Source organism: Bubalus kerabau, chromosome 15 (genome assembly GCF_029407905.1).
Source record: "Bubalus kerabau isolate K-KA32 ecotype Philippines breed swamp buffalo chromosome 15, PCC_UOA_SB_1v2, whole genome shotgun sequence".
NCBI classification, from domain to species: domain Eukaryota; kingdom Metazoa; phylum Chordata; class Mammalia; order Artiodactyla; family Bovidae; genus Bubalus; species Bubalus kerabau.
Window position 1 is genome coordinate 19490850 of NC_073638.1, and position 72089 is coordinate 19562938.

A 72089-nucleotide genomic window follows, 5' to 3' on the forward strand; every position below is an offset into this window, starting at 1 on the left:
AGTCGGACACCACTGAACTAACTTGGTCACTTGGCAGGGCACCACTTCTAAAGGGTGCTTTATATCTGGGTGTGTATTGATCCCTCTGGAACAGTGTAGCTTTCAAACCTTGAGGGAAATCTACAGTTAGGAACACACTTAACACTGTGATTCACTAAACATATATATAATATCAAAATAAAAATCACAAAAAATACTCATTATTGATACCTGTGATTTTATATTCTATTTAATTCTTAAATGAGAATCACAGCCACCTGAATATTCCATGTTTAAATGTGGATGGACTTCCCAGGTGGTGGAGTGGTAAAGGATCTCCCTACCAATGCAGGAGACACAGGTTCGATCCCTGGGTGGGGAAGATGCCGTGGGATGGGAAATGGCACCCCACTCAAGTATTCTTGCCTGGGAAATCCTGTGGACAGAGGAGCCTGATGGGCTACAGTTCTTGGGTTTGCAAAGAGTCGGACACGACTGAGCACTGCATCTTCCCTCACCCCATCAATGTGGATCAACTTGCATCTGAAGAACATTGCTTTAGAAGAAGCAACTATATGGAGATATCATTTTCAATAAATATATTTTTTTAAGAATTTACAGAAATTTCAGGTTTAGAAGAGTGAAATTTTTCCAATGCTTTGAGTATAAAGATTCTGTATATACAGTGAACTAATTAGGGAGTCTTACAATGCAGAAGGTGGAGAACAGCACTGTTGAAAATTATATACTTATGCTTTCTGCCGTACCACTGGGCATTTATGGTAACAGTTTTTGTTTATTTCAGGATACATCATTATATAATCACAGGCTCCACCTCCTGAAAATGTTTACTTTTTATGTTAATACATAAAAGAACATAACTGGCCTTTTTAGTTTATTAGAGAATATCTTCTACTTTTTTTCCTTTTTTCTTGTAAGGAAAATTCAGTTTAGTGTAGTATTTTGGAATAACATGTTTAGGGTTGGATGAATTCAGATAAGTGTGTATACATACACATAGACCCCTCAGCTTTGTTCTCTGCTTCCAGCCACTGTCAACTCAGCTCCCCAGTTAGGCACACTGTTTCCACTTCTTACCCAAGAGTTAGGTCTAGGCTCAGGGCATGAGGCCAGAATTCCCCATGGAGATAACTATCCATGAAAATTCCCTTGGGCAGGCAACTTGCACTGCTCAGCAAATCCAACACAAGCAGACTTTCCTCCAGTATCAGAACACATTATGCTCTCCGATGAGCACCCCAGGAACTATGGCTTGTGTTGGGGGTCAAGCTGTATGAAAAATATGAAACCTTAAAAACTAGACTCACAGCAATCCAGTGAGATGCATATACTTTGAAAGGCAAAGTCAGCTCTATCTCATGGAGAGCAGACGGTCACTGAGAGGACTGGCAGGTGGAATCATCTATTGTTTCTGTTAGAACTGTGTTTGCCTCAGCTGAGAACAACAACACAAGACAGATATTTCAGTAGTGCAAGCAAATGGAAACTGATTTGCTCATTACAATAAGAAGAACTCCATAAACAGTTTAAAGCTGGTTTTGCGGGGCTTAGCCACACAGCCAGAGACCTGGTCTTTAACTCATCACTCCACTGTCCTTAACACATTGGCCTTTGTCCTCATCCTTAGAGCCGTGTGGTTTAAACGTGACATGGGCTCAGGCCTTACATTCATACCTAGGCAGAAAAGGAAGAAAGGCAAAAAGGTTAAGAGGAAAAGTACCTTCTCCAGGGAGACTATGTAAATGCTGTCCTCAAGGATTATTTTAGAAATTGTTTTGAACAGAACATGGACATTCCCTTGCTGTTAGAGAAAATGTGAAATCAAGTATTTTCAGTGGTGCATGTTTTTGCCTTGTATTAAAAAAAGTAAAATGAAAACTTTTACATGACAGTCTCTCTCCCCATTCCTTTCCTTTTTCTGAGAGCATATAGCTGAAGTCAGTTAAATAAGTTGCACATATATATGACTTTACTATAATTCATTTATGAATATCTGAGAAGGGAATGTGAAAGGGAATTAAAATTTATTGAGTACCTTGTATGTGCCAGGCATATTGTTATGCCTTTTGCATATATATATGTATACATATGTATACATAGATATTGATACATATATATGCATGCTATATATTTCTACATATATTAATTTTTTTTAATTTTATTTTATTTTTAAACTTTACATAACTGTATTAGTTTTGCCAAATATCAAAATGAATCCACCACATATATTAATTTTTATGTTGACATTCTATATATAATTCTTAATTATCTATTATCATATATACATATTGTTATATATAATATATATATTATCCTCAAAACCTAAGAGAAGGTATCTAAAGACACCACTATGTCCATGTTGTCCATGTTACAGATTAAGAAAATGATGCTCAGACAGATTAAGCAAGTTGCCTGTAGGCTTTCAGTGGCAAAACTAGAGTCAAGATTCAGACATAATTCTGTCCATAACCTATTCTGCCTCATACCTAGAAGATAAAACAGGCAAGAGAAAATATGCATGTGGTGTAAAGCAGGCTGTCCATAATTTTAAATTGAACATTACCAAGGCACTCAAGTCACTGGGACAATATATTCAGTCAGAAAATAGCCTCCTGTGCCCAATAGTTCATATGAAAGTTTTTTAAGTATCTTTCAGGTCCAGGTCTAATGTGACAGGGGCTTAGGTGACCTGTTGCCAAGTTAGCAGCAGGGCTACATTTTTTACTTTATTGACTAACTGTACTAGTGTCACAAAGGAACAGCCTGAGGGTAAATGCATCTTCTTGCTCCTGTTTCCTGAATCCCAAGTGAACAGGGTGTTGTCATAGCCCCATGCCAGGCACAGCTTTGGCACAAGTCCCAGAGTCACCATGTGGCTACCACAGCCCTCAAACTCTTTCCATTCTGGCATAGTGTAAGCAAGATCTGTTCTGAATTGGAAGAGAGAGTTCTACATTGTTCCCCAGCAGAAGAGATGGTGGAGAGCAAATAAATTTCACTGATATTATAAAAATATAGCTTGCAAATTTCACCACAAGGGAATTTAGGCTCATTTCAGATACTGTTTCTTTAACACAAGCTCTGGAATAATTTTCACCATGCTCCACAATGGCCTGCAAAGAATAATAGAGCTTCCCTTTTACATAATGCACAATTATTTAAAGCTATGCTATCTCTGGAAAGAATGAAACCTTGATTCATGAAAATATACAACAAGAAACGGCTTGAGTTTAAAAATGGATTGGATTCAGCACAGATATGCAAAACAAGTGCTAGAGTATTTACATCTCACCTCCTTTAAGAAAACAACCAGGGTGGCTCGCACAGTCATTTGAAAAGCTGAGTCTGTCAGCCCATTATTACTTAGTTGCTGGTACACTGCCTCTGTTACCTGTAGTGATCAGTTCTCATGGCAGCAGCATATACTGTTTCATCAAGTGAGAGGGGAAATGACAGTCATCCTTCTTCCTTGTGCTTAATGCCTATTGAGAACAATCATATGGGGGGAAGTAGAGAAATGAGCTATGGAAAGTAATTTCCTCTGTGATTTTCCACAGAACTAGAGAATATCTGCATCCAGGTGAAATGGGGCACTCTGCATTAGTGGTCAGGAATAAGAAGTGGGGAAACAATCATGGGGTACCTCTAGACCCACAAACATGCCTTTTAAGGCTCTGAAAATCAGCTGAAAGAGCAGAAAACCACTAACCATGAACTTTGCTATTAAGATCAGAAATATAGGAAAAGCTAGGGATTTTTTTTTCCCTTGATGTTTTATGGGTATGCCATTTTAGTCTGTGCTCTCCAAACTTAGGGGAAATGGTGGAAGCAAGAATTATTTACAAAGCCCCAATTTATTGCTTCTCAAGGCTCTTACTGCTGCTAAGTCACCTCAGTCGTGTCCTACTCTGTGCGATCCCATAGACGGCAGCCCACCAGGCTCCCCCATCCCTGAGATTCTCCAGGCAAGAACACTGGAGTGGGTTGCCATTTCCTTCTCCAATGCATGAAAGTGAAAAGTGAAAGTGAAGTCGTTCAGTCATGTTCGACTCTTAGCGACCCCACGGACTGCAGCCTACCAGGCTCCTCCGTCTATAAGATTTTCCAGGCAAGAGTACTGGAGTGGGTGCCATTGCCTTTTCCTCTCAAGGTTCTTAGAATACTTTTTTTTTCTTATAGGAAATAGGTATTCTTATTATTAATACTTCCATTTTACAGCAGAAGAAACTGAAATTATAAGTGGTAAAGAAATATGTGCATGGTCTCTAGAAGATAAACACCAGAGTTGAAATACTAAGACAGATCAAACTAGTTCTAGAAGCCATTTTCCCTCCTCTATATCATGCCAGCGTATAGGAAAAAATAGACTAATTAATTTCCTCATTATAACCAATTGTAAGAGTTGCGATTGCAAGGTGACACTCCTATAGCAAAGTATGTGGTGATACACATTCTTACAGTCTTAGCTGGGGCCACAATAAATAAGCTTGAAGGTCATTTTGAAGAGTGACCAGGATGGGGAAGAATCTGGACATTTTGATATAACAAAAGTCAAATAAAGGGAGAAGTAGAGGAGTCCAAATCAAGAAGACTGATGGGCATCTTCAGTGTAAGAAGGGCTTATATAGGACAGAAAGATTGCACACATTCTGAGGATGAATGTGTAACTATAGAAAAAGGAAAATATCAGCCCACCACAAGAAACGATTTATTGTAAGTTGATTAATAATTCCAAACCTGACAGGCTCATGATTCAGTGTTGACACAGAGGTTTAACAATCCTGACTGAGGAACTGAAGGGGAACTTTTGTAATGGGCAGAGCATAGGATGAGTAGACCTCCTCGTAGCACCCACCATTATTCTTTGACTCTGTGATTATAATTCTGTAGGAACAAGGAGCAGTACGTGACTTTTAGCTTTGGGTGTACAAGTATCATTGGTTTCAGCAGTTCCAAAGCAAAAAGAGATGATGCACAGAAATGAGCATGAAAAAGAACATTAGTAAAAGATGATCTAGTCTGGAAGGCATGTCATAAATGAGATTATGACCTAAATCATATCCCTTATGATTATATAGTGGAAGTGAGAAATAGATTTAAGGGGCTAGATCTGATAGAATGCCTGATGAACTATGATGGAGGTTCATGACATTGACAGGAGACAGGGAGCAAGACCATCCCCAAGAAAAAGGAATGCAAAAAAGCAAAATGGCTGTCTGGGGAGGCCTTACAAATAGCTGTGAAAAGAAGAGATGTGAAAAGGAAAGATATATGCATTTGAATGCAGAGTTCCAAAGAACAGCAAGGAGAGATAAGAAAGCCTTCCTCAGTGATCAATGCAAAGAAATAGAGGAAAACAATAGTATGGGGAAGACTAGGGACCTCTTCAAGAAAATTGGAGATACCAAGGGAAAATTTCATGTATAGATGGGCTCAATAAAGGGCAGAAACTGTATGGACCTAATAGAAGCAGAAGATATTAAGAAGAGGTGGAGAATACACAGAAAACTGTACAAAAAAGATCTTCATGACCCAGATAATCATGATGGTGTGATCACTCACCTAGAGCCAGACATCCTGGAATGTGAAGTCAAGTGGGACTTGGAAGCATCACTAAGAACAAAGCTAATGGATGTAATGGAATTTCAGCAGAGCTATTTTAAATCCTAAAAGATGATGCTGTGAAAGTGCTGCACTCAATATGCCAGCAAATTTGGAAAACTCAGCAGTGGGCACAGGACTGGAAAAGGTCAGTTTTCATTCCAATCCCTAAGAAAGGCATGCCAAAGAATGCTCAAAATACCACACAATTGTACTCATCTCTTACACTAGTATAGTAATGCTCAAAATTCTCCAAGCCAGGCTTCAGCAATATGTGAACCTTGAACTTCCAGATGTTCAAGCAGGATTTAGAAAAGGTAGAGGAACCAGAGATCAAATTGCCAACATCTGCTGGATCATCGAAAAAGCAAGAGAGTTCCAGAAAAACATCTACTTCTGCTTTATTGACTGTGCCAAAGCCTTTGACTGTGTTGATCACAATAAACTGTGGAAAATTCTGAAAGAGATGGGAATACCAGACCACCTGACCTGCCTCTTGAGAAATCCGTATGCAGGTCAGGAAGCAACAGTTAGAACTGGACATGGAACAACAGACTGGTTCCAAATAGGAAAAGGAGTACATCAAGGCTGTATATTGTCACCCTGCTTATTTAACTTATATGCAGTGTACATCATGAGAAATGCTGGACTGGTAAAGCACAAGCTAGAACCAAGATTGCTGGGAGAAATATCAATAACCTCAGATATGCAGATGACACCACCCTTATGGCAGAAAGTGAAGAACTAAAAAGCCTCTTGATGAAAGTGAAAGAGGAGAGTGGAAAAAGTTGGCTTAAAGCTCAACATAAATTCAGAAAACTAATATCATGGCATCCAGTCCCATCACTTCATGACAAATAGATGGGGAAACAGTGGAGACAGTGGCAGACTTTAATTTGGGGGGCTCCAAAATCACTGCAGATTGTGACTGCAGCCTTGAAATTAAAACTTCCTTCCAACTCCTTGGAAGAAAAGTTATGACCAACCTAGACAGCATATTAAAAAGAAGAAATTACTTTTCCAACAAAGATCCATCTATTCAAGGCTCTGGTTTTTCCAGTAGTTATGCTTGGATGTGAGAGTTGGACTATAAATAAAGCTGAGCACTGAAGAATTGATGCTTTTCAACTGTGGTTTTGGAGAAGACTCTTGAGAGTTCCTTGGACAGCAAGGAGATCCAACCAGTCCATCCTAAAGGAGATCAGTCCTGAGTGTTCGTTGGTAGGACTGATGCTGAAGCTGAAACTCCAGTACTTTGGTCACCTGATGGGAAGAACTGACTCATTTGAAAAGACCCTGATGCTTGGAAATATTGAAGGCAAGAGTAGAAGCGGATGACAGAGGATGAGATGGTTGGATGGCATCACTGACTCAATGGACATGAGTTTGAGTAAACTCTGGGAGTTGGTGATGGCCTGGCGTGCTGCAGTCCATGGGGTCGCAAAGAGTTGGACATGACTGAGTGGCTGAACTGAACTGAGCTGAACTGAAAGATGTTTCCTTCGTACATTAGACATTTTTGAGAACTGAGACTGTTTAAATCTATTCTAGATGAAAGGGGGAAAAGGAAACAGAATGGGGAATGACAAGATTAGACAATTAGATTGTACAATTAGATTATAGAATTGAAATAAATTAGAATAGATTTTAGGGTTCCTTGAGCTTAGTGAGTAGGCCTTATTCTACTACTTGTCCAGTGCAACATCTACCATGTATTCTTCACGCAAAGAAGAACTGTATACTTGTTGGATCTCTCAGAAAAGGAGATAAAACCTAACAAAAGACAATATTTAAACAAATGGAGATAAATTAGAAGAAATTATGTGCAAAAGAAGACATTTTATTCTATGTACACTCTACCCATGGTAGAGGTCAACAAATGCCTGCTGGAAAATAAGCTTATTTTGTTCCTAGAAAAATAAATGCCATGGAATCTTTGATATAAACAAATATGAAAGAGACTGAAGGAAATCAGCATATCTGAACAAGCATTTATGTCTGCTATCTAAAAGAAACTGCATAGCATACAAATATGCTTTTTTTGTTGAACAAAACCCAATCCTCTGAGAATTCCATTCCCACAGAGTGCTTGACTGGGCTGAAGAATCAAGAAATTCCTTAAGTATTTGTTTCCATGCACTGTCTACATGAGCCTACCATAGAGATCTAAGATGACTGGGCTAAGGTTAGATTTCTAAGGCAGAGGTTTCTATCTATGTGCTGGTCAGAGGTCTATCTGGTGGAATGATAGACCTCCAAAGACTATCTTTACTGATGATTAGTCAAATAGATCAGCTTTAAGACTATTGGATTTAGGCAAATGAAAATACAGAACTCCCAATTACATTTGAATTTCAGATAGATAACAGCATTGTTTAGCGTAAGTATGTCACAAATATTGCATGGGCCATGTTTATACAAAAATGTAATGGGTGTTTATTAGAATCAAATTTCACTGAGTGTCCTATATTTCATCTGGCAACTCTAGTCAGATTGGAGTTCAAGACAGAAAGGTTCACAATAATAGAGGAAAAAAAAAAAAAAAACAGAAGTAATAGAAGAAAAGATGGAAATAAGAAAATGGATGGAATTCACAAGTAGGAAGCAACAAGTAACTGACTACTGGAGGAACTAAAAGATGATCCAATCACTAGAGCTGCTGCTTTGTGAAAAGGATGCTGTGTACCCCTAAGGACATCCCAGTTCCTCAAGAACTCCAAATATGCTCTGTTGAAACTGTTGCTTGGGTTTTCTACTCTTTCATGATTTTCTGGAAAAAAAAATCCCACTGAGGGAATTGACTGCATTTCTACCATTGATAATCTAAATGCTACAGGCACTGTTATTAACATGTTTTATTATACTGTTTAGTTAATAAGTCATGTCTGACTATTTTGTGATCCCATGGATTGTAGCCACCAGGCTCCTTTGTCTACAGGATTTGCCAGGTAAGAATATTGGAGTGAGTTGCCATTTCCTTCTCCAGGGGATCTTCCCAATTCAGGGATTGCACCTGTGCCTGCATTGCAGGTGGGTTCTATATCACTGAGCCACAAGGGAAGCCCCAAGTTATTAGCATAGTCATTAATTTCCCCTTTTTCATTACTGTTAACATCTTGACTTTAACTAGAATAGTAATGTACTTCTGTGATCTAAATCAATCACAGCAATCTGGTCCCCTGTTTCCCAGTCTCTCCCAGAGGAAAAGGGCAGATGCCACTGGTGTTTCCCCTCTAACCACATTTTTCTTGCCTCAAATAAGAACAGATATATCAAATGGCAGCAACTTTCAGGTGATGCAACAGACATAAATAATGAAAGCTAACATGCTAAATGACAGAGTCATTGAGCAACTGAAGCAGTACCAGTAAACACATTCTAATGATTACAGCTTATTATGTAGGAAAAGCAAACCCTTGTTTGTTTAAGCCACTATAAATTGAAGTTTCAGTGACTTTCAGCTGTATCCAATCCTAACTGATAAATCAACCAAAGGAATCATCTTAGGATCCACTGAAGATACTATACTTCCTGACTTCATGAATCTTTTTAGAATTGCTCCTGCATGTAGTTTCTTCTCATTCCTCTCTTCTTATCTGAATTTCATCTTTTGTTAAATATTATCTCCTTTCTGAGAGGTTATATTGCCTTACTCCACATTGATTCCTTTCTATTTTGATGGTATTGACAGCCTAAAATTGGAAAGTTTTATATTATACCTGGGGAATGCAACCCTCTGTTGTTTTGCTGTTTTATTTTTATCTTGTTATATATGCACTATATCTCTTTATTGGAATTCTAAGTCTCTGGAGGGCAAACACTGCACTCATATATCTTTTTTTTTTAATTTAATTTTATATTTTTTGAAGATGTTTTATTTTATTTTTTCTTTTTTTTAAATTTTATTTTATTTTTAAACTTTACATAATTGTATTAGTTTTGCCAAATATCAAAATGAACCCGCCACAGGTATACATGTGTTCCCCATCCTGAACCCTCCTCCCTAAGGAAGAGTTTTCTAGGTATTATTGATAAATAAGTATTTCTCTTGACAATGACAGCAATAATAATGTTGTTAGAGGATATTTGGGGGGGGAGATTTGGTAAGATCTCTAGCCATGGGTTCTAGAGTAGAGACTTAGATTAGATGAATTTGCCAAATCAGGCATAACCTGAGGGAGAACCAAGAAGGACAGAAAATTAGCAGGTTTTGTTACTTGAGCAAGTTGCTTAACACCTGTGAGCTTCATTTTTCTTCTGTAAAATATAGTGTTAAGATGAAGATCAGAAATAATGTTGGTAATTATTAATACATCCACAGTGATTGTTACAGGATAGGCATTAGAATTCAGCTTTAATCTCCTAATATATATGGCAACCAAATTAACTTTTTGCAGTGTTGAGAAAGGATAAATTTGCATAGTTTCCTTAACAAAATGGCTGCAAAGAAAGAAAGAACAATACATTTAAAAGGCACTGGACTAGTAAACCAAAGATCTAGCTCTAATTCTAATTTGGTGCCAAACCTCTAATTCAGGTAAGTCTGAATCTGTTTTCTGTTTGTAAAATACAGATAATGAGACTTTATTTGCTTGCCTTATAGAATTATTACAAAAACTATGTGAAATAATATATGAATATATACCTTAAGAAATACAAAGCATTAGTATTCACTTAAGGAATGGAGAAGGGAAACTATAGATTTGAAAATCAGCACCGGATGCAAATTTATTCATAGCTTGAAAAAATCTTGTCCAAATTTTAATCACATTGAGTGATTTAGTAAAATTTTAGCAATTAAGAAAGTGTTCAATGACAAAATGAGCTAGATTTTAATTAAATCGAACTGAGATGAAATTAAAACAGAAAACTCATTTCTTTGAATGGAATGCAAAAGCATTTAAATGCACAAAATGCTAGTACTATTTCATTTTCTAAGGGACACTTATGAAAAAATGTAACCACATTTAGAAGTACCTGACTGGAAGAGATAGGAGCCAATAGTTTTACCTGGTACTGTTGTTGTTCAGTTGCCACCTTGATCCAACTCTTTGCAATCCCATGGACAGCAGCACATCAGGCTTCCCTGTCCTTCACTATTTCCCAGTTAGTTCAAACTCATTGATTCAGTGATGTCATTCGACCTTCTTATTCTCTGTCGCCCATTTTTCCTCCTGTCCTCAATCTTTTCTAGCATCAGGGTCTTTTCTAATGAGCTGACTCTTCCCATCAGGTGGCCAAAGCATTGTAGCTTCATCTTTGATAACAGTCTTTCCAATGAATATTCAGGGTTGATTTCCTTTAGGATTGACTGCTTTGATCTCATTGCTGTCCAGGGGACTCTCAAGAGTCTTCTCCAGCATCACAGTTTGAAAACATCATTTCTTCAGTGCCCAGCCTTCTTTATGGCCCTACTCTCAATCCGTACATGTCTCCTGGGAAAACCATAGCTTGAATTATATGGACATTTGCCAGGAAAGTAATGTCTCTGCTTTTTAATACACTATATAGGTTTGTCATGGCTTTTCTTCCAAAGAGCAAGTGTCTTTTAATTTCATGGCTGCAGTCACCATTTTGGAGCCCAAGAAAATAAAATCTGTCACTGTTTCCTTTTCCTCACCAAGTATTTGCCATGAAGTGATGGGACCAGATGCCATGATCTTAGTTTTCTGAATGTTGAGTTTTAAGCCAGCTTTTTCACTCTCTTCTTTCACCTTCATCAAGAGGCTCTTTAGTTCCTCTTTACTTTCTGCCATTAGAGTGGTGTCATCTGTGTTTCTGAAGCTATTGATATTTCTCCCAGCAATCTTGATTCCAGCTTGTGAGTTATCCAGTCATGCATTTTGCATGATGTACTCTGCATAGAAGTTAAATAAGCAAGGTGACAAAATATAGCCTTGATGTATTCCTTTCTCTATTTTGAATCAGCCAATTGTTCCATATCCAGTTCTAACTGTTGCTACTTGACCTGCCTACAGGTTTCTCAGGAGGCAGGTAAGGTGGTCTTGTATTCCCATCTTTTTAAGAATTTTCCACAGTTTGTACTGATCCACACAGTCAAAAGCTTTGGTGTAGTCAAGGAAGCAGAAATAGATCTTTTTCTGGAATTCCCTTGCTTTTTCTATGATCCAACAGATGCTGGCAATTTGATCTCTGGTTCCACTGCCTTTCCTAAATCCAGCTTGTACATCTGGAAGTTCTCGGTTCACATATTGCTGAAGCCTAGCTTGAAGGATTTTGAGCATTAACTTGCTAGCATGTGAAATGAGCACAATTGTACAGAATTTTAAACATCCTTTGGTGTTGCCCTTCTTTGGGATTGGAATGAAAACTGACATTTTCCAGTCCTGTGGACATTTCTGACTTTTTCAGGTTTGCTGGCGTATTGAGTACAGCATTTTCACAGCATCATATTTTAGGATTTGAAATAGCTCACCTTGAATTCCATCACTTCCACTAGCTTTGTTCGTAGTAACGCTTCCTAAGGCTCACTTGACTTCATGCTCCAGGAAGTCTGGCTCTAGATGAGTGACTACACCATTGTGGTAGTCTGGGTCATTAAGACCTTTTTTGTACAGTTCTTCTGTGTATTCTTGCCACATCTTGTTAATGTCTTCTGCTTATGTTAGGTTGTGGCATATTATGAGTGAACTGTCAAATTTATGCTTTGATTGAAAAGATGTAGATTTAGGACCAAAAAAATAAAAATAAAAACTGTCTATCAATACTAGCTATCATTTTGTTTCAAAAATGCATAGACATATGATCATGAATTTTTGTTTATTTTGGTGATGGGTAAGGTGAGGAAGAAGACTTCCCTGGTGGCTCAGGTGGTTAAGCGTCTGTCTACAATGTGGAAGACCCGGGTTCAATCCCTGGGTCAGGAAGATCCCCTGGAGAAGGAAATGGCAATCCACTCCAGTACTATTGCCTGGAAAATCCCATGGACAGAGGAGCCTGGTAGGCTACAGTACATGGGGTCGCAAAGAGTCGGACACGACTGAGAGACTTCACTTTCATTTCAAGGTGAGGAAGAAAGTGCAAATGAGCTCAACCCAGGACTCTGTGGCAACATAGAGGTGTATGATGGGGTGGGTGGGAAGGGAGATCTTAGAAAAGGGGATATATATACATTTTATCCCCTTATGGCTTAGGCTGACTCGTGTTGTTGTATGGCAAAAACAAACACAGCATTGTAAAGCAATTTTCCTGCAATTATTTTTTTTAATTGAAGTGGTATATTGAAAATATAGTTTACCCATAACCTACAAACAATATAATCATGCAAAACTGCATTTTTCTGAAAGGCATAAAGTGTTAACTCTGCCAGATCTCTTCCCCACCTTGAGTCAGCAGGCCTCTCTGGAGAAGAGTCTTTACAGTGAAGGAAATCTGTAACTCCAGTGCATTTGGCATTTCCTCTCTAAGATGATCATTCCATCTTCTTGATGGAATTCTCCCTCATTTTCCCAGATGGAATAAATTGCTTGTATTTTAAACTATTGGAGCAGATCTAATCTGTGCTAAACATCTGGCTCTTGTCGTGAAGTATTTATGTGCATGTCCTATGGCCCATAGTACGTTTTAAACCCTTTTAAAGATCTGCTACATACATTTTTTTTCAACTCTACTCCAAGCGTTTCCAGGCCAATGTCTTTAACAGAGGAAATAAACGATAAGCACATTGTCTGATGAGTTAATTATGTCACCTGAGCCTCTAGCTTTGCTAGAACTCTAACAGTGGTTATTAGTATGAGGTTCATTGACTCCTACAAGGTCTATGAGTTATCTTTCATAGTATTCACGAATCTTAGTTCTATCTATCCATATATCTACCTATGTTAATTGGTCTTGTAAGATGAATAATCTATGACTTTCATGAGAAGGTCAAAAAGAATTAAGAATCATTGCTTCTTTTTATTGTAAACTTTCATCCAACAGTTCATGATTTTGACTCTACATTAGACAGTTAAAAAAAAAAACAATATATGAGTAGCACTTCAAAATCTATTATATAATTGATCTCGGCTGAATTTTAAGTATAAATACATTTTAAAATTCCATAGAAAGTTCTAAAGAATCTAACGCAGTTTGTCCTTAATCTCAGAACTGCTTTTAGTCATTGGATATCAGAGCTCTCATGGGTTAACCTACTACAGTGATGTCCATTCTGCAGAAGTTCTGACCATTCCTACAAGTATTATTTGCCTAGGGTATGTTCTTACTGCTAAGTCACTTCAGTCGTGTCCAACTCTGTGCAACCCCATAGACGACAGCCCACCAGGCTTCCCCGTCCCTGGGATTCTCCAGGTAAGAACACTGGAGTGGGCTGCCATTTCCTTCTCCAATGCATGAAAGTGAAAAGTGAAAGTGAAGTCGCTCAGTCATGTCCGACTCCTAGCGACCCCATGGACTGCAAGCCCACCAGGCTTCTCCGTCCATGGGATTTTCCAGGCAAGAGTACTGGAGTGGGGTGCCATTGCCTTCTCCAGGGTATGCTCTTAAGTCAGTGCTTAATCAGGGAGCTTTGTGTCTCAGACTCCAAAACACTCCCTTTAGTTATTTAAAATTTCTACCACTATTCTCAATGCTCTGTTATTCTTTTGATTCTAGCAGGGAACCCAACATATTAATACTTTCTTAATATCAGCTGTGTACCTAGATAAAGAAAACACATCAACTGCAGTTCTCAGGGGAATATGTCCATATATGATCACATGTAAACACAAAACAACCTTGGAACAAACAGGGCTAGTGATAATTATAACAGCACCTTCAGACAGCTGGTGTTGCAACCAAGGCAAGAGCAGCCTTTTGTCCACTGGGTTTGATTTCATGACTTACAAGGAGACTCAAAGATTGATTTCCTTCTTTTTCCTCTGCTTTAAGAATCAGCAGCATTTGGATTTGAAACAGATTTCTGGGACATTGTCAGATATCTTCTCGGTATTTTTTGTGACTACAGTGTTTATCTCAATTTGTCGTTTCATATAATTAGGCAGCACATTGCACATCTGATTCTTTGAGAGATAACTATTCACTGCATGGATCATACAGACTCTTTGCTTTTCTGCCTTTCTGAAGCAACCTCTTTAGACATTTCACTCATTATTAGCAATTCTGTCAAACTGTTAGATGTAGAGAAGAGAAAAGAAATTCAGATCTTAGTGTTTTTCTTTCTCACATTTTCTCCTCGTCAGAGAGGTAGAGAGGTCAGATTTCAGGGCTCAAGTTTAATTTAGATGTACACAGATGCCCATAGATATACGATATCTTTATACTGTCCTAGTCCAAAAGATATACAGATGTTTAAAAGGTTAGTTTACTTCATAAACATGTTTTTAATTATATTTTTCTTCCTTTACTGAAAATGGCAAGTGATCTTCATTTATACTTTTATTGCCCCTGAATGACCCTTTTGATGATCAATGTGATATCAAGTAATATCAATAACAGCCTGTGTGTGACCATGATGAGCTGACCAACAGAAGAGATAGCCAGAGAGGGGGGAAAAGGGAAATTCCAAGGTCCTACATGTAAGAAGGAGTAATTATTGCAAGCAGAGGCTAAAGAATGAGTGGTTAAAATGTGACCAAAATGTGTTTGTGAATAGAGAAAAATCACAAAATAGTAGAAATTTCTGTATTTTAAGTCAGTTGGTGGTTCTGACAGAGCACCCACAGGATGCCGAGTGTTAATCAGCATCAACCTAAATGGGCTGTAAACAACAGAAGGATGTGAGCAGCACTAGCAACCTTTACATTCACTAAAAAACAAAGTCATTGGGAGTGCAGGTCCAGATTCATTATGAAATATACACATCCCAGGGGAAAGATGATTAATACTTAGAAAAATAAAGCTCATTGGTGAAGCATGTTGGCCTTCCCATCAGTCTTTCATCTGGAGATACTGACCTATACTGCTAAGTTTTAGCGAGTACTATATCACAAAAATTTAAGATATAGTTTTCAGACTTAGACAGCCCAGAGTTCAAGTCCAAACTCTCCCACTTATTAGCTATTTCATTCTGATATGCCTTTACCTCTGTACTGCTACTGCTACTGCTAAGTCACTTCAGTCGTGTCCGACTCTGTGTGACCCCATAGACAGCAGCCCACCAGGCTTCCCCATCCCTGGGATTCTCCAGGCAAGAACACTGGAGTGGGTTGCCATTTTCTTCTCCAATGCATGAAAGTTAAAAGTGAAAGTGAAGTCGCTCAGTCATGTCTGACTCTTAGCGACCCCATGGACTGCAGCCTACCAGGCTCCTCCATCCATGGGATTTTCCAGGCAGGAGTACTGGAGTGTAAGCTGGGCACAAATAAGAATTGATATCTATTCAGTTCAGTTCAGTCCTCAGTTGTGTCTGACTCTTTGCAACCCCATGGACTGAAGCACACCAGGACTCCCTGTCCATAGCCAACTCCTGGAGTTTACTCAGACTCATGTTCATTGAGTCGGTGATGCCATCCAACCATCTCATCCTCTGTCATCCCCTTCTCCTGCCTTCAATCTTTCCTAGCATCAGGGTCTTTTCAAATGAGTCAATTCTTCCCATCAGGTGGCCAAAGTATTGGAGTTTCAGCTTCAGCATCAGTCCTTCCAATGAATATTCAGGACTGATTTCCTTTAGGATGGACTGGTTGGATCTCCTTGCTGTCTAAGGGACTCTCAAGAGTCTTCTCCAACACCACAGTTCAAAAGCATCAATTCTTCGGCACTCAGCTTTCTTTATAGTCCAACTCTCACATCCATATGTGACTACTGGAAAAACCATAGCATTGACTAGACATACCTTTGTTGGCAAAGTAATGTCTCTGCTTTTTAATATGCTGTCTATGTTGGTCATAACTTTTCTTCCAAGGAACAAGCAGCTTTTAATTTCATGGCTGCAGTCACCATCTGCAGTGATATCTATTAGTTTTCATTATTATTAACAGCCATCAAAAACAATATTTACTAAGCATCTAGTGTTACCTTAGGCACTAAGTTAATTAATACACCTAACTCCTTACCTCTACAATTAATGCACCTAACTCCTTACCTCTGTAAGCAGTCCATCGTAATAAAGTGGGTAAGTTTTCATGATTTGGAGATTTTGACTTGAGACTGAACCCCACCAATTGCTCCTTTATGACTTGGGGCAAATTATCTTGCCACTTTAAAATCTCAATTACTTCGTTTTTAAAATGGAGGTAATAATACTTACATAACAGTTCTGTAAGAATTAAGTGATGATAAGATAACATATGCTACGTGGTTAGTGACATGCCTGCCATGAAATGGGTTCACAAAATAATAAGGCCTTTTTTACCTTCTGCAATCTTTCATCCACTAAGTGACAAGGTTGATGTGGAGAGTGGAAAGGCACATTCGGGCACAAGCATGAGCACTGAATAAGTGCACAAATTAAAGTCAGATTGAATGCACGTGTGCATGGTCAAATAGCAGAATCAGAGTAGAACAAAAAATGATTAAACCAGCATTGAATTTGACACTTTAGACATAGAAAGGTCAAGAAACATTCACTATTAGTAGATGAGATGATTTTAAAGTATTTATTAAGAAAATGTAGGGGAACACATGTATACCTGTGGCGGATTCATTTTGATATTTGGCGAAACTAATACAATTATGTAAAGTTTAAAAATAAAATAAAATTTAAAAAATAAATAAATAAATAACACTGGAAAAAAAAGAAAATGTAGGGGAAGACTAATTTCTAGAGGCTTCCAAAAATCTTATGAAAAGCTAAATGTTAATCATCTTATAACTATATCTCTGATTGTCTGGTTTAGAAGATTTGGCTATTTTATAACATCTAGTACTGAAAGCCTGTGTAGAGGTCCAATGAATGTGAAAGACTTATTTTGTTGCTATTATTCTAAATATAACCATGAGAAAATTAATAGGCTGGGTCTATTGCATTGGACTTTTCATGGTGGTGTATATCTTGCTTATTTAATTAATGTCCCATTGTCTTCAACACAGTTAGTGTTTCAAAATGGTATTGATTGAGAATTGAATTGAATTGACCATGAAGCATTGTATTTGTATTTACTCTTTTCTTCTCAAGATTAATTTTTAAAATCAAATCTCCTTTTTGATAGACTGAGTCTCTAACAAATGGTTAAATACACAAATCATTAGGCTGAGAACAGAAGTGCCTCCACAAGTCCTACAGCCTAATTTAACTTGTCACTGATGCATCTTAGACATGAGATATGACATCCAACTTTCAAGAAAGCAAAATGCCTGCACTGTTTTGTCAATTATTATAAAGAGTGGCAGCTTACAAATATGTTAAACCAAGAGAAAGAAAAGTTGTAAAATGTCTCTGGTGCTTGTTTTCTGAGATCCATTCTCTTCCTCCTGTCAATAATAACTTATTTCTGTCAGATTACATAAATACAGCTTGTTGTAATCAGTATCTGCCCTGTATGAACACGCTTTTAGGAACAGGCAGTGACTGTAACATTTGTTATTCAACCCTCCAATTTTCCTTCAATTGAATAACAACTTTTATTTGTAACAGTAGCATTGATTTTGTTCCAACATCTTTTCTCAAGATGGAGGAGGATTGGGCTCCTGGGGTCCTTACACTGCTTTTCCAGCTAGGAATTATTTTCTAATAATATAGGCAGGTAGAGATTTCTTTCCAAGGGCAAAGCATTAACTCCCAACACTTGTCTTCCTGGGGGGCTTCACTGAGTTCTGAGTGCTCTTGCTGAGTCAACTTTGGGAAAGGAATGAGGTCTCTTTGTATTCAATAGATGTGCTTGGCATATGAGAGGAAACATCACATCTTCAAGGGCATTGGGTATATATTTTTGCAAACCTTAGTTAAGAGTTATGACAGAAGTGAGACAAAGGGCCTTGGTTGTTTCTTAGAGAAATTATCTAAAGAAGACATAGATTTGGAGAGGAGGGGACAGTTTATCCCTCTCTTGCCTGGTGTGCTAATTTAAAAAAAAAAAAAAATGGGCTTGGCAATGTGTTTTTCTAATTTCTCTCTTCCATGGAAACAATACTCAAGAATGATCATATAGTGTCTGACATATACTTAATGTGGGAAGGCAAAAATATTAGAGTTTGTCCTATTACAGAGTGTTTTCTAGAAAAATACATTCATGCCCTAGTATCAGATCAGAACAGATCAGTCACTCAGTCGTGTCCAACTCTTTGCGACCCCATGAATCGCAGCACGCCAGGCCTCCCTGTCCATCACCAACTCCCGGAGTTCACTCAGACTCACGTCCATCGAGTCAGTGATGCCATCCAGCCATCTCATCCTCTGTCGTCCCCTTCTCCTCTTGCTCCCAATCCCTCCCAGCATCAGAGTCTTTTCCAATGAGTCAACTCTTTGCATGAGGTGGCCAAAGTACTGGAGTTTCAGCTTTAGCATCATTCCTTCCAAAGAAATCCCAGGGCTGATCTCCTTTAGAATGGACTGGTTGGATCTCCTTGCAGTCCAAGGGACAGTCAAGAGTCTTCTCCAACACCACAGTTCAAAAGCATCAATTCTTCAGCACTCAGCCTTCTTCACAGTCCTAGTATGGGGTATAATTAATGCTTTTTAAAAACATTCATAAGGTTTTTTAAAAATCAAATTTTTAGATGCATACAATGTCTTCTTTAAATCCAAGTCCTCTTCCCAGAGGCTAGTCTGTTAAAAACTGAAGTATAGTTGATTTCCAATATTATGTTAGTTTCAGGTATACAGCACAATGATTCAGATTTATGTATATATGTATACAGATTCTTTTCACTTATAGGTTTAGATTGTTACAAAATACAGAGAGTAGTTCCCTGTGCTATACAGTGGGTATTTGTTGGCTATCTATTTTATGTATAGTATTCTGTATATGTTAATCCTAAAGGAAATCAACTGAATATTCATTGGAAGTCCAAATAGTCATCGGACTGATCCTGAAACTGAAGCTCCAATACTTTGGCCACCTGAAGTAAACAATTGACTCATCGAATGAGACCCTGATGCTGGGAAAGATTGAAGGCAGGAGGAGAAGGGTACAACAGAGGATGAGATGGTTGAATGGCATCACCGACTTCATGGACATGAGTTTGAGCAAACTCTAGGAGATGGTAAAGGACAGGGAAGCCTGGCATCCTGCAGTCCATGGGATTGCAAAGAGTCAGACACGACTTAGTGACTAAACAATAGCATGTTAATCCCAACTTTCTAATTTATCTCTTCACCCACTGTCGTATCCCCTTTGGTAACCATAAGTTTGTTTTCTATGTCTGTGAGTCTCCATTTTGTTAATAAATCTATTAGTCTCTTTTTTTTAGATTCCATAAATAAGTGATACCATATGATTTTTTTCTTTGTTTGCTTTACTTGACTTAATATGATAATCTCTAGGTCCATCTTTTGCTGCAAATGGCATTGTTTCACTCTTTTTTATAGCTGAATAATTTCCATTATATATATAATATATATTATATATATATTACATCTTCATATATATTATATATATATATAGTTCATGTATATATTACATCTTCTTTTTCAATTCCTCTGTTGATGAATATTTAGGCTGCTTCCATGTCTTGGCTATTGTAAATAGTGCTGCAATGAACATCAGGGTACATATCTTTTCAAATTATGGTTTTGTCTGGATATATCCCCAGGGGAGGGGAAGGAACTAGCAACCCACTCCAGTGTTCTTGCCTGGAGAATCCCAGGGATGGAGGAGCCTGGTGGGCTGCCATCCATGGGGTTGCACAGGGTCGGACCCGACTGAAGTGACTCAGCAGTAGCAGGCCCAGGGGTGGAATTGCAGGATCTATAACTAGCTCTCAGGGTGTACGTTTAACATCTCAACAGGTATAAAAATTTGATGACAGGATTGCATGGGTATAGATTTTATGCTTTTCCAAAAATAGGGACGATAATAATCATTCATTGAAATAGTTATTATGTGTCAGTCTCAGGCTAAACAGTTCACACAAGTAACTCATTTACTCCTTCCAGCTACAGAATAAGGGAGATGGAGCCCCTTTTTTGAGATAGAGAAAGAACAGTTAAAGTGATTTAGAGAAGTTCCCATGGTTTAAAAATGACATGGAAGCAATCTAGATGTCCATCAACAGATGAATGGATAAAGAAGATGTGGTACATATATACAATGGAATATTAATCAGTCTTGAAAAAGAATCAATTTGACTCAGTTCTAGTGAGTTGAATAAACCTAGAGCCTGTTATACAGAGTGAAGTAACTCAAAAAGAGAAAAACAAATATAGTATTTAATATATTAACAGTTATACATGGAATCTAGAAAAATGGTGTTGATGAACCTATTTGCAGGGAAGGAATGGAGATGCAGATACAGAGAACAGACTTGTGGGCACAGTGGGGAAGGAAAGAGTGGGACAAATGGAGAAAGTAGCATTGACATATATATACTACCATGGGTAAATAGATAGTTGGTAAGATGTTTCTATATAACACAGGAAGCCCAGCCTGGTACTCTGTGATGACCTAGAGAGATGGAATGGGGGTAGGGGACCGAGGTTCCCAAGGGAGGATATATATGTATAATTAAGGCTGATTTGTGTTGTACAGCAGAAACCAACACATTGTAAAACAACTTCCGTCCAATTAAAAATTAAATTTATAAAAAGTGGTAGAGAAACAAATTGAATCCAAGTTTATCTGACATCAAATTTTGCACTCTAATCCTATAATAGTTAATTTTGTGTGTGTCAGTTTGACTGGACTAAGGAACTCTGAGGTAAATAGAGGACCTATAATGGTCCTCTTGAGTGGGGCAGCTCAGCTAGAATCCACACATCTCTCATCTTTCTCTTGTGACTAGTGAGGAAGCAGAGCAGTAACTGGGATGTAAGAAAGCCCCAGTGTGTAAGTAGTTTTTAAGCCTTTGCTCATGTCTAGTCCACTAACATTCCTTTGGTCAAACTAAGTCACATGGTTAAACCCAAAGTTGGAGGTGAGGAAATATACTACCTCTTTATAGTGGAAGCAATTGTAAAGTCACTGGCAAAGATCCTGGCTTCAGGGGCAGTGAAGAGTTGGAGCCATTAATGCAACCTTGCATTAATATAAACATGCTTTAAATACAAAGCAAATTATCCATTTTCCCCTATGAAGTGAAAGTTGCCCAGTCATGTCTGACTCTGCAATCCCACGGAATTCTCCAGGCCAGAATACTGGAGTGGGTAGCCTTTCCCTTCTCCAGGGGATCTTTCCAACCCAGGGATCGAACCCAGGTCTCCCACATTGCAGGTGGATTCTTTACCAGCTGAGCCACAAGGGAAGCCCTTTTCCCCTATAACCAGATGTAAAATTAATGCCCTAGAAGACTAGCTATCCTTACTTTATCAACCTCCTTATCTACAATATGTGGCTACAGCATGTGACATTATATTATTAAGAAGAGTATATTACTTGGCCCAGAGCTTGACACACAGTAACCATTTGACAGGTGTTAACTGTTATCAATATCATTACTTCTGGGGTTAAGTTGAAATAAATACTCTCATAATATCTCCCTCAGTTTTTTAAAATTGGGGTATCATTAACATTGTTGTTGTCATTTAGTCACTAAGTCATGTCTGAGTCTTTTGCAACCCCATGAACTGTAGCCCCCTAGACTCCTCTGTCCATAGGATTTCCCAGGCAACAACATTGGAGTGGGTTTCCATTTCCTTCTCCAAGGGGTCTTCCCAACCTAGGGATCAAATCTGCATCCCCTGCATTGACAAGAGGATTCTTTACTACTGAGCCACCGAGGAAGCCTATCACTAACATATGCTCTCGGAATTAGCCATGGCTTTTGAAACGAATCTGATTTGCTTTCCAGACTATACCATATTTATGTCTCATAGCACATTATCACATATGTCATTTTGAGAAGCAAGATCGTATAAATTTTTATACTACATTCACGAAGGAAGTGGTGAATGTTACATCTTCTCCAGTTCTTTCCTCTAAGCCTGCTTTTTCAGAAACCTGCAAGTTCAGAGGCACCTGCAACTGAATTTCCCCAGCAGATTTCTCTCTCCCTCCTTGATGAATAGGGACCACTTCTAAATAAATTCTCCCCTACCCATATTACATTTATTAACTGGAAATAAAAAGTAATTTGGCCATAAATTCATTATAAATAGATCAATATTCCCTCTGCTCCCTGCTGCAATTTCGTTACACAAGACTGTAACACATTTATTACCTAGGCCTTCGGTGTTTATATTCTGTAAATCAATGCCTCATAATATAATTCAAACTAATCCCATAATTGAGTCTAATTAAGAACAACTTCAGACAATTGTTATAGAATTATTGAAAGCAGAGATTGAAGAGATTTGTTCATTTATCCAACATCTCCCTGCTGAGACTAGGGCTCCCTGTAGCTTTTCTTTCTAGTGATCTGTCTGGTCTTGTTTTGAAATCTTAAAAGGATTAGTCTATCTGATTTTTTTGTTTGTTTGTTTGAGACCTCACTTAGCAATATAATAGGTCTCATTTGGTATTTTAGCATAATATTTATTTTCAATGGTATTTATCTCTCATTCTTTTAAGATATGTGTTTCATTTTGGGAGTTATAAGGCAATCTAGGCTACAATACATGTTCAAGAGAGGAAATGAAATCCTTAAGGGAAAAATGTATAGAAACTCAAGATAATGCATTGGTTTATTTAATGGAAAGCACATCCAGGTCCAAATATTCACACAGGACTTTATTTCTTCCTCCTCTCTTGGCTGTTTTTCTCTGATCAGTTTCCATTTCTGCCAATCCCTAAGGAGTAGGAAAGGTGGATCTTGATAGCTCCCGGTTTCCACAGGAAATTTATTTTTTCCTACTATTGATATCAAACCACCAAAGGATGTTGATTGGTTTGGGGTTATGTGCCTATCTTTGACCAATCATATCCCTGATGGGATATTCTGATTGGCAATCCTAGGTCACATAGCTACCATGGTGGTAAGAATGGTAAGATCCCTTGATTAATAACTCCACAGGATCAATAGGAGCTGAGGAAGGGGTTTAGTTCCATAGAGAATGAAATTAAAATTAACTTTATTTAAAACAATTAAATATATAGACATTTTCTACTTATCTTAGTCTTATTATATGATATTTTGAATGAATAGCTATTTCTTTGATTTTATTTCCTCACAAGGTGAAACTGTAAGGATGCCTACCTGCTATTCTCAGTATCTGGAGAACACAATAAAAGTGCTTAACTGCTGAATTCTGAATTCATGTTTGGGAGTCAAGTGAATTAACAGGTTATCTGTGCAAGGAACACCCTGACATTTCAAGAATCCAGGTGAGCCTGATCTGATAAGGATATGAAAGGGAGTTTATTAAGGCAGGCTGAAGGGGAAAGGAATTAAAAGAATTACATATTCTCCTCCAAATTTGAAAACCTACAAATGGTTTTCTTATAAAAGAAAGATTCCTTACAGCCAGCTAGAATACAAGATAAATTCCCTCATGAATTTTCCTTTTTCCCGAGAGCTAACTTCTAATCAACAGTGGGTCTGGTTTCTGTTCGGTCTGGAGAAGTTGTAGGGGAAGTTGTAGGGTAGGTACAAAGGTAGGCATAATTCATGCAGCCTACAGCAAACTGCTGAGGAAAGATGCTGCCACTGGAAGGATGGTCTTTGAATGTTTTCTCCCCTTGGGATTCAGTTAAGGAAAAGATGGATTTTCATACCATGATAACCATCTCCCTGGATATTCTTTGTTAACAAGAAATAGAATTATTTGGCTATTATTGTCTTCTCTTCTTCTCCTCAGCAAAGTCACTCAGTTTACTTTACATATATATAAATATCACTTTAAATATATATATGCTGCTGCTGCTATGTCACTTCAGTCATGTCCGACTCTCTGTGATCCCATAGACGGCAGCCCTCTAGGCTCCTCTGTCCCTGGGATTCTCCAGGCAAGAACACTGGAGTGGGTTGCCATTTCCTTCTCCAATGCATGAAAGTGAAAAGTGAAAGTGAAGTTGCTCAGTCGTGTCCGACTCTTAGCAACTCCATGGACTGCAGCCTACCAGGCTCCTCCGTCCATGGGATTTTCCAGGCAAGAGTACTGGAGTGGGCTGCCATTGCCTTCTCCAAAATATATATATTTTGGAGAAGGCAATGGCAGCCTATATATATATATAAATATATATATATACACACACACACACACACACACATTTATATACCACTTTATATGTATGTATATATATATATATATATGTTTGCTAAGTTGCTTCACTTGTGTCCAACTCTATGCGACCTCATGGACGGTAGCCTGTCAGGCTCCTCTGTCCATGGAGATTCTCCAGGCAAGAATACTGGAGTAGATTGCCATGCCCTTCTCCAGGGGATCTTCCCAACCCAGGGATCAAACCCATGTCTCTTACATCTCCTGCATTGGCAGATGGCTTCTTTACCACTAGTGCCACCTGGGATGCTGGGACTAGTGGTAAGGAATATATATATATATATATATATATATATATATATATTCTTTCCCTATCTTTTATGTCTTCAATGAATTGGCATCATAGTATAGAAAAAGACCTAGTGGCAATAAACTTATTTTTGAGCTGTGATTTTTGAGGAGGAAAATGGCTCTATCACTAGTGTTTTCATTAAAATATATTTAACATGAATCTAATAACAAGTTTTAATAAATAAACAGGCTAGTCCCTGTGAGTTTATCTTGTGTATCATTTTCAAAAGGTTAAGCAAAGATTCCAAGAATGGTTATTAGCTAAGAAAAAATGTCCATGTAATTTTTCTGGCATTCTTAAATATTAGAATACGTGCAGTTTAAAAATATTGACCAAATCTGAGATGTCAATTAAAATATTGAGATACTGATTGAGATATTGATTTTCAATAAACTGGTTTGAAAATCAGAGATTGGCATTAGGGAATGAGACTTCTCCCAGGAAGAAGACTTCTCTGCCTTCTTAGCTAGCATCAAATCATACAGTTATTCCAAGTTTAAAGAGGATTCAGTTCAGTTCAGTTCAGTCGCTCAGTCATGTCTGACTCTTTGCAACCCCATGAATCACAGCACACCAGGCCTAGTATTATTTAAAATAGCCGGTTAGTAGTTTCTGGCCTTACATTTAAGTCTTTAATCCATTTTTAGTTTATTTTTGTGTATGATGTTAGGTGATGTTCTAGTTTTATTCTTTTACATGTGACTGTCCTGTTTTCCCAGCACCACTTAAAAGAAAAGAGGCTGTCTTTTCTCCACTGTACATTCTTGCCTCCTTGTCCCAGGTAAGTTGCCCATAGGTGCATGGGTTTATCTCTGGGCTTTCTATCTTGTTTCATTGGTCTATATTTCTGTTTTTGTACCAGTACCATACTGTTTTGATGACTATAGCTTTGTAGTATAATCTGAAGTCACGAAGATTGATTCCTCCAGCTCCATTTTTCTTTCTCAAGATTACTTTGGTTATTAAAGGTTTTTTGTATTTCCATACAAATTGTGAATTTTTTTTGTTCTAGTTCCGTGAAAAATGCTATTGGTAATTTGATAGGGATTGTATTGAATCTGTAAATTGTTTGGGGTAGTATAGTCATTTTCATAACATTGATCCTTCAAATCCAAGAACATGGTAGATCTTTCCATCTGTTGGTGTCGTCTTTGATTCTTTCATTTTTTTCAGTGTCTTATGGCTTTCTGCATACAGGCCTTTTGTCTCTTTAGGTAGATTTATTCCTAAGTATTATATTCTTTTTGTTGCAATGGTGAATGGGATTGTTTCCTTAAATTCTCTTTCTGATTATTTCATTGTTAGTGTATAAGAATCCAAATGATTTCTGTGTATTAATTTCATATCCTGTAACTTTGCTAAATTCATTGATTATCTCTAGTAGATTTTTGTGTGTGTGGCATTTTTAGTGTTTTCTATGTATATTAATCATATCATGTTATCTACAAACAGTGAGAGTTTTACTACTTTTATAATCTAGATTCCTTTTGTTTCTTTTTCTTCTCTGATTGCCATGGCTAGGACTTCCAAAACTATGTTGGATAATAGTAGTGAGAGTGGGCACCCTTGTCTTGCTCCTGATCTTAGAGGAAATGCTTTTAGTTTTTCACCATTGAAAATAATGTTTTCTGTGGATTTGTCATATCTTGCCTTTATTATGTTGAAGCGGGTTCCTTCTATGCCAGTTTTTTGGAGAGTTTTTTTTTTTTTTTATCATAAATGGATGTTGAACTTTGTCAAAAGCTTTCTCTGCATCTATTGAGATGGTCATATGGTTTTTATCTTTCAATTTGTTATTATAGTGTGTCACATTGATTAATTTACCTATATTGAAGAATCCTTGCATCCCTGGGATAAACCCCATTTATTAAAAGATGTTCAATGTTGCTCATTATTAGAAAAATGCAAATCAGAACTAAAATGAGGATAAAAGGGAACCCTTATGCACTTCTGGTGGAAATGTAAACTGATATAGCCATTATGGAGAACAGTATGGAGATTCCTTTAAAAACTAGGAATAAATCTACTATATGACCCAGCAACCCCACTACTGGGCATATACCCTGAGAAAGCCATAATTCTAAAAGTCACATGTACCCCACTGTTCATTGAAGCAATATTTACAATATCCAGGACATGGAAGCAAACTGGTTCCATCAACAGATGAATGGATAAAGAAGTTATGGCACATTTATACAAAGGAATATTACTCAGCCATAAAAAGGGAACAAATTTGAGCTTAGCTGTGAGGTGGAGGAAACTAGAATCTCTTATACAAAGTGAAGTCAGAAAAAGGAAAAACAAAAAATGGTATATTAACACATTTAGAGAACATGGAGCACATTTCTCCTGTAGTTAATCACCTAAACTAGATCTTAATCAACACCTTGCACTAGGGAAAAATTTTATTTCTTGCATGTCATGTTAATAATTTAATTAATTCTTTTGAATATGATGTGTGTTACATATCCCCCTTTCCATCTGTATCTCTAAAATGCCTGCAGAGCTAGTGTTCTAACAATAAAAGATTTAGACTATTTGTTTTCCAAATAAATTATGCAATGCCAGGATTTCTAAACTTGACAACACTGTAGACTTCACTTCATCCATATGGCTAATGACAACTATAAATAGGGTAGATGAAAGAATCCCTTTCTTGGCAGTGAGTAAGGTCTCTGCTTATTATGCTGGATGTATTCAGCTGAGGGTTAATACCACAGATGCTCCCTTACCCTGCCTCTCCAATATGCTCTTGCTTGATGAGGATTGGCAGTGGGGCTCAAGAAGAATAGAGAAGAGCATGCTGGATTAGCAGTAAACATAGACCATCCTATCAGAATGACTCTTGCACTTAATGAAACAAGAACGTAAATACAAATCTGGCCTCTTGATTATCACTTTACCATTTAGCACTTGTGTCTCAGAATCCTTAAAGTAATTACCTCTACTTCTCGAATGTAGATAGACCCTATAAAACATCCCCAAGTGCTATCAATCTCCTTTAAACCTAGGCTATCATGTTACTTTTTGCTGGAGTCTCACCTGTTCTGAACTAATCCCTAGTTTTGCTAATCTTTTAACTTCATGTGTATTTTTATCAGAATAAAAATATGGCTAGAATACACAGAAAAACTATATTAAAAAGATCTTAATGACCCAGATAACCACAATAGTGTGATCACTCATGTAGAGCCAGACATCCTGGTGTGTGAAGTCAAGTGAGCCTTAAGAAGCAACACTAAAAACAAAGCTAGTGCAGGAGATTGAATTCCAGCTGAGCTGTTTAAAAGTATAAAAGATGATGCTATTAAAGTGCTGCACTTAATATGCCAACAAACTTGAAAAACTCAGCAATGTCCACAGGACTGGAAAAGGTCAGTTTTCATTCCAATCCCAAAGAAGGGCAATGCCAATGAATGTTCAAACTACTGAACAATTACACTCATTTCACATGCTAGCAAAGTAATGCTCAAAATTCTCCAAACTAGACTTCAGCAGTATGTCAACTGAGAACTTTCAGATCTTCAAGCTGGATTAAGAAATGGCAGTGGTATCAGAGATCAAATTGCCAACACCTGTTGGATCACAGAAAACAAAGATAATTCCAGAAAAACATCTACTTCTGCTTCATTGACCACGCTAAAGCCTTTGACTGTGTGGATCACAACAAACTGTGGAAAATTCTTAAAGAGATGAGAATACCGGATCACCTTACCTGCCTCCTGAGAAACCTGTATGCAGGTCAAGAAGCAACAGTTAGAACCGTACATGGAACAATGGACTTGTTCCAAATTGGGAAAGCAGTATGTTTTGAATATACAATCTACAGTGCATATTGTCACCCTGCTTATTTAATTTATGTGCAGAGTACATCATGAGAAATGTCAGGCTGGATGACTCATAAGCTGGAATCAAGACTGCTGGGAAAAATACCAACAACCTCAGATATGCAGATGATATCACTCTAAGGGAAGAAAGTGAAGAGGAACTAAAGAGCCTCTTGAGGAAGGTGAAAGAAGACAGTGAAAGAAAACAGTTAAAACTCAACATTCAAAAGACTAATATCTTGACATTTGGTCACATCACTTCATGGCAAATAGATGGGGAATAAAAGGAATCAGTGACAAACTTTCTTGGGCTCCAAAATCACTGTGGATGGTGACTGCAGCCGTGAAATTAAAAAGCACTTGCTTCTTGGAAGAAAAGCTATAACTAACTTAGATGGCACATTAAAAAGTAGAGACATTACTTCGCCGAGAAAGGTCCTTGTAGTCAAAGCTATGTTTTTTCTCATAGTCAGGTATGGTTGTGAAAGTTGGACCATAAAGAAGTCTGAGCACTGAAGAATTGATGCTTTTGAGCTGTAGTGTTAGAGAAGACTTTTAAGAATCCCTTGGACTGCAAGGAGATCAAACAAGTCAATCCTAAAGGAAATCAATCCTGAATGTCCATTGGAGGGACTGATACTGAGGCTGAAGTTCCAATACTTTGGCCACCTGATGCAAAGAGCTGACTCATTGGAAAAGAGCCAACTCATTGGAAAAGAGCCTGATGCTGGGAAAGACTGAAGACAGGAGGATGAGATGGTTGGATGGCATCACCAACTCAATGGACATGAGTTTGAAGAAACTCTGGGAGATGGTGAAGGACAGGGAAACCTGTTATCCAGCAGTCCATTGGGTCACAAAGAATTGGACATGAATGAGTGACTGAACAACAACATATTTTTATCAGAGTTAAATGTACATATAGTTCAAAAAATCAAAATTTCCATAATTATTATTACCTAAACAAAATTTAAACAAAATAGCTACAATCTTCCCAACCCTTTGCCCATCTCATGATCAAGAAGACAACCACTCTAAATTTATTTCAGTATTTACCTTCACATCTATGAGTAACATGACTATTGGACCACTTTTTAATGGACCGAGGAGCCTGGTAGGCTACAGTCCATGGGGTCACAAAGAGTCAGACACGACTGAGCGACTTCACTTCACTTCACTTGGTATTAATGTTTGTGGCTCTATGGAAGATGAGGTTTCTCTTTCTTTTACTACTATTTCCACAATATTTGTGCCTCATTTTTCTGAAATGACTGTGACAAGTTATGATTAAACCAGCATTCAGTACTCACCTTAGCACAACAATGTAAACATTAGTCCCAGTTGGGCCTTTCAGTATACTAAAATTATTTTCAGTTTCTTGCATTTGTTTTGCTTCCTGGAATTAAAAATGTATTGTACTCTATTTCCTTAGTTTTCACCAACAAACTATCTCCCAGTCACCTAAAATTTCTCTCAAAATATATATGTATGCATATCATACATCTTATCAATTTCATATCCTTCAAAACATCTTTCTCATCATTCTCTGCCTGATTCCAATATGAAATATGGTCTCCATGATCCATGTCTGTCATCTTGGAGTTGCTCTCAGTCAATAACCTGGGGATTCCTTTGCCTTTCTCTTGATTTTGATCTCATACCTAGATCCTGTTTTGTTTTGTTTTTCTTGGTCTTGTCACTTGGTTTCATGGAGCGTTTTCTCCAGCAGCTTCTTCATAAAGAGTGTTTACTGGTGTATGTGAGCCTGTGTGTGGGTGGGAGGGATAGACTTTCTGAAACCTTGCATGTTTGAAAGTTTATAGTCTATCCTCACAGTTGATAAATTTTGAAGATATAGAATTTTATGTTGAATATTAATTTATTCCAGGATTATGGAGGCATGGGTCTGTTCTGGCTTTCAGTGTTGCTGTTGACAAGTCCAAAGCCATTCTGAATTATTATCCTATATTTATGATATGTCTTTATTTTTCTTTATTCCCAGTTCTCTTAAACTTCACAGTAATCCATATAAATGTGAGTCTATTTTATCCTTTGTGCGGAATACTCAATGGAATCCTTTAGTGTAAAAACTCATAGCCTTTAGTTGGTGGAGCAAGTTTGTCTGGTTAATTCTGATTAAAAAAATTTGGGCCTTGACATGTTTGTTTAGGAATTATTTCTCTGCCTATTTCCCTCTTCACTTTTGTCTGTTTTCTCTTTCTGTAACTTCTATTATTGAGATGTGGAACTTCCTGAATTGATTCAACTTTCTTCTTTTACCTCTTATTTCCCTTTTTGCTCTACTTTGTGTGAAATTATCATTTTTTTCTTTTTCTATGCTTTATTGAGGAATAATTTACAAATACAACTCTAAGATATTCAAAATATACAATGTGATAATCTGATTCACATATCCCTTGTGAAAGAATTCTCATCATTCAGTTAATAATCCATCATCTCACAGATTTACTTTTTTGTTGGGGACATTTAAGTTCTATTATCTCAGAAAATTAATTATACAATGGTGTTCTCAGTTACAGTCACCATGTTCTACATTAGTTTTTCTTTCAACCTTTAAACTGAACGTTTCTTTGTTCATTTGTATTGTTTTGCTTGTTTTACTTTCTGCTTCAATAATTTTCAATTTCTTTGCACTCTTTATTGTTCACTAAAATTCCTTTTGTCAATGCTGTTCTTGGTTCTTAGCTATTCTTTTTTTTTTTTCTTTTTTCTGGTATGTTTTGAAGTTTTCACCATCACTCAAAATATTGGTTTCTCCAAGATAATCTTTCTAATTAAAGAAAAATATTTCCTGAGATGTCTGATTCTCCTCAGCCATCTGTTCAAACTTAAAAATGAAATTGTTTAAAAAGTTAATTGGATATATTGTGAGCATGTCAATTTCTTGGTTTTGATCTTTCACTAGGATTAAGATGTTACTGTTTGGGGAAGCTAGGTGATGGGCACACAGATCTTCTCTATACTGTATTTTGCAATTTCTTAAGAATTTATAATGATTTGGGAATAAAGGGAAAGCAAGTCTAGCTGGAAATTCCAGGTGTTTAAAAGGGGGGCTTGCTTATTTAGGTATCAGTGAGTGACATTTTGCTAGACACTTTCACTAGTAACTGATTTACTATTTTCGGGGCTTTAATACGGGCCTGTTAAGATGCACAAAGCACCTTCCTGGTGGTGTGTTATCCTGCAATTGAATTGAAAAAAGTGTGCCATATATTTGGTATAAATGTTTATCCCACTCCCCAACATAGTCCTCCATCCTGAACTATGTGTAGTTGACTCCCAGTTGAAGGATTCACTGTTTCTAGTGAAAGTGGCTCAGTTGTGTCCGACTCCTTGCGACCCCATGGACTATAGAGACCAAGGAATTTTCCGGGCCAAAGTACTGGAGTGGGTAGCCTTTCCCTTCTTCAGGGGATCTTCCCAAACCAGGGATCGAACCCAGGTCTCCCACATTGCAGGTGGATTCTTTGCCAACTGAGCCACAAGATAAGCCCTTCTAGAAGATATACTTCTAGTTTTCTGTCGGTGGAAGATGGGTAATTGCTGTTCTGTATGGAATGGGTGTGGTAGGTAGACCTGGGTTCCTAACTGCTTCAGTTAATTCTTTTATTTTTAGTCTAAACCAACCTATTGCCTCCAGTCCCTAAGGCTTCCATGAATTTGGCTTGTGTATTCCACTGCTGAGTCAATCACCATGCATCCTTCCACTTCTGTTATTTTGTTGTTGATGTTTTTTGTTTTGTTTTCTTCTTTTTTTTTGTGGAATTTTGCAATTAAAAAAAATCCCTTCCTTTCATTTGATGAGGTTTCCAGGAGGAAACAGAATAAATGCTGTCTACCAAGCTAATCTTAAAGTAAAAGTTTACCCAAGCCAAACGCTTAAACAAGGTTTCATGAGATACCTACAAAAAGAAATGGATAGCAAAGGTATTTACATTTAAGTAACTGACCTCACCATGTGGATCCAGATCAGAATTTCAGATAAAGGCACCAAATTTTCTTTAGAGGGGAGTTTTCCTACATTAAACAAGCAAACAAAAATCCTGATACTACCTTTAAAATAAAAAAGTTTTTCAAAGAGTTCAGTATTCTCAGGATAGCCGTCCATGACAAATATAGACTATGAGAATTCAGTTCAGAAATGCTAATATCTGATATGTATTATAATCACCATTGTTCAATGGTGGATTTTTAAAATTAATTTACTCATTCAACTAATATTCAATATATATTGAACCCATGATACATGATAAGCACCATCTAGCCATCAGCTCAGTTCAGTTCAGTTCATTTCAGTCGCTCAGTCGTGTCCGACTGTTTGCGACCCCATGAATCGCTGCATGCCAGGCCTCTCGGTCCATCACCAACTCCCGGAGTTCACTCAGACTCACATCCATCGAGTCAGTGATGCCATCCAGCCATCTCATCCTCTGTCGTCCCCTTCTCCTCCTGCCCCCAATCCCTCCCAGCATCAGAGTCTTTTCCAATGAGCCAACTCTTCGCTTGAGGTGGCCAAAGTACTGGAGTTTCAGCCTTAGCATCATTCCTTCCAAAGAAATCCCAGGACTCATCTCCTTCAGAATGGACTGGTGGGATGTCCTTCCAGTCCAAGTGGATGCTACTTTAAAGAAATGTGAAGTATAAGAGCAGAATTAGTAATATTAACAACTATAATCTCCCTTGAAATACAGAAAAAAAGGATGTTAAATTAGGAAAAAAACATAAAAATTATCAAGTTCCAAATTCTCAAATCCCTCATCAAATGTATGAACAATTGTTAAAGACAACAATCTGTAATCATTACCCCCTCTTCTGCTTGGTGAACTAAAGTAGGGTTATATATAGGAACGAAATGGTGGCAATTTATGGATTATTCAGTAGTCACATCAGAGTAATAAAAACAGAATCTATCTATTGATATATAGATATATATATATACACACACATATATAGGTTTTATATATATGCATATATTATATACATAATGGTGTGTATACGTATGTGTATAACAGTGTGTGTACATATGTATTTTATGGTGTGTATATACACACATATATATACATATTTCATTGTTGCTCAGTTGCTCAGTTGTGTCTGACTCTTTGTGACACCATGGACTGCAGCACACCAGGCTTCCCTGTCCTTCACTATCTCTCATAGTTTGCTCAAACTCATGTCTATTGAGTCAGTGATACCACCCAACAATTTCATCATCTGTCACTCCCTTCTCCTCCTGTCCTCAATCTCTCCCAGCATGAGGTTGTTTTCCAATGAGTTGACCTTTGTATCAGGTGACCAAACTATTGGAGCTTCCGCCTCAACCTCAGTCCTTGCAATGAACATTCAGGGTTGATTTCCTTTAGGATTGACTGGTTTGATTGCCTGGTTGTCCTGCTGCTGCTGCTGCTAAGTCACTTCAGTCATGTCCGACTCTGTGCAACCCCATAGATGGCTTCCCACTAGGCTTCCCCATCCCTGGGATTCTCCAGGCAAGAAAACTGGAGTGGGTTGCCATTTCCTTCTCCAATGCATAAAAGTGAAAAGTGGAAGTGAAATCACTCAGTCGTGTCCAACTCTTAGTGTCCTCATGGACTGCAGCCTACCAGGCTCCTCCGTCCATGGGATTTTCCAGGCAAGAGTACTGGAGTGGGTTGCCATTGCCTTCTCCAGCCTGGTTATCCTAGTGACTCTCAATAGTCTTCTCTAGCACCACAGTTTGAAAGCATCAATTCTTCGGTGCTCATCCCTCTTTATAGTCGAACTCTCACAGCCATACATGACTAATGGGAAAACCATAGTTGGACCTTTGTTGGCAAATACCCTGCTTTTTAATATGCTGTCTAGGTTCATAGCTTTTCTTTCAAGGAGCAAGCATCTTTTAACTTCATGGCTACAGTCATAGTCCACAGTGATTTTGGAGCCCCTCAAAATAAAATCTGTCTCTGTTTCCATTTTTCCCCATCTATTTGCCATGAAGTGATGGGACCAGGTGCTATGATCTTAGTTTGTCGAATGTTGAGTTTTAAGCCAGTTTTTTTCACCCTCATTTTTCATCTTCATCAAGAGGCTCTTTAGTTCCTCTTCACTTTATGCTATTAGCATGGTGTCATCTGCATATCTGAGGTTATTGTTATTTTCTTCCAGCAGTCTTGAGCTTCATCCAGCTGGGCATTTCTCATGATGTACTCTGCATAGAAGTTAAATAAGCAGGATAACAATATGCAGCCTTGACATACTTTTTTCACAATTTTGAACCAGGCATGAGCTTTGCTCATTTTTGCAAAGCAACTTGGAACCCAAATTACAGGTTCAATTCAGTGTTCCTGATAAAAGGGATCTTGGGTCCTAGGTATTTGACAAACTACTAAATTATTTGCAAAATCTCATTTGCTCAGTGAACCCTGATACTTTACGTGAAATGGAATTCACAAGCACAATAAAGCCCTTCATTGTTTGGTACTCTGAAGGGTATCCTCATTCAGTTTCATAATCATTTGTCATTTCTCTATAGCTTAAAATCATGTCACTTGTCTATAACTTACAGAAAAACTTATTCAACAACCAGGAATTTTATCTGTACTTTAAAGAAAATTTAAGTCCTCTTTATTTGCATAACTTGAAATACATAATAGTTAACACATACTCTAGAACCAGTGTTTAAATCTTGTCTTTACCATTTACTGACTGTAATGACAAAATTTTGTAATTTTATAATCGTGACAAAATTAATTATGTTCTCTATGCCTCAGTGGCACTCCATCCCCGTCCCCCGCCCCCCATAAAATAGGGTCAAAGATAGTATGATTAAAAGAGATAATTCAAGTTAAGCACTTTGAAAAGTTGTTTTTGTTCAGTCGTCCAGTCATGTCCGACTCTCTGTGACCCCATGGACAAAAGCACACCAGGCCTCCTTGTCTCTCACCATCTCCAGAAGTGTGCCCACGTTCATGTCCATTGCACTGCCATCCCGCCATCTCATCCTCTGATGTTCTCTTCTCCTTCTGTTCTCAAGCTTCCCCAGCATCAAGGATTTTTCCAATGAGTTGACTGTTCACATCAGGTGACCAAAATACTGGAGCTTCAGCTTCAGCATCAGTCCTTCCAGTGAGTATTCAGGGTTGATTTCCCTTAAAATTGACTGGTTTGATCTCCTTTCTATCCAAGGGACTTCCAGGAATCTTCTCCAGCACCACAGTTCAAAGGCATCAATTCTTTGGTATTCTGCCCTCTTTAAGTTCAGCTCTCACAACTGTACGTGACCATTGGGAAGATGATAGCCTTGATTATACAGACCTTCAACAGAGTAATGTCTCTGTTTTTCAACATATTGTCTAGGTTTGTCATAGCTTTCCTGCCTAGAAGCAATTGTCTTCTGATTTCATGGCTGCAGTCACCATCCACAATGATTTTAGAGCCCAAGAAGAGGTAATCTGTCACTACTTCCACATTTTCCCCTTCTATTTGCTAAGAAGCAATGGGGCCAGATGCTTGATCTTAATTTTTTTAATATTTAGTTTTAAGCCAGCTTGCTCACTCTCTTCCTTCACCATCAAGAGGCTCTTTGGTTCCTCTTCACTTTCTGCTATTACAATGGTATCATCTGCATAACTGAAATTGTTGATTTTCTCCCTCCAATTTTGATTTCAGCTTGTAACTCATTCAGCCTGGTATTTCTCATGGTGTGCTCAACACATAAATTAAATAAACAGGGTGACAACAGACAGCCCTGATGTACTCCTTTCTCAATCCTGAAACAATCAGTTGTTCCATACAGGGCTCTATTGCTTCTTGACCCAAATATAGGTTTCTCAGGAGACAGGTTAGACGGGTCTGGTATTCCCATCTCTTTGAGAGCTTTCCACAGTTTGTTATGATCCACACAGTCAAACGCTTTAGTGAAGTTGATAAAACAGAGGTAGATGTTTTTCTGGTGTTCCCTTGCTTTCTCTCTGATCCAGCAAATGTTGGCAATTTGATCTCTGGCTCCTCTGTCTTTTCTAAACCCAGCTTGGACATCTGGACATTCTTGGTTCACATAATGCTGAAGCCTAGCATGCAAGATTTTAAGCATGACCTTACTAGCATGGGAGATGAGTGCAACTGTCCGATGGCTTGAACATTCTTTAGTACTACCCTTCTTGGGAATTGCGATGAGGATTGACCTTTTCCAGCCCTGTGGCCACTGCTAGGTCTTACAGATTTGCTGACATATTGAGTGCAACATTATGATAGCATCATTCTTTAGGGTTCTGAATAGCTCTATTGGAATGCCAGGAGAAATATCAATAACATCAGATATGCAGATGACACTACCCTTATGGCAGAAAGTGAAGAGGAACTAAAAAGCCTCTTGATGAAAGTGAAAGTGGAGAGTGAAAAAGTTGGCTTAAAGCTCTACATTCAGAAAACGAAGATCATGGCATCTGGTCCCATCACTTCATGGAAAATAGATGGGGAAACAGTGGAAACACTGTCAGACTTTATTTTGGGGGGCTCCAAAATCACTGCAGATGGTGACTGCAGCCATGAAATTAAAAGACGCTTACTCCTTGGAAGAAAAGGTATGACCAACCTAGATAGAATATTCAAAAGCAGAGACATTACTTTGCCAACAAAGATCCATCTAGTCAAGGCTATAGTTTTTCCAGTGGTCATGTATGGATGTGAGAGTTGAACTGTGAAGAAAGCTGAGCACCGAAGAATTGATGCTTTTGAACTGTGGTGTTGGAAAAGACTCTTGAGAGTCCCTTGGACTGCAGGGAGAGCCAACCAGTCCATTCTGAAGGAGATCAGCCCTGGGATTTCTTTGGAGGCAATGATTCTGAAGCTGAAACTCCAGTACTTTGGCCACCTCATGCGAAGAGTTGACTCATTGGCAAAGACTCTGATGTTGGGAGGGATTGGGGCAGGAGGAGAAGGGGATGACAGAGGATGAGATGGCTGGATGGCATCACTGACTCGATGGACGTGAGTCTGAGTGAACTCTGGGAGTTGGTGATGGACAGGGAGGCCTGGCGTGCTGCGATTCATGGGGTTGCAAAGAGTCAGACACGACTGAGTGACTGAACTGACTGACTGACTGCAATTCCATTGCATCCACTAGTTTTATTCACAGCAGTGCTTCCTAAGGCCCACTTGACTTCACACTCCAGAATATCTGGCTCTGGGTGACAGACCACAACATTATAGTTATCCAGTTCATTAAGATCTTTTTTGTACAGTTCTTCCATGCATTCTTTTAATCTTTTCTTGATCTCTTCTGAGTCTACTAGGTCTCTACATTCTCTGTCCTTTATTGTGCCAATCTTTGGGTGAAATGTTCCTTTGATATTTCCAATTTTCCTGAAGAAATTTCTAGTCTCTCCTCTTATGTTGGTTTCCTCTATTTTCTTTCTTTCTTTTTTTTTTTTTTTGGTTTTACAAACAATTTTTTTTTTAATTGAAGTATAGTTGATTTACTCTATTGTGTTGATTCAGCTGTACAGCAAAATGATTCACTTGTGCACACACACACACATATATAAATTGCTTTTGGTACTGTTTTCCATTACAGTTTATCACAGGATACTGAATATAGTTCTCTGTGCTCTACAGTAGAACTTTGTTGTTTATCCCTTCCATACATAGTAGCTTATATCCGCTAACCCCAGCCTCCCACTCCATCCCTCCCCCAGCTCCCTCCCCCTTGGCAACCATAAGTCTGTTCTCAATGTCTAAGAGTCTGTTTCTGTTTCATAGATATGCTCATTTGTGTCATATGTTAGATTCCACATAGAAGCGATACCACATGGTATTTGTTTTTCTCTTTCTGACTCACTTCACCTAGTATGGTATTCTCTAGTTGCATCCATGTTGCTGCAAATGGCATTATTTTGTTCTTTTTTATGACTGGGTAATATTCCTCTGTGTGTGTGTGTGTGTGTGTGTGTGTGTACACACCACATCTTTATCCGCTCATCTGTTGATGAAGGTTTAGGTTGTTTCCATGTCTCGGCTCTTGTGAATAGTGCTGCTGTCAACATAAAGGTGCATATGTCTTTTTGGATTAGAGTTTTGTCTGTATATACACCCAGGAGTGGAATCACTAGATCATATGGTAATTTATTTTTACTTTTCTGAGGAACCTCCATACTCTTTCCCATTTTTCAATTGAGTTGTTTGTTTGTTTTGCCATTGAGTGTATGTATTTTGGAAATTAAGCCCTCATTGGTAGCATTGTTAGCAATATTTTGTCCCATTGTGTAGGTTGTCTTTTTGTTTTGTTTATGGTTTCTTTTGCTGTGCAAAGGCTTGTACGTTTGATTAGGTCTCATTTGTTTATTTTTGTTTTTATTTCTGTTGCCTTGGGAGACTGACCTAAGAAAACATTGCTGTGATTTATGTCAGAGAATATTTTCCTATGATCTCTTCTAGGAGTTTTATAGTATCATGTTTTATGTTTAAGTCTTTAAGCTATTTGGAGTTTATTTTTGTGTATGATGAGAGGGTGTGTTCTGATTTTGTTGGTTTCCTCTATTTTTATGCACTGTTTATTGAAGAAGGCCTTCTTTTCTCTCCTTACTATTTTTTGGAACTCTGGATTTAGTTGGATGCATCTTTCCCTTTCTCCCTTGCTTTTGCTTCTCTTCTTTCTTCAGCTATTTGTAAAGCCTCTTCAGATAACCACTTTGCCCTTTTGCTTTTTTTTTTTTCCTTTGGAATGAGTTTTTTCACTGCTTCTTGTACAACATTACAGACCTCTGTCCACATTTCTCCAGGCATACTATTTACTAGGTCTAATCCCTTGAATCTATTTGTCACCTCAAATGCATATTCACTGGGGATTTAAGTCATACCTGGCTGGCCTAATGGTCTTTCCCCACTTTTTTAGTTTAAGCCTGCATTTTGCTATGAGAAACTGATGATCTGAGCCACAGTTAGCTGCAGGCCTTGTTTTTGCTGATTGCATACAGCTACTTCATCTTGCGCTACAAAGAATGTAATCAGTTTCATTTCAATACTGACCACTTGGTGATGTCAATGGTAAATTCATCTCTCATGCTGATGAAAAAGGGTGTTTGCTATGACAAGTGTACTCTTTTGGCAGAATTTAGTTAGACTTTGCCCAGCTTCATTTTGTTCTCCAAGGCCAAACTTGCCTGTTACTCCAGGTATCTCTTTTGCATGCCAATCTCTAATGATGAATAGATCATCTTTTTCTTTGGTGTTAGTTCTAAGAGGTCTTCTAGGTATCCATAGAACTTATCAACTTCAGCTTCTTCGACATCAGTGGTAAGGGCATAGACTTGGATTACTGTGATGTTGAATGGCTTGCCTTGGAAATGAAACCAAGATCATTCAGTCATGCTTGAGGTTGCATCTAAGTACTGCGTTTTGGACTCTTTTATTACTTATGCAATTATGTAAAGTTTAAAAATAAAATAAAATTTTAAAAAAATATATTACTTATGAGGGCTACTCCATTTCTTCCAAAGGTTTTTTTTCCCCAGTACTAGACATAATGGTCCTCTGAATTAAATTTGCCCATTCCCATCCATTTTAGTTCATTGATTCCTAAGATGTTGATGCTTATTACTATTTCCTGCTAGACCACATCCAATTTACCTTGATTCGTGGAACTAATATCCCAGGTTCCTATGCAATACTGTATTTTGCAGCACTAGATTTTACTTTCACCACCAGACATATCCGTAACTACGTATCATTTCCACTTTGGCCCAGTGGCTTCATTCTTTCTGGGGCTATTAGTAGTTGTCCCCCTCTCTTCCCCAGAAGCATATAGGACACCTTCTTACCTAGGGGGCTCATCTTTTGGTGTCATATCTTTTTGTCTTTTTATAAAGTTCATGAGATTCTCATGGCAAGTATCCTGGGATGGTTTGCATTCCCTCCTCCAGCGGATGACATCTTGTCAGAACTTTCAACTATGACCCATCCATCTTGAGTGGCCCTATATGGCAAGGCTCATAGCTTCATTAAGTTACACAAGCCTCTTGACCATGGCAAGGCAATGATCTGTGAAGGAGACTTTGAACAGTATCTGGCCCTAAATTATCATTCAGTTCAGTTCAGTTCAGTCTCTCAGTCGTGTCCGACTCTTTACGACCACAATAATTGCAGCATGCCAGGCCTCCCTGTCCATCACCAACGCCCAGAGTTCACCCAGACTCATGTCCATCGAGTCAGTGATGCCATCCAGCCATCTCATCCTCTGTCATCCCCTTCTCCTCCTGTCCCCAATCCCTCCCAGCATCAGAGTCTTTTCCAATGAGTCACTCTTCGCATGAGGTGGCCAAAGTACTGGAGTTTCAGCTTTAGCATCATTCCTTCCAAAGAAATCCCAGGGGATCTCCTTCAGAATGGGCTGGTTGGATATCCTTGCAGTCCAAAGGACTCTCAAGAGTCTTCTCCAACACCACAGTTCAAAAGTATCAATTCTTCAGTGCTCAGCTTTCTTCACAGTCCAACTCTCACATCCATACATGACCACAGGAAAAACCATAGCCTTGACTAGATGAATCTTTGTTGGCAAAGTAATGTCTCTGCTTTTGAATATGCTATCTAGGTTGGTCATAACTTTCCATCCAAGGAGTAAGCGTCATTTAATTTCATGGCTGCAGTCACCATCTGCAGTGATTTTGGAGCCCCAAAAAATAAAGTCTGACACTGTTTCCACTGTTTCCCCATCTATTTTCCATGAAGTGATGGGACCAGATGCCATGATCTTCGTTTTCTGAATGTTGAGCTTTAAGCCAACTTTTTCACTCTCCCCTTTCACTTTCATCAAGAGGATTTTTAGTTCCTCTTCACTTTCTGCAATAAGGGTGGTGTCATCTGCATATTTGAGGTTATTGATATTTCTCCCAGAAATCCTGATTCCAGCTTGTGCTTCTTCCAATCCAGGGTTTCTCATGATGTACTCTATATAGAAGGTAAATAAGCAGGGTATCAATATACAGCCTTGACGTACTCCTTTTCCTATTTGGAATCAGTCTGTTGTTCCATGTCCAGTTCTAACTGTTGCTTCCTGACCTGCATACAAATTTCTCAAGAGGCAGATCAGGTGGTCTGGTATTCCCATCTCTTGAAGAATTTTCCACAGTGTATTGTGATCCACACAGTCAAAGGCTTTGGCATAGTCAAAAAAGCAGAAATAGATGCTTTTCTGGAATTCTTTTGCTTTTTCCATGATCCAGCGGATGTTGGCAACTTGATCTCTGGGTCCTCTACCTTTTCTAAAACCAGCTTGAACATCTGGAAGTTCATGGTTCACATATTGCTGAAGCTTTGCTTGGAGAATTTTGAGCATTACTTTACTAGCATGTGAGATGAGTGCAATTGTGCAGTAGTTCGAGCATTCTTTGGCATTGCCTTTCTTTAGGATTGGAATGAAAACTGATGTTTTCCAGTCCTGTGGCCACTGCTGAGTTTTCCAAATTTGCTGGCTATTGAGTGCAGCACTTTCACAGCATCATCTTTCAGGATTTGAAATAGCTCAACTGGAATTCCATCACCACCACTAGCTTTGTTCGTGGTGATGCTTTCTAAGGCCCACTTGACTTCACATTCCAGGATGTCTGGCTCTAGGTCAGTGATCACATCATTGTGATTATCTGGGTCGTGAAGATGTTTTTTGTACAGTTCTTCTGTGTATTCTTGCCACCTCTTCTTAATATCTTCTGCTTCTGTTAGGTCCATACCATTTCTGTCCTTTATCGAGCCCATCTTTGCAGGAAATGTTCCCTTGGTACCTCTAATTTTCTTGAAGAGATCTCTAGTCTTCCCCATTCTGTTGTTTTCCTCTATTTCTTTGCATTGATCACTGAGGAAGGCTTTCTTATCTCTTGCTATTCTTTGGAACTCTGCATTCAGATGCTTATATCTTTCCTTTTCACCTTTGCTTTTTGCTTCTCTTCTTTTCACAGCTATTTGTAAGGACTCCCCAGACAGCCATTTTGCTTTTTTGCATTTCTTTTCCATGGGAATGGTCTTGATCCCTGCCTCCTGTACAATGTCACGAACCTCATTCCACAGTTCATCAGGCACTCTATCTATCAGATCTAGGCCCTTAAACCTATTTCTCACTTCCTCTGTATAATCATAAGAGATTTGATTTAGGTCATACCTGAATGGGCTAGTGGTTTTCCCTACTTTCTTCAATTTAAGTCTGAATTTGGCAATAAGGAGTTCATGGTCTGAGCCACAGTCAGCTCCTGGTCTTGCTTTTGCTGACTTCATAGAGCTTCTCCATCTTTGGCTGCAAAGAATATAATCAATCTGATTTCAGTGTTGACCATCTGGTGATGTCTATGTATAGAGTCTTCTCTTGTGTTGTTGGAAGAGGGTGTTTGTTATGACCAGTGCGTTTTCTTGGCAAAACTCTATTAGTCTTTGCCCTGCTTCATTCCGTATTCCAAGGCCAAATTTGCCTGTTACTCCAGGTGTTTCTTGACTTCCTACTTTTGCATTCCAGTCCCTTATAATGAAAAGGACATCTTTTGGGGTGTTAGTTCTAAAAGATCTTGTAGGTCTTCATATAACCGTTCAACTTCAGCTTCTTCAGCATTACTGGTTGGGGCATAGACTTGGATTACTGTGATATTGAATGGTTTGCCTTGGAAACGAACAGAGATCATTCTGTCACTTTTAAGATCGCATCCAAGTACTGCATTTTGGACTCTTTTGTTGACCATGATGGCTACTCCATTTTTTCTGAGGGATTCCTGCTAGCAGTAGTAGATATAATGGTCATCTGAGTTAAATCCACCCATTCCAGGCCATTTTAGTTAGCTGATTCCTAGAATGTCGACATTCACTCTTGTCATCTCTTGTTTGACCACTTCCAATTTGCCTTGATTCATGGACCTGACATTCCAGGTTCCTATGCAATATTGCTCTTTATAGCAACGGACCTTGCTTCTATCACCAGTCACATCCACAGCTGGGTAATGTTTTTGCTTTGGCTCCATCCCTTCATTCTTTCTGGAGTTATTTCTCCACTGATCTCCAGTAGCATACTGGACACCTACTGACCCGGGGAGCTCCACTTTCAGTATCCTATCATTTTGCCTTTTCATACTGTTCATGGGGTTCTCGAAGCAAGAATACTGAAGTGGTTTGCCATTCCCTTCTCCAGTGGACCACATTCTGTCAGCCCTCTCCACCATGACCCACCCATCTTGGGTGGTCCCATGGGCATGGCTTAGTTTCATTGAGTTAGACAAGGCTGTGGTCCTAGTGTGATTAGATTGACTAGTTTTCTGTGAGTATGGTTTCAGTGTGTTTGCCCTCTGATGCCCTCTTGCAACACCTACCATCTTATTTGGGTTTCTCTTACCTTGGGCATGGGGTATCTCTTCACAGCTGCTCCAGCAAAGCACAACCGCTGCTCCTTACCTTGGACGAGGGGTATCTCCTCACCGCCTCCCTTCCTGACCTTCAACGTGGGATAGCTCCTCTAGGCCCTCCTGCGCCCACGCAGCCAGGGCTCCTTGGACGTGGGGTTGCTCCTCCCAGTCGCCGCCCTGGCCTCCAGCTTGGAGGCATGGGATAGCTCCTCCTGGCCACCGCCCCTGACCTTGGATGCGGGGCAACTGCTCTCATCACCGCACCTGACCTTGGACGCGGGGTAGCTCCTCTCAGCCGTTCCTGCGCCGTGGCAGCCTGGCACTCTCGGCCACCGCCCCTGACCTCGGACGCAGGGCAACTCCTCTTGGCCGCTGCCCTTCGGGCATGGGGTCCTCCCAGCTTCTGCCCCTGACCTCGGACGTGGTTATTGTCCCATATATTAAATGTTTGAAAACAAAATCTTACTAGAAGTTCTCTTTCAGAAGGATTATCCATCGTCTTCCTTTATGGCATGTGTTTGTCTTCTCTTTGGCTGTTAAAATTTATTCACCAGTGAAAATATAGCACCTCTTATGATCTCTTCCTTCTTGTCTTATTTCCTCAATAAAGGTAACAATTTCTTACCTTTGTATGTGCTTAATGGTTTGCAAGTCAGGTTCGCATATTTTTTTGGCCAAGACAATGCCATAACTATTTATTGTACCATTTTAAAGATAGGCAAACTGAGATTGGGATGTTAAGTCACTTGCCTGGGGTCCACATTAAAATCCAAGTCCTTTTGTCACAAATCCTGAACTCTTTCCATGTGTCAAATGGCTTCTTTATAAACAGCAAAATTCAGGAAATTATAAATTTCTATTTTTACACAACTCCAAGTATGAGGATAGAGCTAAAAAGATGAATTCAGCCCAAGGCAATTCTAAACTATAAAAATTAGAGGCTAAAGCTTTTACCAGTGTTGTTCCTTTGGGTAATTCAATCTCCCAAACCCTGATGAGCCTAAAGCTTTCCTTATGAAGAGAACAAGTGAGTCTCTAGGTACCAATTTAAACATCATTCAAAGCAAACTTTCAAGATGTGCATAGTTTTTAAATATATGCCCATGTTTATATTATAAATTTAAAGTGCAAATTTCAGAGAGGTGTAATGTTTTCTAGGAGTTTGAAAACACTTGAAGGATCTGAAAGACCAGATTAATCTTTTTTTTAAAAAAAAAATCATTTTTACTGATTTTTTTGGTTTATGAGCTTAAAGGTGTAATGGAATCTGATTCTGTCATTTCTGCTTCTTTTGTTATTTTACATCCTATGCCTTGTAAGGAGGGAATCTTGTAGCAGCAAAGCACATCAAAGTTAAGCTTTGAGAAATGATCTATACTGTATAGATAGGGGTTTTGTCCTAGAGGTGCTGAAATATGTCCAGTATCAACCGGCAATGTGAGAGGAAGAGCTCACCAGCCTTGACCGAAAAGGAAGAGAACAAGAGAAATTGGGAAGATAGCACTCAAAGGAAGAAGAGTGAGTGTAGAAGAAAGAAGGGATGCAACAGAAGTGGAACCCAGACACTCCACTGGAGGAATGAATCTATGGTTGAAAGTTGATCAGTGGCAACTGCAAAAAAGTGTTATGTATTCATTTAGTACTCTCAATGCATTCATGAGTGGCTACTACTAAGACATTATTTTTTTTATATTACTAAGGTTTTTCTCTCTGGTAACAGAAGCGATCACTATACCATGATTCCAGACACTATGGAACCTAACACAGGACAAGAGAGGCATGGTTATTCCTGAGCATGAGATGAGAGAGAATGGTACAATCATAATTAATTTCTTTAGGGTTGAAAAACTGGACAATGAATTCAGAAAAATTATCCCCTTCATTTTTTCAGCGTAAGTGAGACAATTTGTCAAATCCCTGAATGTCAGTGAAAACTGCTTGAAGATTGGTCATCAGGACATCAATAAGACAATGCTTCTAAGAACTCTCTGAACTCATGGATTCTTTGTGCAATCGAAACCTCCCATTGTATCTAGAGCATTAAAGTTTTTAAAACAGAATTGAATAAATTATTTCATTTTCAATACCTAAACCTCTGCAAAACTAGGCCCTCCTTCTATATTCTTTGTTTCAAACACTTTATTTTTAATATAAATAGTATATACAAATAAAAAGAACTTAAAAGCTAACAGATATATTTTCTTTGTCCTTTTGGGATTCTTTGTTTCAGCCCATAAATCATACATGAAACAAAGCAGTTTCTTGAATATTAAAATATAGACACCATGAATAAGTCTAAAGTTCAAATATAGACTCTTTTGTCCAATTATCTGTTGTGGCCAGAAAGACTTGAGGCTGAGTGCTCTCAGCTCACCCCACCACAAGGAGGAGCTCTCCCACCTCCATGCAGAGGCTTAAGTCTGGTAAAGGGAGGTGGCCTAAGACACAGAGTGGAACAGCTTCTGATCTTTGGCTGTGCAAGTGCTCAGTTATAGTTTGGGGAAGACTGCTTCTTGGAGCTGTTCACTCTTTCTCCCTTTCCCAGGACCTCAGGGGACCCAGTCCTTGAGACTTAGGAGAGTCTCCAGAGGAGCCCACTGAGGTGTACTGCCCTAGGAGGCCTGCTCATGGCCTGCATGCAGCAGCCAACTTTTCACCTGTAGCACAGACAGGGCTGAAATGGCAAGATTATCACATATTGGCCTGTGTGATAACTAGCTCTGTCTTTTCAAGGTAACATGTTTCCCAAGGCTGAATTGTCATAAATAAGCCTCATTTCTTAAAGCCCAATTTCAGGAGTAAAGACAGAATGAAATAAAAATGCAAGGTAGGATTCTTCATGAAAACATGGGGACAGGACAGAGATAAGAGCAATATTGAAAATCCCCACTCTTCCTTTTAATCATTTGACCCTCTTCTGTGGGACTCTTTTACCAGAGCTCCTTTGATAGCAATGCAATTGATAGATTCAAATTGTATTTTTACTCTCCATCTTTCAACAAAGATGGTGACAAGCCAAATTTATCGAAAGACAGGTGGAGAAGATTGTGGGGAATAAAAGAAAAGAGAAAATTGATGTCTAAATTCCCAACTCCTGTGTAATTGAGCATTAGCCACATAATGTTTGTGTAATTTTATGCCAAGAGCCCAGATGGGGGTGTGGGACACAGTTTAAGGGGGTGCTGGACTTGTTCTTAATAATATTTTTCTTCTTGGCATGGACAGTCTAACTAAACAGAAAATGTTTTGGCTAATTAGAAGTATCAGGATGTTTCCAGGAAGTGGAAGGTAAATCAGTACCTCGTGTGATTGTGGGAGGGAAAGAACCCAGCTGGAGGAAGCAGAGCAACTGAGACACCCCACCCTTTGGTGATGGGCTGGCAGGTTCCAGAGGGACACATTCTGTGAGCTGGGAATGCATCCAGCAGCGATGATGATGGTTTCAAACAGGCTTACCTAATTTGCAGACCTACTGAACCAGAGAGAAAGGCCCACATCAGGCAGTCACATCCCACCCCTGTTATGAAGCAGCTACAGTCTCTACCTCATAGCATGTGCCACGTGGGCTTTAGACCCAGGTGGCAACTGCACACTGGGACACTGCAGAGATTAAACTACTGTTGCCCCTGACTCAGAGAGGCCATATCACTCTATGGTTTTAGATGGTAGTGTTTTAGACTCTAGGGAAAACCCATTCAAAATGGAGGTTGGGCCAAATTTCTTTGTCTTAGTGAATATGCTTTTTTCCTCTCTCTCTCTTTTAAGAAGCTGCAGAGAATTGTCAGTGAAAAGCCAAGTGGAGTTTCTATTCTACTAAGTCATATTTAAATGGAATTTATTGGCTTTACCAACATCTCAGAGATTCCTGAAAACTTGATCCAACGTTCACATCCTTGAAAAACAACCTGGACCAGGGGGTGGGGCTGTTAGACAAGTGGATGAGTGAGAAGAGCAGCAACATGTGCAGAGGAAAAGTCATGTTCTCCCCTTGAATGAAGATCCACTGGGGTAGAGAGAAGAAAAAGGCCAAAAGAGAATGGAAACAAGCCACTATTGTTGGCAAGATCCTTTGAGTCCAGGGGAAATGGAAACTTTGGGACCAGAGAAAAGGGAGACTACAGGATGGAGTGAAGAAGGAGGACTCTGTCCAGGGCTCTGACATTCTAACAGAAGAACAGCCACCGAGGCTAGCATCACGCTGACCTACTTTCATATCCAAGCTCAGTCATTTCTTATTCATTCATGAACTTTGTCACCTAAAGAACACTTGTGAGGATTAAAGGAGATAATGTTTTTAAGGTGTTTGTCACTTGCCCAGCACTCAGTAGTCACCGGTGTTGGTGGTACTGTCATAGGTACTGTGAAGAAAAGTATCTCTCTTCTCAAGGCCTTTGTAACTTTCTTCTCAAGGGAGATGGAAGGTCCCAGAGCAGAGTGGCTGTTATTCCAGGCCACCAATCTCTCTGGCAGTGCAAATAATCATGACAGAAACAGACAAACAAAATTAAACAATATGAGTTAGAAGAGGTAGAAGAGGCAATTTATTTTAAGGATTTGAGAAAGTTTCAGGAAAATTGAGAGAAATGCAGCTGGGTCTCAGTAACAAGTGGAATCAGAAGGTAGGGACCCAATTGCTTTGTTTTGTTGAGTAGAATTCTCTTTTTCTGTTTCTAAGGCAGCACAGAGCTAAGTTTTTGCTTAGAAAGTCAGTGGGAGTTGTTACTAGAGCGTGGACTGTGTCCCTAACCTTTTCTTCTAAGTTTGTTTCGTTGTCTGTTTCCCTGAGGTCATTGCTGTGGAGCCGCGTAACAGTGGGACCCAAGCAGCAGGAGACATTTTTACAATCTAAGTGCCCAGAACCAGACTGTTATCTTTGTGAGATCCAATTAAAAACAATCTAAGAAAGACAGTGATTGTCCAGTTTGGACAAGATGGCCACCCCTAAACAACAACCATATCCCTGATGGGCACATCTTGGGTCAGGTACCCAGCCCTGTACCAGCCATCTGTGGCCAAGAGGGCAGAATCAGGCCAGATTGACACTATTGTTCCCATGGTAACTGTGCAAATGGGGGTGGAAGGGACAGTCCTCAGAAGAGGAGTTCTTGGCAGGCAGAGTTCAGGAGGATTCATCCCAGAGCTCTCTCCATGCTGGAAGGGAGACATGATGGGATCAGATCTCTATTTCCATGTCCTCAGATTCCTTGGGACTATCATGTTCTGATCTGATTTTTCCAGAGTGGCAAAATGAACTGTCATCAAGGTGAATTTGGAATCCCTGTCATCTTGGAAAAGAGGTGGGAGGTCAAAGAAATCATAGGGGAAAAAAAAAAAGAAAAAGAAAGCAATTCTATCATTTTTTTTTTTAAATAAGTCTTCTGGAGTCTTCTGGCCCAATGCAAACAACTCAGGACTTACTTGACCTCTGTTTATTGATAAAGTGTAAAAGTTAAAGATGTAAGATGTAAGTTAAAGATGTAAGTTGAAATGTAAGATGTGGGTTTGAGTCTTGGCTATGTTATATTATTACTGTATGACCCAGGGTAGATTACAACACCTTGGTTTTTTCATGTATAAAATGAGGATAAAAATGAAATCATCCATCTAGTGTTGTGAGAAAATATGTATTACAGGCTTACTATAGTGAACTTGATGCAGGAAACATTAGCTATTATGGTTTATACTACTTGAGTTTTCATTCAACAAAGTCATAATATACAACCTTCAATAATAGCTATTAGTACCCTTCTTCTTTTTCAGAGATTATAAACTCTGTGGGGTTAGGGATCATATCTTATTTGTTATCTGTCTTTGCTTCACAGGCCTCCTACAGTACTCCCATAGCAGAAGCTCACTAAATATTGACCAAATCAATGATAAGTGAATGATGAGTGGGCTGGTCGGCCCTGTGTGTACTTTCCACTGTTTCCTGGGGGCTCTGCAAACAGGCAGCATGGTATGGTAATATAACTGGGACACACATTGTGAGCTGATATCTTTCACAATTACAGATGAATTAGTTCTATTAATTTGTTCATGTATTTAACAAATATTTGTTGAATGTTTACCAGTATTTCAGATATGAGTCAGTTTCTGATTATATAGAGAATTCCTGCTGCCATGGAATTTACATGAAATGGCATATACCTGTACAGGATTTTCATGACCTTGTGTGCAAACTCTCTAGTCCTGGATAATAACTTCTGTTTAATTCCATCTGCCTCACTTGTCGGTGACCTCCTTGAGGACAAGAGTCATATATTTTATCTCTGTGCCTAGTTCAGTGATTTTTACATAACACGATTCAATAAATGATGAACCAATGAATGAATACATGAATGAATGATTCCCTGGAATCTTTTCCAGGTCCCTAGAGAACCCTGACAACCTTTGCAATATATTTATTCCTTACTTAATCTCCATATCCTTTGGGTAAGACAGACACAGCAGTGAGTTTTACAGGTGACCCTTTGAGTCTTCCAAGTCCTGCCTGACAACTTGAGTGATAGAAATGCTCATGGTCCCTGAGGCAAGCAGAACAAAACAAAGCAAAACCTCACAGTAGAATAAAATTTGATTTTAAGAAAATGCCTCCTGCTCTAATCTTTCAATATTCTCTCTTCTTAGAGAAGAGATATACCTTCATTCTTCCAACCTTAGCTCTTTGCCTCTGAGCTCAAACTTACATTATTAATCATTTGAAACAATTGTTTCCATGGAGATACCCTAGCAATTTCCCAAGCAGAGCAGCAGTTTTGGAAACTTCTGTACACTTGGGTTGAAGACACAACTGCTTTGACAAATACCATATTTTTAAGATTATTTTAACCGATTTTTAAAACTAAGCTGTGATATAAGATAAATTTATTTTTTATTTTTTTAATTTTATTTTTTAACTTTACAATATTGTATTGGTTTTGCCATATATCAAAATGAATCCGCCACAGGTATACATGTGTTCCCCATCCTGAACCCTCCTCCCTCCTCCCTCCCCATACCATCCCTCTGGGTCATCCCAGTGCACCAGCCCCAAGCATCCAGTATCGTGCATCGAACCTGGACTGGCGACTTGTTTCATATATATTATACATGTTTCAGTGCCATTCTCCCAAATCATCCCACCCTCTCCTTCTCCCACAGAGTCCAAAAGACTGTTCTAAATTCAATTAAATAAAATGCTGATCTGGACAACTAGTAGGTTATCCCTACTCCTCCAAGAAAAAATAATAGATAATAAGAATTGGATTATTAAAAAACTAACTTGTAAACGAAGAATACTGTTTTATTAGAATTTTTATGGAATACATGCTCATTTTGAAAATACTGGAAAGCACACAGAAAGAACAAAATTTAGATTTCTGTTCAAGATGGCATATTCAGCACACATTACAGCCTTTTTCTCTTTACCCAAAATGCCCCAGACAGATGATGAAAGTGATAGTTACAGCCACCATTATTCTGTCTACACATCTGGGGTCCAAAGTTATCAGAGGTATCTTACTGAATTTAATGTTGAATAAGCCATATCTTACAGACACTGCATTTTAAAATGATTGATCCATGAAAGTTAAGTATATTTAGTATCTACTTCATTAACAAGTTCCTTTTCCTCTGACTTCAGGAAAAACAAAAAACCTTATTTTTCTAAAACCAAGAGCAATTGCATAAGACTGCCACAAAATGATATTTTCATCATTTGTGATTTTTTATTTAGCAAACACTTATATAGCTAGGTGCCATTCTAAGTGCTTTAGAAATATTAATTACTTGATTTTTTTTCTTTGCTTTTTATTTTTTTAACATTAAAAGATTTAGACTAGTATCTGCATTTTGTAGCTGAGGAAAGTGGGGTCATTACGAGATTGACGAAATAGGAGAGCTAGTAAATGGGTACCTATGTGACACATTTATACAGCACAGACAGTTGCTGGACTCTTTCACCCTGAAGAGGTACAATTCTTGACCATTCCCTTCTCCTGCCCCAAGGACATACAACTATTATCTGAAACACTTTTTTTTATAAAATTTGGAAATTACTATTTGTCTATAATTTATCTTCAAATACTTTGGCATCTACAGACAAGCACATTATCATTTACTCCATAGGCAGTTTAAGCTTCAGCTGTAGGAATAATCAGTTGGTTGATTTGAAGATCGCACTGCAGGAGTGGGCTGCTAGTTGTGTTTCAAGGGCAACACTCAAGCTAAGACAACTGCATTGGATCTTTATCCAGGGCCCATTTAACAACCAAGGCTTGACTAATTGACATAACAAATGACATATATGGCTATATTATTGATGAAAATAATGGCTTATCAATTAAATTGATAAATGTTAGAAATGAACTTTCACTAATGAAATTCAGTTCAGTTCAGTTCAGTCACTCAGTCATGTCCAACTATTTGCACCCCATGAATCGCAGCAAACAGGCCTCCCTGTCCATCACCAACTGGCGGAGTTTACCCAATCTCATGTCCAATGAGTCAGTGATGCCATTCAGCCATCCCATCCTCTGTCATCCCCTTCTCTTCCTGCCCCCAATCCCTCCCAGCATCAGGATCTTTTCCAATGAGTCAACTCTTCACATGAGGTGGCCAAAGTATTGGAGTTTCAGCCTCAGCATCAGTCCTTCCAATGAACACCCAGGACTGATTTCCTTCAGAATAGACTGGTTGGATCTCCTTGCGGTCCAAGGGACTCTCAAGAGTCTTCTCCAACACCACAGTTCAAAAGCATCAATTCTTTGGCGTTCAGCTTTCTTCACAGTCCAACTCTCACATCCACACATGACCACTGGAAAAACCATAGCCTTGATTAGACGGACCTTTGTTGGCAAAGTAATGTCTCTGCTTTTGAATATGCTATCTATGTTGGCCATAACTTTCATTCCAAGGAGTAAGCATCTTTTAATTTCATGGCTGTATTCACCATCCGCAGTGATTTTGGAGCACACAAAAAAAATAAAGTCTGACACTGTTTCCCCTGTTTCCCCATCTATTTCCCATGAAGTGTTGGGATCAGAGGCCATGATCTTCATTTTCTGAATGTTGAGCTTTAAGCCAGCTATTCCACTCTCCTCTTTCACTTCCGTCAAGAGGCTCTTTAGTTCCTCTTCACTTTCTGCCATAAGGGTGGTGTCATCTGCATATCTGAGGCTATTGATATTTCTCCCAGCAATCTTGATTCCAGCTTGTGCTTCTTCCAGCCCAGCATTTCTCATGATGTACTCTGCATATAAGTTAAATAAGCAGGGTGTCAATACACAGCCTTGACGTACTCATTTTCCTATTTGGAACCAGCCTGTTGTTTCATGTCCAGTTCTAACTGTTGCTTCCTGACCTGCATACAGGTTTCTCAAGACGCATGTCAGCTGGTCTGGTATTCCCATCTCTTTCAGAATTGTCCACAGTTTATTGTGATCCACACAGTCAAAGGCTTTGGCATAGTCAATAAAGCAGAAATAGATGTTTTTCTGCAACTCTCTTGCTTTTTCCATGATCCAGCGGATGTTGGCAATTTTATCTCTGGTTCCTGCCTCTTCTAAAACAAGCTTGAACATCTGGAAGTTCATGGTTCATGTATTGCTGAAGCCTGGCTTGGAGAATTTTGAGCATTACTTTACTAGTGTGTGAGATGAGTGCAATTGTGTGGTAGTTTGAGCATTCTTTGGCATTGCCTTTCTTTGGGATTGGAATGAAAACTGACCGTTTCCAGTCCTGTGGCCACTGCTGAGTTTTCCAAATTTGCTGGCATATTGAGTGCAGCACTTTCACAGCATCATCTTTCAGGATTTGGAATAGCTCAACTGGAATTCCATCACCACCACTAGCTTTGCTCCTAGTGATGCTTTCTAAGGCCCATTTGACTTCACATTCAAGGATGTCTGGCTCTAGGTGAGTGAGCCCACCATCATGATTATCTGGGTCATGAAGATCTTTTTTGTACAGTTCTTCTGTGTGTTCTTGCCACCTCTTCTTAATATCTTCTGCTTCTGTTAGGTCCATACCATTTCTGTCCTTATTGAGCCCATCTTTGCATGAAATGTTCCCTTGGTATCTCTAATTTTCTTGAAGAGATCTCTAGTCTTTCCCATTCTGTTGTTTTCCTCTATTTCTTTGCATTGATCGCTGAGGAAGGCTTTCTTATCTCTCCTTGCTATTCTTTGGAACTCTGCATTCAGATGCTTATATCTTTCCTTTTCTCGTTTGCTTTTCACTTTTCTTCTTTTCACAGCTATTTGTAAGGCCTCCTCAGACAGCCATTTTGCTTTTTTGCATTTCTTTTCCATGGGGATAGTCTTGATCCCTGTCTCCTGTATAATGTCAGGAACCTCCGTCATTAGTTCATCAGGCACTCTGTCTATCAGATCTAGTCCCTTAAGTCTACTTCTCACTTCCACTGTATAATCATAAGGGATTTGATTTAGGTCATATCTGAATGGTCTAGTGGTTTTCCATACTTTCTTCAATTTAAGTCTGAATTTGGCAATAAGGAGTTCAGGATCTGAGCCACAGTCAGCTCCCAGTGTTGTTTTTGCTGACTGTATAGAGCTTCTCCATCTTTGGCTGCAAAGCATATAATCAATGTGATTTCGGTGTTGACCATCTGGTGATGTCCATGTGTAGAGTCTTCTCTTGTGTTGTTGGAAGAGGGTGTTTGTTATGACCAGTGCATTTTCTTGGCAAAACTCTATTAGCCTTTGCCCTGTTTCATTCTGTATTCCAAGGCCAAATTTGCCTGTTACTCCAGGTGTCTCTTGACTTCCTACTTTTGCATTCCAGTCCCCTATAATGAAAAGGACATCTTTTGGGGTGTTAGTTCTAAAAGATCTTGTAGGTCTTCATAGAACCATTCAACTTCAGCTTCTTCAGCATTACTGGTTGGGGCATAGGCTTGGATTACCATGATATTGAATGGTTTGCCTTGGAAACGAACAGAGATCATGCTGTCGTTTTTGAGATTGCATCCAAGTACTGCATTTCAGACTCTTTTGTTGACCATGATGGCTACTCCATTTCTTCTAAAGGATTCCTGTCCACAGTAGTAGATACAATGGTCATCTGAGTTAAATTCACCCATTCCAGTTCATTTTATTTCCCTGATTCCTAGTATGTTGACATTCACTCTTGCCATCTCCTGTTTGACCACTTCCAACTTGCCTTGATTCATGGACCTAACATTCCAGGTTCCTATGCAATATTGCTCTTTACAGCATCAAACCTTGCTTCTATCACCAGTCACATCCACAACTGGGAATTGTTTTTGCTTTGTTTCTATCCCTTAATTCTTTCTGGAGTTATTTCTCCATTGTTCTCCAGTAGCATATTGGGCACCTACTGACCTGGGGGGTTTCCCTTTCAGTATCAGTATTGTTCCATGTCCAGTTCTAATCGTTGCTTCTTGACCTGCATACAGATTTCTCAGGAGGCAGGTGAGGTAACATGGTATTCCCATCTCTTTAAGACTTTTCCACAGTTTGTTGTGATCCACACAGTCAAAGGCTTTGAGGTAGTCAATAAAGAAGATGTAGATGCTTTTCTGAAACTCTCTAGCTTTTTCAATGATGCAGCAGATGTTGGCAATTTGATCTCTGGTTCCTCTGCCTTTTCTATAATGAGCCAGCCCAGGTAAATCTTTGAAGTTAGAAAATGTTATCTTTGGAGCTCCAAGTGCCTGAAAGCACTCTCTTCACAAGATGCCAGGACTGCTCTTCTGCCCCTGTCCTAAACAGTTCTTGAGGAATTCTGTGACAACTGTGTTCCCGAGCTATTTATTGATGGGCTTTTGAATAGGGAACAAAAGTGGGAAGCAAATGGCTTCCAGAACCCTACCTCCAACAAATGTTTATTGAGCAACCCCTACTTCTTACTGCATACATGCCAGCAGGTGAATATATAAAAATTTAAATCCAAAATCTGCCCTTGGGAGTAAACATCAAAGGGTGACTAACGGTCATTTCTTCATAGCCAATCTTTCCCTCTCTGTTGTTGACTTTGCCACAGGGTTAAAGAAACAGAGGCTATTACCCCAGAAAAGTTAGCCTGGGCTAGAGGAAATTTTTTTTAAATGTGCACTATATAAATTCTAGGAACAGAACACATTTGGTTCTGTGCATGAAAAAAAAAAAAAAAAACTTATCTTCTAAATCACCTTCCTCCTAAGTAACTGTTGGAGAATGTATAACATATCTAAAACAGAGATTTAAAATAAAAAAAAGAATTACTTTTACTCCCTAAAATTACATATGATATCCCACTGGCAGGGCACTGCCCCAACAGGCAGAGAGCACAGTCAGCCATGTTGACAAAGCTGTTTCTCCTTCAGTCAATCTGCAGCAGCCCAGCTGGAAGGCTTCAGCTCCCTAACTGATTGCAGTTAAGTGCTGAATGCAAAGTCTTCTGGGAATTGGCACCTCCTTGAACCTGCCCCATGTTTTGATTACAGAGACCAAAAATAGATAAGCAACTGTAGAGCTCCAGGTAGGAGGCACTGAAGGCATTTGTTATGGCCCTGAGAGAAGGCAATCTTAAGAGATGTGAGTTCTAACACCAGCCCCATCACAGCCTGTGGTTTTGTGTTTTGGGAGGGTGAGAGAGTGGAGGGAGTCAGGAGCAGAGGGGCTGGTAATGTGTATGAGGCAGAGGGGTTTAGGGAGAAATACTATGTGCCCATAAATTTCACAGGGGTTTAAAGGCTATCAAGTTAGAAAAAAACCTGTGAATTCTTCCTAAATATTTAAAATGGCTGAGCACCGAAGAATTGATGCTTTTGAACTGTGTTGTTGGAGAAGACTCTTGAGAGTCCCTTGGAGTGCAAGGAGATCCCACCAGTCCATTCTGAAAGAGATCAGCCCTGGGATTTCTTTGGAAGGAATGATGCTAAAGCTGAAACTCCAGTACTTTGGCCACCTCATGCGAAGAGTTGACTCATTGGAAAAGACTCTGATGCTGGGAGAGATTGGGGGCAGGAGAAGAAGGGGACGACTGAGGATGAGATGGCTGGATGGCATCACTGACTCGATGGACGTGAGTCTGGGTGAACTCCGGGAGTTGGTGATGGACAGGGAGGACTGGCGTGCTGCAATTCATGGGGTTGCAAAGAGTTGGACACGACTGAGTGACTGAACTGAACTGAACTGAACTAGCTATTCAAATGTAAAATGTCATTGTAGCAAGAATATGTCAACTGCTTTTGAAAAAAATGGCGTTCACAGAAAAGCTCTATAGCTACTTTGTTGTTGTTATTGTTTAGTCGCTAAGTCATGTCCAACTCTTTTATGACCCCCTGGACTATAGTCCGCCAGGCTCCTCTCTGTCCACGGGACTTGCCAGACAAGAATACTGAGGTGACTTGCCATTTCCTTCTCCACTCTATAGCTACAAGTGATCTTTAAATACCTCAGTATGTAGTTTTTATATCACCTTGACTATTTTCCTTTTGCCTGACTTATTTTTCCCCTCAATTTCTATAAATAAGGTCTCAGGTTTACAGTAGCCATTCCTGGTCTTCTCTTGTCCATCCAATTGGAAGTTAAAATACTATGTATAGAATGCCTCAAGTGTCTATTGTCCACTTCTTCATTTTTCTTTTCTTTCCCTATTCCTTTTCTTTCCTGTTCACCTTCTAGTCCCTTAAAAAAAAATGGAATAGTACAAAATGAGCAGAGAATTTGAAATAAATTTGAATTCTATGCTTCTTCTAGTTTAATTACACTATCTAATTTCTCTGAATTTCAGACTTTTCACCTGAAGAAAAAAAAATTAGTAAGAATGATCATAGCTATCTTGCTTGTTGCAGTGAGGCCTACAACATTTGAAAGTCTTTGGGGGCAATGCTTAATCCAGAACTGGTCTAGCAGGTTTAAAACTCAACATTCAAAAAACTAAAATCATGACATCTGGTCTCATCACTTCATAGCAAATAGATGGGGGGAAAGTGGAAACAGTGACAGATTTTATTTTCTTGGGCTCCAAAATCACTGTGGATGGTGACTGAAGTCATAAAATTGAAATACACTTGCTCTTTGGAAGAAAAGTTATGATAAACCAAGACAGTGTATTAAAAAGCCAAGATATCACTTTGCTGACAAAGATTCATCTAGTCAAAGTTATGGTTTTTCCAGTAGCTATGTATGGATGTGAGAGTTGGCCCGTAAAGAAGGCCAAGTGCCAAAGAATTGATGCTTTTAAATTGTGGTGCTGGGGAAGACTCTTGAGAGTCCCTTGGCTAGTAAGGAGATCAAAGCAGTCAGTGCTAAAGGAAATCAACCGTGAATATTCATTGCAAGGACTGATGCTAAGCTGAAGCTCCAATACTCTGGCCACTTGATGAGAAAAGCTAACTCATTGGAAAATATCTTGATGCTAGGAAATATTGAAATCAGGAGGAGAAGGGGACAATAGAAGATAAGATGGTTGGATAGCATTCCCAACTCAATGGACATAAGTTTGAACAAAGTCCAAGAGATAGTGAAGGACAGGAGAGCCTGGGATGCTGCAATAGATGGAGTCTCAAAGCATTGGACATGACTTAGCAACTGAAAAACAACAACAGCATGCAAACTATTCAAAGTATCAGCATATAGTAAGCACTCAATAAATATGAATATCTAGCAGCATTAGTAGTGATTGTAGCATTTATTGAGTACCAAAGAACTTTCAATATAGTGATGTCCCATCTCTAGCATTTTGGGATAACAAAAAAATATTTTTGTTGTTGTTTGAAAGCTATTGTCTAATACTATATAGCACAGGGAACACTGCTCAATGTTATGTGGTAGCCTGGATGCAAGGGAAGTTTGAAAAAGAATCCAATTCAGCCCCTCCGTTCTGTCTGAATCTTTGCAACCCCATAGACTGCACCATACCAGGTTTCCCTGTCCATCACCAACCCTTGGAGCTTGTTCAAACTCATACCCATTGAGTCCGTGATATCATCCAACCGTCTCATCATCTGTCATTCCCTTCTCCTTCTAACTTCAACCTTTCCCAGCATCAGGGTCTTTTCTAATGAGCCAGTTCTTCCCACCAGGTGGCCAAAGTATTGGAGCTTCAGCTTCAGCATCAGTCCTTCCAATGGATATTCAGGACTAATTTCCTTTAAGATTGACTGGTTTGATCGGCTTACAGTCCAACAGTAAGACTCAAAAGTCTTCACCAACACCACAATTCAAAAGCATCAATTCTTCAGTGCTCAGCTTTCTTTATGGTCCAACTCTTAGACCCATACATGACTACTGGAAAAACCATAGCTTTGGCTAGATGGACCTTTGTCAGCAATGTCTCTGCTTTTTCATATGCTGTCTAGGTTGGGCATAGCTTTTCTTCCAAGGAGCAAGTGTCTTTTAATTTCATGGCTGCAGCCACCATCTGCAGTGATTTTGGAGGCTACGAAAATAAAGTCTGTCACTGTGTCCATTGTTTCCCCATCTATTTCCCATGAAGTGATGAAACTGGATGCCATGATCTTTGTTTTTTGAATGCTGAGTTTTAAGTCAGCTTTTTTCACTTTCCTCTTTCACTTTCATCAAGACTCTTTAGTTCCTCCCTGATTTCTGCCATAACAGTGGTATCATCTGCATATCTGAAGTTATTGACGTTTGTCCTGGCAAACTTGATTCCAGCTTGTGTTTCATCCAGCCCTGCATTTCACGTGAGGTAGTCTGCATATAAGTTAAATAAGCAGGGTTACAATATACAGCCTTGATGTTCTCCTTTCCCAATTTGGAACCAGCCCATTGTTCCATGTCCAGTTCTAACTGTTGTTTCTTGACCTGCATATAGATTTCTCAGGAGGTGGTAAGGTGGTCTGTTATTCCCATCACTTTAAGAATTTTCCACAGTTTGTTGTGATCCACACAGTCAAAGGTTTTGGCACAGTCAATAAACCAGAAGTAGATGTTTTTCTGGGAGAGAATATCGATACCTGTATTTGTCTGACTGAGTACCTTCATTATTCACCTGAAACTATTAACATTATTCATCAGCTATGTTATTGTTGTCCAGTTTCTCAGTCATGTCTGACTCTTTGAAAAGACTGCAACATGCCAGGCATCCCTGTCCTTCACCATATCCCGGAGTTTGCACAAATGCTTGTCCATTGAGTTGGTGATGCCATCCAACCATCTCATTCTCTGTCATCCCCTTCTCCTTCTGCCTTCAATATTTCCCAGCATCAGGGTCTTTTTCTAATGAATCAGCTGTATGCATCAGGTAGCCAAAGTATCGGAGCTCCAGCTTTAGGATCAGTCCTTCCAATGAATATTCAGGGTTGATATCCTTTAGGATTGACAGGTTTGATCTCCTTGCTGTCGAAGGGACTCTCAGGAATCTTCTCCAACAACACAGTTCAAAAGCAACGATTCTTTGGCACTCAACCTTCTTTACAGTCCAACTCTCACATCCATACATGACTACTGGAAAAACCATAGCTTTGATTATACAGACCTTTGTCAGCAATGTCTCTGCTTTTTAATATACCCCTGTACAAAAAAAAGTTTAAAAATAATTAAAGCTATTGTCTACATCTACAATGTAATATCTCATCTTAAAGTCCTAAGAGAGAGAAAGCAAGAGAAGTTAGAGTGGAAAGTTCATGTGGCTAAAAGTCAAGACAACCAGGTTTGAATCAGTACTAACTTGCTATGTGACCCTAGCCTTGCCCTTTGGGGTGTTTTAATGACTTCCTAATCATTTTATCAACTATCTCTTGAAAATACATTCTAGCTCCAACACTTCATAAATCTATATTCTACGTCAGTGACAATGGAGTGAGGGGAGGCATTTATGGAGCTCAGAGAATCTACCTCTTTACTAGTGCTTCACATTTGGCTGACTTCCTCGAACCTGACACTGGGAAAAGAAACTCAGAACATTTTAATTTATGGCCCAGACTAAAAGTACTCTTAATTAAAATTTAGAAGCCAATTCCACAGACAATTTTTGGAAGTAAGCCCAGAAGAAAATAGAGATTATGACAAAACCAAATAAACCTATAAAAGTTCAAAAAATAGTTGAGAAATCAGTGCATATCTATGTAAGTCAAGGTAAAGGTCGTTTGGGCATCAAAGAGGGTACAATAGACTGACTGTGGCATGCAGCCCTGGCTCAGCCTTAACCCTCTGAGTGGTCAAGGAAACACACATAATCCATGACTTTATTTTTTACTTTGTAGAGTTATCAATGGACAGGAAAATATGACAAAACTTAGGGGGATAGGTTTCTTAGAGAGAGTTCTACTTATGGGTGATATGAGGAAACTTTTGGAGCAATAAATATGTATATTGTCTTGATTTCAGTGGTGGTAGTATGGGTGTGCATGTCAAAAGTAATCAAATTTTACACTTAAAATCATGCCATTTATAGCATGTTTGTAACACAATAAAGTTGTTTAAAAATTCTAGGACAACTACTGAAATCACCTAATTCTTCATGATTGTATTCATCTGTTTTCCTGGGGGCCCTTTGAAAGGCTTAGCTCTGGTCTGAAATACAACTTAAGCATCACTGGGTCCCTGGATAAATTCCATCTCAATAGCAACCTAGCTTCATCTCAGGTAGTAACGAGAACAGTGTCCTTCACCTTTGCACAAGGTGATCCTCCTTTCCCAAGAAACTGTTTTGTGCTTGACTCCTCCTGGCTCATTGTGGTATGTTGGTGATTGAATGGGCCTTTGCTGACCTCAAGAACCATACCAAAAGCAAAAGGACCAACAGTAGAAGCACCAGAATATAATACATAGACCTTGATACCAGTAAAAATAATAAAAAGAAAAGCACTAAAAGAAGAGGGATATCAAAACAAGCCATAGTGCTGTACCTAAACTTACTCAGATTTTGTGGATGTAATTGACAATGAGGAACCCTACAGTGCAGCAGCTTAGAAACTCCACTTGACAAAGCTCTGCAGAAAGTAGCAGTAAGGCTGAGGAACAAAGTAATTTTATTTTATAGTTATATAAAACTGAATGTAACTCAGCATTGGGAGAGTTCTTTGTTTAATGATTGTTGAGAAGCCTTGTAAATATGTATGAAGCATATGCTTTTCATTATGAGAGGAACTAATGACAGAATGCATGTGTATGAGCTTTGTAAAGTATAGAGCATGTATAACACTAAACACTAAATATCCATTAGTACATCTCAGAAGAACTAATGATTATGAACAAAATGTATCTTGATGATATAGAAGGCATAAGTAGCAGAAAATAGAAATCAAAAGATATCTGAATATCTTTATAGAGTTTGTTTCTGGTACATTTAAGAAGAACCACATGAGCCAAAGAGCTTCCAAGGAATAATATATTAACAGTCTTTGTAAAGTATAAGACATCACAGAAATGTTTATTTTGAGTCATACACACACACACACACACACACACATATATATATATATATATATGTATGTATGTATGTTTATGTTATTGTTGTATTCCTTACCATTTTGACTTCTATATAAGGTGAGAAGTATGGCTCCATGGTGCAGCCTGAGGGGTAAGCATCAACCTATAGCAACTCTGAATATTAAAGATATGTTATATTGAATAAATCAGAAGGTGCTCTTCTGAAAAAGGGACCATTTGATTCACCTTTAGACCAAACTGAAGAATTCATGTATCAGAGCAGCTCCAACTTATTTTATGCTGCAATGAATTAAAGATAAATTAGCATTATGCCTTTGACTGGCCATGCTGTCTTAAAGGAACTCCTCTCCTCCCACATCTAGTAATGTGATGATCCAGCACTGGCTGATGAGAATACCATCTCCTTAACTGCAATGGTTAGTTCATGTATGGGCACATAATCCAGGCTGGGTCAATGAGGATCATACCTGAGCTCTTGATATTATGGATAATTAAGTGTCCTCTTTTCACTGGGGCTACTAAGGTTATAAGCCTGAAACTGCTGGTAACTACCATGAAAGGAAGAATTTATTCCAGAATGAAGCCAATATACAGAAAGGAAAGCCAGTCTAGATAGAGATGGATAAATGTACTTCTGGATTCAATCACCCCCGAAGTCAGATGCATCTTTACCTTTTGCAAGAGCATAAGTCAATAGTAATTCATTTAAAAATAATATTTTTAAATGAATAGGAACTGAGCTCTGCCACCTGCAACTAACAAGTGCTTATCAATATTATGGGAAGGATTTAAAATGCAAGTCTCTCATAAGCTGTGAGTTTTACCACTGAGGCCATTTCATCCAGTTCTCTTCCTACCCAATATCAAGGAAAACCTAGCTTTTAGAACAGTAGTATTTACCTTCAAGAGTCTTAAATGTCTTGGCCACAAATTTAGGGCTAGAAGAGTTTAAAACTGCCTTCAACCACTCTCAAAGAGATAAGCCTAGTAGAAATTCTGGAACAAGGCATATTTCAATGCCTTCTTTTTTGGACAAAAGGCAGAATACAAGGTGGTATATATTAGCTTAGGTGATTTTTAGTTCTGTTTATTCAGACTAGCAAATGAAGTTACTCATCTATGTTGACTAAGTCTGCCCTACTACAATTAAAAGTGAAAGTTGGCAATATTTTGGTGTAAATACTCTAAATATTTATACACCAATCCAGTCATACTTACAGTCACTGTAAAGATGATTTCTGGGACCAGGCTGGGGATCAGGAAGGCTGGTCTATGCATGTAATTATTGTCTGCACAATAAGGAGCAGGAGAAAAATTAAACACTTTCTACATTTCCTTATTGTGTTAAAGGAGCCTCTAAAATAATTACACAGAAATCATATCCCTATACAGCAAAATTTTTATCCCTCTGGAACAAATACATAAAAAATAGAGTCCAGTATGTTGTTCATCTCACAAAATCTCCAAATAAGAAATTCTTTTAAATTTGTTTGGTAAGTTGTCCATGTTTTAACCAACAGGGAGCCCACATCCTTGTCATACTTGATCAAGAAGAAACATTCAAGTTAATTTATGCTACAGAAATCTCATTGGTATAGATTTTACTGGAATCAATTTTTCAGAGAAGAAATTAAAATAGTTTTTCTAAATCAATACGAATTCTCAGACCTAAAACTTTCTTGAGTTTAGAAAATGTAAACTACTCTTTGAATACAAATTAAACTCCTTGACAGTAGGTTGTGAAATATTAACCTGCACTGCTATGCATACATATGAAATACACATACACACACAAATTTGTAAGAATAATTGACATCTACAGTCTACTTAGATTTACTTATCTTTGTTTGCCTCTGGGTCTTCATCAATTTCTCCCATTATTCTCTTTCAGTAAGAAATAAAAACATGAGAATTTGCCTATAGTCAGTTCTTTATATTCCATCCATTGTGCTTTTCTCAATCAACTATTTTTTGTTGCTATAATTCAATACTCAACCATAAGTTTATTTTCTGTGTTGTAAAATAAGTGACCCTGTTCTACCACTTCTTAAGGATCCAAATTAATTTAACAGCTTTTAAAATAATGAAATAGTTTTCTAAGTGATTAACCAATAATTGGCATTAAGGTAACTTCCAAACATGATATATGCTGAACACAAATGCAGCTTTGAATTTCTTCCATTACAAATGCATTTTAAAAATATAGAAATAAAATTATGAGCTATAAGCTAAAATACTCAAGGAAAAATGAGGATTGACTTTGAGACTGTTAGATGTCTACAACAAGGAGAGGTATTAGACGACACGAGTCCCAAAGAAGGTGGATTTTAGGAATGAAAGAACAAGGAAGACATCTAGCCCATCTCTAGACCCAGTGAAGCTTGTCCTTCAATTCTAACTGGAAGGAACACTTCAAAAGAACAAGTTTTGAAGATGAGAGACAACTAACCCAATTTTAAAATGAACAGAGGATAGGAATACACATTTCTCCAAAGAAGATATACAAATGAACAATAGCATATAAAAAAATGTTCAACATCATTAGCCATCAGAGGAATGCACATTAATATCACAAGATACCACTTTACATCCTCAAGAATGTCTAGAATCAGTAAGTCAAACAATAAATAACGTTGAGGATTTGAAGAAATTAGGACACTGATAAACTGTTAATGTGAATGCAGAATTGTTCAGTCTCTTTGAAAAACAATCTGGAAGTTTCTCATAAGGCTAAACAAAGAGTTCCCATATAACCCAGCAATTCCACTCCTAGGTAGAATAACCAAAAGAAATGAAAATATACCTCCACATCAAAAATTGTACACAAATGTTCATAGTAGCATTATTCACAATAGACCAAAACTTAAAAAAATTAAAACGATTATCAACCAGTGAATGAATAAGTAAAATGTGGCATATCTATACAGTGGATTAATATTTGCCAATAAAAAGAAGTGAGGCACTGATACATACCACAACCTGCATACATGCCACATGCTGGACTTTGAAAACATTACACTATGTGTAAGAAGTCAGATCCAAAGGACAGCGTATGTATCAATTATTCAATTTATATGAAATACATAATAGGCAAATCTGTAGAAAGAGAAAGCAGATTAGTGTTTGCCCAAGGCTGAGAGGGATGGGCAAGTAGTGGGGGTGGCTAAGGAATGTAAGGGTTTCCTTTCAGGGGTGATTAAAATGTAAAACTGATTATTGTAATTATTGCACGATTCAGTAAATATTGAATATAAAAAAGCCATTGAATTGTACACTTTGAATGGGTGAATTGTATTATTTGTGAATTATATATCAATAAGCTGTTAAAATTTAAAAAATAATAATAAAATACAGAACTAATTAATTAAATGTATTGATGTTTGAGGAGCCAGAGTTTTGACTGGAGGAGTAGGAAAATAGAAACATGCAATGGCATAAAGTGAGGAAAGAACATGAAATTAAAGTTTGAATTATAGATATCGATATTTATTTATATTTCTCCAGTTCTGCTCACTTACAGGACTTAGAGGCAATGAATCTTCTGTTGCAAAGAGTATGCCTAGTAGTCAGATCTTGATTTCTTTTTTTTTTTTTTTTTAGATCTTGATTTCTAAACACCATTCATCACTCCAGAGCTCCTTGGAGAAATAAATAGTTGATTCCAGGTAAAGAACAAAAATACAGCCTTGTGCTATACCAAAAAGTAAGGAAGTGATCAAAGAATTATAGAGATATATCAAAAGGGCAGGAACTGACCTGAAGGGGTTCCCACAGGCCAAATTTATCACATGTCAAAGTCATATGTCATTTGACACAATGTCATTTGATATATGTCAATGTTGTAAAAGATCTGTGTGAGAAGTAGTGGGTAGACATACCTGTTCTAGAATAAAGAGAAGTAAAGAAATCTAGCAACTAGATACAAGAATGCTATAGAACCTGAATTTCTAAAATAATGGGAAAAAAAGATAAACCCAGCTATAGAAAAAATAGGAAAATTAAAGATTTTTTTTTTTCCATATGGACTGTATGTTGGACAATACTATGTTAAATTTCTTGGGTATGATAATGGCACTGTGATGATTGGGGAGAATGTTTCTGTTCTTAGGTGAAATAGGTTGAAATATTTAGTTAAGAAGTATTATGATGTTTGGAATATTCAAGTCATCCAGCAAAAATAAAGATGGAAAGAGAGAGATAAAAAAGGCAAGTATGACAAATCATTAACAACAGAGGAATCTAGCTGACATGTATATGGGTGCTCTTTGCACTACTCATTAAATTGTCTGTAGATTTGACATATTTCAAAATTTTAAAGTTAGGGGAAAAAAACCTCAACTCTTCATGTTGGTAAGTCTTTTATTTCAGCTCAATCAAAAAACACTATGTACCAGCACCCTTCACAAATCTAAGTAGATTTTTTTATTTCTCCTTAATTGGCTAACATTGTTTTCATCAACTCTCAAGATTATTTCTAGCTAAATTGCAGAGAAGAGTCACCTAAAAGAAAAATGGCATCTGTGATCCAAAAGGAAAAAAAATCATCTGTTAAAATATTAGTTTATTTCATGTCTTTGTTGTGCCCAGCAAGTTATGCCACTTAGTTATTTTTAATCTCAGTTAGAGAAATTTAAATTTATTTTAGAAGGATAAGTGAAATCAACCCCAGCAGGGCATTTCTGTATCAATTTTTGTCTCTAGTCAATCTGCATCTTGTTCTGTTTAAATGTTTTTTTTTTTTTTGAGCTTTTAGCATAAGAATAAAAGTCCCTTTAAAAATTAGATGGTAAGTTGAAAGATTGATAAATCTGTTATCCTTAAAATATACACGCTCATTTGGACATTCTTGATTTTTATTATGGGAATGGGTGAGGGAAGGAAGAGTAGAGGGAAAATTATTTAAAAGTGGCTTGCAGAAAACTCTCATTTAAAAAGCAAACTCTGTGAATGTTCATTGCGTGTTACACATTTCCTTCTTCACATTTCAGTTTTGCCACAGAGAAAAGTTGGAGTAAGGCATGTTATTGTCAATCGCTCAGTCATATCTGACTCTTGGCTACCCCATTCTTCAGGAAGAATATATCTCTATCCTTTGAGATTTCACATTTAAAGATATGTCACCCAGAACGTCTCAAAATGATACAGAAAATAGAGGTGATCAAGCCAGGATTGGTTAGAGTCACCCATTACCTACATCTTACCAATGTATCAAAATCATCTCTATCTCAGCAAAAGTGAGCAACATCCTAATTGCCCTAGAATTTTTGCTGAGTTTCTTTATGATTCATTCTTGCCTTCATAGGATTTGCTGTTGTTTGGTTGCTAAGTCATACCAACTCTTTGTGAGACCAAGGACTGTAGCATGCCAGGCTCCTCCATCCTCCACTATGGCCAAGAGTTTGCTCAAATTCATGTCCATTGAGTCGGTGATGCAATCTAACCATTTCATCCTCTACCACCCCCTTCTCCTTTTACCTTCAATCTTTCCCAACATCAGGGTCTTTTCCAAAAATTTGGCTCTTTGCATCCATTCGCCAAAGTATCAGAGCTTCAGCTTCAGCATCCGTCCTTCCAATGAATATTCAGGATTGATTTCCTTTAGGATTGACTAGTTTGAGCTCCTTGGGTTCAAGTGACTCTCAAGAGTCCTCTCCAGCACTACAAATCGAAAGTACCAATTCTTTGCTGCTCAGACTTCTTTATGGTGCACAGCATGTAATTTAGAAGGGAAAATTAATCCCTTCCTCAGTTAGATATTTAACTAAATGGAAGTTTCTCGTTAAGATTTTTAATACTAAGATTCTCCCAAGTTTAGAAGAGGAGGCAGAAGTGGAGCTACAAAGAAACCTACAAAGTCTTCACTGTGAGTGCCTGCTCCTTGCAGTGTGGACCACACCACTGGCACTATTTAGGAGTTTGTGAGAAATGCAGGGTTTCAGGCTCCAGTTCAGAACGTTTGTATCAGAATCTACATTTTAATAAGATCTCCAAGTGATTAAATCTGAGAAGTACTTTACTGAAAAAAGTGGCTCTCTGCATTAGCTACTGATCCATAGAATCCCCAAGGGAAACAAAATTGCTGATGCCTCCTCCAAAGGGTTAAATTGTGTCCCCTCAGAAGATATGCTGATCCCTACTACCTGTGAATGTGACCTAGTTTGAAATAGAGTCTTTGTAGATGTAATCCAGTTAAAATGAGATTGTATTGGGTTAAAGGAGGTCCTAGATTCTGCTCTATAAGAGAAAGGAGGGGGAGATTTGGATACAGAAACACAGAGGAAATACTGGAAAGAAGGCCATGTGACAGCAGAGGCAGAGACCAGAATGATTCAACTACAAGTTGAAGAATGCCAAGGCTCACTGATAGCCATCAGAATCTAAGGACAAACAAGGAAAATCCTCCCCTAGAGCCTCAAGGAAGAGCATGGCCTTGCCCACAGTTGATTTCAGACTACTGTCAGAGAATACCTTTCTATTGCTTAAATCAACAAGCTTGAAGTAATTTATTTCAGCAGCCCTAAGAAATTAATATACCTGCATCTCACTTCCAGAAATTCTGATTTAATTATTTTGGGATATATCCTAGGCATTGGGGTTTTAAAAAGCTCTGTGATTCTAACATGCAATCAAGGCTGAGACTCATACTCTGAATGTCCACTAACTCTAAGAAATAGAGGAATTAGAAAGTGATTTTTAAAAGTTTTAACTTAGTGAAGTTGAAAGATAAGTGGTCCCAAGTATTTGTATTTCTCAAAATTATGCTGAAAATAGTATGCATATACATGATATATAAAATTATTTTATACAAGATAATATTCACTGTTTGCTGTGCTTTGAAGACTAATAAAGTATTTTAATAGAAAATGTAGTTCAGTGAAATCAGATTGGCTTATTTCATTACACCTGCAAGATAATTTTTTTTATTCTTACCAGATCAGGCACCACCATCCATCTGCTAGCAAGATAGTGTTTTGGAAAAACAAAATAATGTTTTATATTCTGACTTTGCAAAGTTAACCTTCAGCTGCTGCTGCTAAGTCGCGTCAGTCGTGTCTGACTATGTGCGACCCCATAGAAGCGACAGCAAATATCCTATCTAACAGTTCTTATGTTTTCCTCATTTGTAAAATTTAACTTAAACTGAGAATTTAGCTATAAACATACTCAAGTATAATATTTATTATTTAGAGGAACTTTATAGGAATACTGAAGAGAAACCATTAAATGTGTTATAAACAACACATTATTATTAGAAGAGAAATAATTTTGAACAGCTAACCCTTTTCACACCATATAGTTGTGAGTTATTAGTTAGCCTATGTACTAAAAAGCACATGAAAAATAAGGCTGCAACTCCCTTCTACCAAAACTTCTGAATATTTGGCAGTGAATTATGCCTATGTCATATTCAGGTGATGTCCACACAGACATATGAAGCTTCCACCCAATGACCTGAATCAAGCATGAAAGTGAAGTGTTAGTTGCTCAGTACGCTTGACTCTTTGCAACCCCATAGACTGTAGCTCGCCAGACTCCTCTGTCTATGGAATTTTCCAGGCAAGAATACTGGAGTAGGTAGTCATTCCCTTCTCAGGGGATCTTCCTAACCCAGGGATCAAACCCAGTTCTCCCACATGGCAGGCAGATTCTTTACTGTCTGAGCCACCAGGTGGCCTGTATAAAACTATAGAAAAATATCTGAAAAGATTGTTATATATTAGTAAAATTAATGAGTGGATTCTTAAAAATTCATACTTCATTATCTTACTCATATTTCTAGTTTTTCAACCACAAGGAATAAGCATTTTTAATTGAAAAATAGTTGCTTCTAATTTGTAATAAAAGGTCTAAAATGACTTTCAGTGGAGCAAAAAAGGCTAAAACACATTTGAAACCTAGGAAATAATATCATCACTGGTCCTGCTTGTAGCTACTAAGCTACTAGTCTTATGAAAGTCTTGTCTTGACCAGAGCTCCCAAGAGAATAAACATGGAGATGGAGACTCAGTAATAATAATCTTGTTTAACATGAAGATTAAATCTGAGGTGAATAGACCTTACAAAAGAAATATGAGAAGATAAATATTCACAATGAGTTTCTAAGTCATGCCAAAAACCCTGACTAAAAAAAGCTGATAGTTAGCCATAGGTGTTAAAGACTAAGAAAAAAAAAAATGCACCAAAGGGTGAATCACTCCCATCCCAAGATAACCTACATGAGCCATAGCTATAGAGTACCTTCTGAAGTTTCCTAAAGAAAAGTCAAAGAAAATCATGGTAAGTCAGTAAATCAATGCATTTAAACTCTGCCATTGTGACTCAGTAGAGAGAAAGAGACATAGAAGAACAACAATACCTGTATTGTATATTGGTAGCTGAGACAGGGAAGGAAGTTAAAATTCAGTGGAGCACTTGATCATGTAAGGCAACGTAATAGAAACTTGGCATATTAAAGCTCATTCAGTTATTGCAACTGCCTATGAAATAAGTAAGCTCAGAGAGTCTTGGTTCACCCATGATCACAAATTTAAGTGCCAGAGTCACATCTTAAAAGCACACTTTCTGATCCAGAGTCTTGACTTTTAAATTCAGAATGTAGTAATGTGCATGAAGGATGAAGATTTCCACAGGGCTCTGTTTAAAGTTAGGCTTAACAGAAACCACTGAACTAAAAAAAAAAAAAGTTGAGGAATAAACAAGTTAAAATGGGAATGCAACAACAAAAAAAGTGCAATGATGAATAAACAGTTAAAAGAATGGAGGGGGGAAAAGGCAAATTAAAAAGAGAGCGATGACTAAGTTTTGGAAGGCAGTAAGAAGGAAATGGCAACCCACTCCAGTATTCTTGCCTGGAGAATCCCATGGACGGAGGAGCTTGGTGGGCTACAGTCCACGGGTCACAGAGTCGGACACAACTTAGCGACTTCTCTTTCACTTTCAAGTTAGTTATGTGTGCTTCCTTGGTTTGGCTCAGATGGTAAACAATCTGCCTGCAACACAGGAAACCTGGGTTCAATTCCTAGGTCTGGAATACCCCTGGAGAAGGGAAGAGCAATCCTTTCCAGTATTCTTGCCTGGAGAATTCCATGGACAGAAGAGCCTGGTGAGCTATAGTGCATGAGTTCACAAAGTTGGACACAACTGAGTGACTAACACTACGCTTTTAAAGTTATGTAAATTATGATGTATCAAGTCAATACACTGTAGAAAAGTGAAAAACAATAGAGGGTCTATTGTTAGTGTATGCTAAATGTATTAACTGATAAATAATTGTGACATTTTTTGAAGTCCCACATTTCCACATAAATACTACATTATATTAATAGTGAGTGCTATAGGCAGGGCAGAGGAATCCACAGCCTAAAATGTATGAGGAAGAGTATACAATTGAGGGGAACTCCATTTACACCATAGAACTCTAGGCAT

The 72089-nt window shown here is 38.4% G+C and overlaps 1 long non-coding RNA gene across 1 annotated transcript; it reads left to right on the top strand.

The window, feature by feature from the left end:
• Positions 1-9871: 9871 nt before the first annotated feature.
• On the top strand, positions 9872-46322 carry LOC129628043 (uncharacterized). The gene is made up of 4 exons (XR_008702702.1): positions 9872-10138; positions 23769-23918; positions 25826-25887; positions 46193-46322. It is a non-coding gene; the product is annotated as an uncharacterized LOC129628043 (long non-coding RNA).
• The last annotated feature ends 25767 nt before the right edge of the window (positions 46323-72089 follow it).